This window comes from Rutilus rutilus, assembly GCF_951802725.1.
Source record: "Rutilus rutilus genome assembly, chromosome: 9".
Classification (NCBI taxonomy): domain Eukaryota; kingdom Metazoa; phylum Chordata; class Actinopteri; order Cypriniformes; family Leuciscidae; genus Rutilus; species Rutilus rutilus.
In genome coordinates this window covers 39,783,366-39,855,454 of record NC_140223.1, presented here as the reverse complement: position 1 = coordinate 39,855,454, position 72,089 = coordinate 39,783,366, and the positions used below count along the sequence as shown (strand labels likewise).

At 39.5% G+C, this 72,089-nt stretch overlaps 2 protein-coding genes across 3 annotated transcripts; both read left to right on the top strand.

The window, feature by feature from the left end:
- Positions 1-11,842: 11,842 nt before the first annotated feature.
- Positions 11,843-45,787, top strand: mfrp (membrane frizzled-related protein; the record flags this gene model as incomplete). The annotated part of the gene is made up of 10 exons (XM_084419676.1): positions 11,843-11,882; positions 17,785-18,004; positions 23,793-23,923; positions 31,668-31,793; positions 31,892-31,968; positions 38,661-38,809; positions 40,318-40,448; positions 40,557-40,691; positions 44,477-44,604; positions 44,702-45,787. The coding sequence occupies 10 exons, from the start codon at positions 11,843-11,845 to the stop codon at positions 44,924-44,926; spliced, it is 1,362 nt and encodes a 453-aa protein (XP_084275802.1). The 3' UTR covers positions 44,927-45,787.
- Positions 45,788-54,629: 8,842 nt separating this feature from the next.
- LOC311296599 (transmembrane 4 L6 family member 1) lies at positions 54,630-61,310 on the top strand. Of its 2 annotated transcripts, none has more exons than XM_084418433.1 (6): positions 54,630-54,822; positions 55,028-55,221; positions 55,305-55,373; positions 56,033-56,178; positions 59,478-59,664; positions 60,869-61,310. In XM_084418433.1, the coding sequence occupies exons 2-6, from the start codon at positions 55,051-55,053 to the stop codon at positions 60,884-60,886; spliced, it is 591 nt and encodes a 196-aa protein (XP_084274559.1). In that variant the 5' UTR covers positions 54,630-54,822; positions 55,028-55,050; the 3' UTR covers positions 60,887-61,310. The 2 variants fall into 2 exon arrangements, with proteins under 2 accessions (XP_084274559.1, XP_084274560.1); XM_084418434.1 differs by having other exon boundaries at positions 54,686-54,822; positions 60,872-61,310.
- The last annotated feature ends 10,779 nt before the right edge of the window (positions 61,311-72,089 follow it).

Genomic DNA, 72,089 nt, shown 5'->3' with positions numbered 1-72,089 from the left:
AGATTCTTCCAAACTAAAAACTAAGGGTTCGAACCTGAGAGCTCGTGCTCTCAAAGAAGGTCCCAGTTTCAAGTCACTCGAGCATCCAGAGCACGTCAAGGGCACGCGCCGTGCACAAAAAAGTGGTCTGAAGGACGGGGTGAGGAGAGGTGGTAACGTAACATGGAGATACATTTCAATGGCACCCAGAAAAACTTGCCGTGACTCGGATTCGAACCGGGGTTGCTGCGGCCACAACGCAGAGTACTAACCACTATACGATCACGGCGAGCTACCGGTCTCCCCGACGTGTCCCTGAATACAAAGGGGCCTTGTCATCTTTAGCTTGCAGACAAAACTGTTTCTTACCAACCTAGCTCTTTTCAAGGGTGGTACTGTAACAGTGACTTTTTGCAAGGCCTCCTGAAGGTTCAGCCTAAAGCAGGCGCATGCTGTTGACGTAGTCTGCAGGATTTGAATCTGCGCGGGGAGACCCCAATGGATTTCTAGTCCATCGCCTTAACCACTCGGCCACGACTACTAACTGGCTGAAGAGGGCATGTCGTTTCACTTGGTGCCTTGCAGCGTCGCTGCCCAAGGCAAGTGTAGATCAGCAAGCACTCAACAGCAAAACGTACCGCTCCACAAAAAGAGGCTCATTCGCCCGAACAGGGACTTGAACCCTGGACCCTCAGATTAAAAGTCTGATGCTCTACCGACTGAGCTATCCGGGCTCTTGATCGATACGCGTGCGTGTTGCGTGGGAACGCACAGCAAAATTAATCGTATTGGTGGGAGAAAAAAAAGATTCTCCAATGCATCGCGTTTCCTTCTTCGACGATTCAGAACGGCCGTCAAAACGTCTGCTATGTCAAAATATATTTGCGAATTAGTGTGAATTAGACCTATTAGACTGATAATAATAATCAGACGACAATAATGCTAGGAAAAAGAACAAAAACTCACTGCTTCTTGTCTGGAAAGCATCTTTACACGCTTCAATGCTGTTGACTTGCCGCGCTCTTATCCTTATTGTAAACTTGCGTAAAAGGCGCAGTTGTTTGGAGCAAAGAGCAAGCCTGCGGCACTCTAGGTAACAGCCAGCGAGTGTACTGACACCTAGCGATTTGAAAATATACACGCACCATATTCTATCTGAAGCAAGATTCTTCCAAACTAAAAACTAAGGGTTCGAACCTGAGAGCTCGTGCTCTCAAAGGAGGTCCCAGTTTCAATTCTCTCGAACATCCAGAGCACGTCAAGGGCACGCGCCGTGCACAAAAAAGTGGTCTGTTAGGAGAGGTGGTAACGTAACATAGAGCTCGATTTCATTGGCACCCAGAAAAACTTGCCGTCACCCGGATTTGCTGCGGCCACAACGCAGAGTACTAACCACTATACGATCACGGCGAGCCACCGGTCTACCTGACGTGTCCCTGAATACAAAGGGGTCTTGTCATCTTTAGCTTGCAGACAAAACTGTTTCTTACCAACCAAACTCTTTTCAATGGTAGTACTGTAACAGTGACTTTTTTCTTTTTATAAAGTTTTAGCAAGGCCTCCAGAAGGTTACAACCTATAGCAGGGGCATGCTGTCGACGTAGTCGGCAGGGTTCGAACCTGCGCGGGGGGACCCCAATGGATTTCAAGTCCATCGCCTTAACCACTCGGCCATGACTACAAGCTTGCTAAGACGTGTGCGTGCTTCGTGGGAACGCACAGCAAAATGAATCGTATTGGCGGTAGAAAATGCTAGATTCTCCAATGCATCGCGTTTCCTTCTTCGACGATTCAGAACGGCCGTCAAAATGTATTTGCGAATTAGTGTTTGATTATTAATAATAATCAAATGACAATAATGCTAGGGAAATGAACAAAAACTCACTACTTCTTGTCTGGAAAGCATCTTCACACGCTTCAATGCTGTTGACTTGCCGCGCTCTTATCCTTATTGTAAACTTGCGTCAAAAGCGCAGTTGTTTGGAGCAAATAGCAAGCCCGCGGCACTCTAGGTAACAGCCAGCGAGTGTACTGACACCTAGCGATTAGAAAATATACACGCACCATATTCTCTCTGAAGCAAGATTCTTCCAAACTAAAAACTAAGGGTTCGAACCTGAGAGCTCGTGCTCTCAGAGAAGGTCCCAGTTTCAAGTCACTCGAGCATCCAGAGCACGTCAAGGGCACGCGCCGTGCACAAAAAAGTGGTCTGAAGGACGGGGTGAGGAGAGGTGGTAACGTAACATGGAGATACATTTCAATGGCACCCAGAAAAACTTGCCATGACCCGGATTCGAACCGGGGTTGCTGCGGCCACAACGCAGAGTACTAACCACTATATGATCACGGCGAGCTACTGGTCTCCCCGACGTGTCCCTGAATACAAAGGGGCCTTGTCATCTTTAGCTTGCAGACAAAACTGTTTCTTACCAACCTAACTCTTTTCAAGGGTGGTACAGTAACAGTGACTTTTTGCAAGGCCTCCAGAAGGCTCAGCCTAAAGCAGGCGCATGCTGTCGACAGGATTCGAACCTGCGTGGGGAGACCCCAATGGATTTCTAGTCCATAGCCTTAACCACTCGGCCACGACTACTAACTGGCTGAAGAGGGCATGTCGTTTCACTTGGTGCCTTGCAGCGTCGCTGCCCAAGGCAAGTGTAGATCAGCAAGAACTCAACAGCAAAACGTACCGCTCCACAAAAAGAGGCTTGTTCGCCCGAACAGGGACTTGAACCCTGGACCCTCAGATTAAAAGTCTGATGCTCTACCGACTCCGCCAAAGCTGGGGAACAATTGTCTGTATAAGATGGGGAAGAATTGAGGGGGAGGGGCGCGAGGAGAGGAGAAAATATCACAGAGATACGGGTTCGATCCCCAGCAAGAACATGCGTTTTCTTGCTGGGTCTATTGTCTTTTTTATTCATTTCAAGATTTATTTAGTGCAATATAAGGAATGCAGTTCAGCTTGCAGGCAATTAACCATGTATTTAATTATTAACACATTGCATTTTAATCCAATTTTTTTTTTCTTTTGATCAAAAGGAGGTACTGAACCACATTTTTAGGGACTTCCCAATGATCTAACTTTATAAGCACTCTGCATTGATGACCCAGTATTATTATTAGAATGGAAGAACATTTAGTGTACTGATATACTGCAGGATTTGCAGGAGTATCTAATAATGATTAATAGTAAACTACCACCTATTATTGTAACCTTGATTGAAAAAATAAATATATGGGCATTCTGCATGTATCTTTTCTTTTATGTAATTTGACTCCACCTAAGCCTGCTATATCACATCACTGTCACTATCAGCCATTAACAAAACAATAAACATAAAACAGATCAATAAAATATTTAAAAAAATATTTTTTATTCTTTTCACGTCGAAATATACAACATATAATGTACACTTTATAATATACATACAAATATACAACATTCAACAAAATATGTACAAACAAATCACGTTTGGTATAGTATTTACAATAAATCACTATTTACAAGTAAAAAGAAAACAAACAAACAGAACTGAACTAAACTATAGACAACACATTAACCTAGAACAAATACAACATTGTGTATATTTTGTGGGCAGCACAATGAATCACAATCAAATTGAATAAAAAATAAATAAATAAAATAAAATCAAAAATAGTGCAATTATTTCGGTATTAGTTTTGCAAAACAACTAAATAGTTTACTATAATGAAAACAAAATCTTCACAACATAAAATACAATGATGTACTATTTTCTCATCATTCTCAGCCACTGCTCTTTGGTTAGGGTCTCCCTGTTTGGGCAGTAAATTCTGCCTTTGAACTGGCTATGGCCGGTGTCTGTGGTGCGTGGCTCTCCACATTTAGTGCATCTGTTGGATGTGACTGTTCTAGTGTATTTACGCTTTTCTTTTTGTGGCGTGTCTTGCATTTGACAAGGGCCAGTTGTGCTCTCAGAATGTGGTGTGCAAACTCTACTGGGTGCAGTGGTCTGGGGTGGCGGCAGAAGCAGAATGCTACTTGCTGTAGGGGTTGGTGGCACTAGGAGTGGCATGTAAAAAACTGCTGGCTGAGCTGTATGTTGTTTTGGCTGTATGGTTCTCAGCTCAGCTCTATCTTTGACAACTAGCTTGGTTTTTGCCCACCCAGCCGTGTCAAGTGGCATGTTGTAAGTGTGTTCATGCATGTGTGGTGTGACTTGAGTGGGCCTAGTGTTTACTCGGAGTAGTGGTTCACTGGCAACAGGGCGTTCATCAGGCAGTACCAACCCTTGCATCAGAATTGCAACTTCTTGTGCCTTGAATCTTTTGTTATGCCACTGTATCAACGTGGTCTGATTTACAGTAACAAGTTGCAGAGTTGTATCTTTCATAATAATGCCGTTGATTAAAATGAGCTGTCGAATCTTTTTATAATCATTTAGAATTAGTGACCATCTTGAAAGGGTTTGGTGTCCAATTTTCTTGGGGCTATTATGAATGTTGCACAATCTGATAAATATTGTTTCTACAAGACGGCTGCAGTTTGGCCACTGAGCAGCTGAACCAGTAGAACCAAGTACACACCTTTTTGTACTTTCAACTCCTGCAAATACAGCCTTCTTTTTCGGAGACCTAAACCGACCAGTGAGCAGTCTCTCCTGATGTCGAGCAGCATAAGAAATCCGGTCCTTATCGTGTTGCTCCAAGTTCTGCCAAAGACCCACAATGGTGCTGGCCTGCTGATTGGTAAGAGTGAGGCCTTTTTCATTTCTTAGCTCCACCAAGTATTCCGCAAGCTCATCAACACGATCCATTCCTGCCAAACTCTGTTCATCCACGGCCTAGGAGGAAGTATTACATTAGATTTGAAGTATTTCAAGAAGGTCAAACATCAATAAATATAAAGCATACTGGTATTTCTTACAACTTGCTCTGAAGATGTAGATTGTCCAGGTAACCCAGACGGGACCCCCAGCAGGTGAGTGGACTGGACAGGAGGAGCGGGTGCAGACGGGACCCCCAGCAGGTGAGTGGACTGGACAGGAGGAGCGGGTGCAGACGGGACCCCCAGCAGGTGAGTGGACTGGACAGGAGGAGCGGGCGCAGGTTGGACCCCCAGCAGGTGAGTGGACTGGACAGGAGGAGCGGGCGCAGGTTGGACCCCCAGCAGGTGAGTGGACTGGACAGGAGGAGCGGGCGCAGGTTGGACCCCCAGCAGGTGAGTGGACTGGACAGGAGGAGCGGGCGCAGGTTGGACCCCCAGCAGGTGAGTGGACTGGACAGGAGGAGCGGGCGCAGGTTGGACCCCCAGCAGGTGAGTGGACTGGACAGGAGGAGCGGGTGCAGACGGGACCCCCAGCAGGTGAGTGGACTGGACAGGAGGAGCGGGCGCAGGTTGGACCCCCAGCAGGTGAGTGGACTGGACAGGAGGAGCGGGCGCAGGTTGGACCCCCAGCAGGTGAGTGGACTGGACAGGAGGAGCGGGTGCAGACGGGACCCCCAGCAGGTGAGTGGACTGGACAGGAGGAGCGGGTGCAGACGGGACCCCCAGCAGGTGAGTGGACTGGACAGGAGGAGCGGGCGCAGGTTGGACCCCCAGCAGGTGAGTGGACTGGACAGGAGGAGCGGGTGCAGGTTGGACCCCCAGCAGGTGAGTGGACTGGACAGGAGGAGCGGACTGACCAGAAAGCTCAGGAGCACAAGAAGCCGGTAGCACTGAGATCATATCAGATGTGTCCAAAAGTAAATCGGCAAGAGTGACCTCAATATGTTCAAGTTCTTCAAAGCCCTCATCAGTCTCTACTGGCTCTTCCAACTGCTCCAGCAATGTATTTGCCTCCTCGGAGTCTGACGCCATACACTGTAGAGGTTCATTGTTCTGCCTCAACAGGTACTGCACTCCAATCAGTTCACCTGAAAATGCAAAACCAATTTTGAAAAAAAAAAAAAAAAAAAACTACATAGAAACAGAGACAGAACTATGAGCATAAACATACAATATTAAATATGAATACCTGTGTACTTTGCGGGTGGTGTAAAAGAAGGAATCAGCTTCCTGCCAAAAACCTTCTCATAATCTTTATTCACACTGTGAACCAGCTCGCCCGAGTATGTGCGCAGGCCAGAGGCCTCTGCCTCCAGAGCAGCTGCTGCCCTGTTGTGGTTCCAGCGATGTAGCCCATCTAGTAGGTAGATCTGGAAGTTAAGCGAGTTTGCACTGTTTCCTAAAGTAAATACAAAAAAATGACAAAAAGGAATAAGGTAAAGTATTTCTGTTAAACATAAACATTATTGAGTTGCACGTACCTGGAATGAACCGGTTTAAGTGACAGTGGAATGACTCCAAAGATGTAGAACCTCTGGCACAGCGCAGTGTCTGCAGTTGCACTCCTCCCTTGGTGATGGTGCCAGTCTGTGTGTACAGCGCCACACCAGGTGGGTCCTGAATACACTTAACATGTCTCTTCTGAACACGCCAGATGTGCTGCATTCTGATGGGGTCCAGAAGAGGAACACCAAGGGCATCCTTACCCTTGTCACTGATGAGCTCACTGATGAGCTGATCCAACAGCCGGATGGTTTGCTCTTCTCCACGAGTCCTCCTCCTGCAGTGCAGCTCTAACTCTTCTTTTGTTATGTGCCGATCTAGCTGCTTCTCCGTCAGAGCCATCAGGCCTTGCTCTTTTAGCTGTGCTCTTTTTGCCTCTCTCAGCTTGTTGACATCAGCAGCATCCCACTCAAAAATACATGCTGACATGCGAGCCATGAAAGTGGGGTAGAGCTGGTGTGCATCAGTGGTGCATCCCACAGCCAGGCGTCGCATAAAGTGCCAGATGTCGAGGCGAACAATCAAGTTAGGCCATCCACCAAATCTGGCCTTCAGCTTGGTCTCACCCACATCCTTGCAGCAGCCACAGTCCACATAGAGAGCAACAGGAGGGTCTACACCTGCAGCTTTATACCTGCGAGAAATAATTATCAAAAATAATTAAAGAATTTCATCATCAAACAACAGTAAATTACAAATGAAAATTGTAAATAGTAAATTCTAAACTAAGGACAAGTTAAATTACATGTAACTGAAAATGTATTACAGGTAACATACCTGTCTACCAAGCCAGCTGCCATAAGATCCAAACCTGGTCCCTCACCAGCAGTCAAGACACTGATGAGCACTTGACCCATCTCGTTACCAACGGATGTCAGCCACTGTGCAGTGCCTTTTGCCGGTCCTGAGAGCTTTTTGGTGATCTAAAACAAACATATATATTAAACCAACAGTAGCAACTCCTTCAATGGTTCTATTGCATGAATATAGAGCTTATGCGTGTAATGTCATAAAAAAAATTGAGTGGCTATCTCTGCAATGTTATTCTTGTTTTAATCTTTGAATTGTCCCTCAATTTGACATTCCATCTTATGTTATTAAGTTGTTCATTCATTTGAGGTTCCATTTCTATTTAGATTTAAATAGAAATAGAATCTGCATAACCTCAATACAATAATAATTAAAGATGTACCTTTCTGGTGGAATCCAGTTTTAAGATGGATCCATAAGTGGAGGTGATACTAGCCTTGATATCCTCCAGCCTGAACAGGATGTCTTGGCTGTACACCACTGAAAGCCACTTATAGCTGGGAATTGCCACAGGTTGGGGAGGCTCTTCAAATGTTGGCGGCATCAGGCAACTTTTGCTGATAAAAGAAGCACACTCGCTGGTATACCGCGCAACCCTTTTCAGCCACTCTTCACTGTGGTTCTCTTTCAACTGGCCAATCAGTCGGACAGGGCCATTCCCCAGACCACGTTCCCGTAGGAGGCGTATCACCCTGATGTCACAGGCATATCTGTAATAAGAAATAAATTATATATACATGGATAAGCAACTGACAAAAATCACACAATAATGCAACATACCGGCGGGTAAGAATGACCCTAAACTCAGAACGGTGGGCCACGTCCAGCTGCTCAAGTATTTCCCTATTCCAAGACAGGTAGCTGCGGCGGCACTTGGAGCAAATCAGAGTCTCTGTGACCAGGTTGTAAAAGCGGTCAATGTCAAGGACCTGACGCACCCGCCTGTGAAGACCTCCACTAGTCAGAGGGCTTTTACAGGCTTGGTCCGCACACAGCAGCCTGACTTTCCACAGCCTATACGGCATCCACAGCAGTAAGGGATGGGCAAAAAATCTGGCTGATGTTGGTGCCTGGTGGTAAATAAGGGATGGCTGTGGAGGGAAATACCACAACTGGAGATGGTCCTGGAGCTCCAAATTCCCACGAGCACCAACTCTGAACAATCCTGTGGAGACCCATTGGTGATCCTCCTGGGGCATGGTTTTAGGCCACAGGAGAGGAACTGCAGCAGAGTGCTCAGGCTGGAATGCGCTCTGTAGACACAGAAAAGGACAGGTCAAATAAAGACAAAAAAATACTAACCAAACATAGTAACAAGTGCAATGTTTTACCACATTCACTCCTAAACTCTGCCCCTCCACTGGCCGATGCCGTTGTTTTGGAGGCGGTAATGGAGGAGCAAGAAAAAATGATTCTGCACTTGGAGGCTGTGGTGGAGAGATGGTTTGAGGAGGACCACCTGCTAGCACTGGAGCCTCACACACATGGGCAGCTGCATTTGTAGCAGTGGTTGAATGAGTCTAAAAATACAAGGTATAAAAAAATTGTATCATTGGAAATTTTTTTTTCAGCAAAGAATTAATAATTATTCATTACTTACATGAGCTTTCCGTCCAACATTTAAATTTGGCTTTGCACTCTCCACATGCTTTCCACCAAATCTGGACCTTTTAAACTTTAAAGAGAGAAGTATTAATATGACAATTGTGAACCATTTTAAAACACATGCCATCATATGTACCGAAGAAAGGGTGAGCTTGGGCCTTTTCACCAAACTTGCGGGTGTAGTGTCAGCCGTGGGATGCTCTACTGGAGCAGTGGTTGGGAGCTGAAATATGACAAGAATATAAAATATTTGAATTTGTTATGAATTCTCTCTCACATAAAGCTATAAAATCTACCTACCATTAAGGAGCTACATTGACCACTAGTTGATTGGTCTGCACTGCTTGTGGGTCTAGATGAGGCTGTAGGCACTTGCTGCTGCATAACAAAAATGTATAAAACAGTGCATATATATACAGTATGAAATAAAATTTCCAAGAAAGTCTGACTTAGAAAGATGATGGACAAAATCACCAGTGATTTAAAGAAAGCACAATATTACTGTTCTATTCTATGTTAATAGTATAAACAATAATGTATAAGAACCCCTTTCATGCAAATGACGTGACAAATTTAGATTTGGGTTTTTTATTCAGTTATTAGTGATGTAGTTAGTTTTAACCTTATGACCTTCTTTTACCTGCTACGCAATTTCCTCTGCTGTGGAACAGACCTTTTGCCAAACCAACCCAGATAGAAACAACAGAAATTGTCCAAGAATACATTAATATTAAGAAATACCACATTTTTATATTGTGTGCACACTGCATCAACTGTAGTTAAACTGAAAGAGCCCAAATTAGCCTACCTTATGAGGATGAAATCCACACAAACACATCTGTGGCTGGGAGAAAAGCGTCCGCTGGCCTCTCAGCTGCAGAGGGCACTTCTCTATCTGTAAACAAAACAAAAGATGCCACTTACTTACCAAATTTTGTCTTGTACAAGTTCTTGTTTTATGCTCATACTGTACATACTGAAAATATAATATGTCTACTACTCAAAATTAATATATCTATATATCTATATATATCTATATATATATATATATATATATATATATATATATATATATATATATATATTCCTTTTGATACTTTTCCTACATACCTTCTGATACAGACTGTACCACTTCTTTTGCCTTGGAGCAGGTCGGTTACCTGCATCTGATGGCCAGACACCAGTGGAGGCAAAAGACCTGAGCCGCGAGACCCACTCAATATCATCCATAGCCTTGTGGCTTTTTGATTGTTGTTTGGACATTTTCTGTAATGACAGATAAGCAGTTGTATTCATGTTATAGTGTAATTACATTAAGTCATCATGGCAAGGGCCCAAAATGAGGGATTACAGAGACATGCACCGAACATGTATGCAACACATGATATGTACCACACCAGCTCAATCCTGTTAATAACCAGGGCTTGACATTAACTCTAACCAACTAGTCAAACACTATTAGATTTCTATTGTATTCTACTCTCACAAGCCCCTTTGTTCAGATGAGTGCACATTTGATTTTGTATGCTATAAAAAGAACTAGTTGTACCATGTTTTTACTGTTTTGTTTTCATAGATTGTATAGATATATAACCTTTGATAGTTTCATATCAAGCCCTGCTTGCCTAGAAAAGGCGGATTATTTTGGCGCAAAAGTGCACTCCTTTGCATATGCCTACAAATAAACCATGAATATGGTACCAACACATGCTCAATTGTATTTGGTGACAGCGTAAAGTGTTACATTTGTCATAAAGTTAATATGAAGCTACTGATGGTAGTAGTGCGAACCTAGCGTAAAAGTTTGTTTACAACATTGGCTGATCGATAATGACAAAAGCCGCATTTAGCGGCAGCAAACAGGCTAGCAAAATCCTATATGAAAATAGAAACAATTGAATATCCAATAATACACATAAAAGTTCTTACCGGAATCGTCAAGAGTACAAGGAGCAAGAAGGATGAGTTCAGAGTTCAGCGTTCAGCATTCTGCATTCAAAGAAACAGCATCGGCAGCTTCAGCATCCACCTGTCGTGCGATTGGCCAGCAAAAAATGGACGCCTCTAGATGATAGGCTATTGAATTATTGACCCACCCGCCTGATTGGCCAGCGAAAGATTGAATCTCTAAGGTGATTGGTCGCCATATACAGTCCTACGGCCGTCGGGTACCGCCATCCGGGCTCTTGATCGATACGCGTGCGTGGGAACACACAGCAAAATTAATCGCATTGGTGGGAGAAAAAAAAGATTCTCCAATGCATCGCGTTTCCTTCTTCGACGATTCAGAACGGCCGTCAAAACGTCTGCTATGTCAAAATATATTTGCGAATTAGTGTGAATTAGACCTATTAGACTGATAATAATAATCAGACGACAATAATGCTAGGAAAAAAAACAAAAACTCACTGTTTCTTGTCTGGAAAGCATCTTTACACGCTTCAATGCTGTTGACTTGCCGCGCTCTTATCCTTATTGTAAACTTGCGTCAAAAGCGCAGTTGTTTGGAGCAAATAGCAAGCCCGCGGCACTCTAGGTAACAGCCAGCGAGTGTACTGACACCTAGCGATTAGAAAATATACACGCACCATATTCTCTCTGAAGCAAGATTCTTCCAAACTAAAAACTAAGGGTTCGAACCTGAGAGCTCGTGCTCTCAGAGAAGGTCCCAGTTTCAAGTCACTCGAGCATCCAGAGCACGTCAAGGGCACGCGCCGTGCACAAAAAAGTGGTCTGAAGGACGGGGTGAGGAGAGGTGGTAACGTAACATGGAGATACATTTCAATGGCACCCAGAAAAACTTGCCATGACCCGGATTCGAACCGGGGTTGCTGCGGCCACAACGCAGAGTACTAACCACTATACGATCACGGCGAGCTACCGGTCTCCCCGACGTGTCCCTGAATACAAAGGGGCCTTGTCATCTTTAGCTTGCAGACAAAACTGTTTCTTACCAACCTAACTCTTTTCAAGGGTGGTACTGTAACAGTGACTTTTTGCAAGGCCTCCAGAAGGCTCAGCCTAAAGCAGGCGCATGCTGTCGACAGGATTCGAACCTGCGTGGGGAGACCCCAATGGATTTCTAGTCCATCGCCTTAACCACTCGGCCACGACTACTAACTGGCTGAAGAGGGCATGTCGTTTCACTTGGTGCCTTGCAGCGTCGCTGCCCAAGGCAAGTGTAGATCAGCAAGAACTCAACAGCAAAACGTACCGCTCCACAAAAAGAGGCTTGTTCGCCCGAACAGGGACTTGAACCCTGGACCCTCAGATTAAAAGTCTGATGCTCTACCGACTGAGCTATCCGGGCTCTTGATCGATATTGTAAACTTGCATAAAAGGCGCAGTTGTTTGGAGCAAATAGCAAGCCCGCAGCACACTAGGTAACAGCCAGTGAATGTACTGACACCTAGCGATTTGAAAATATACAGCAATATATTACAATATATTTTAGTTATTTGAAAATTACTTATGTTGCCTTTGAAATGAAGGCAAAAGATATGTAATTCTAGTTCATAGTGTGAATATATACATTTATAGTGTGAAACTCTAGGAACTCACTTTAAGAATAAAATTAAAAGGCAGACACGTGAGTGAACCTTAGCAACTTTGGCCCATCCCAAATGGATCCCTAAGACCTCGCAATCTTCCTCCGAGTCCACACTTTCGTGGTATAATGATAATTTGACTGTTAGGTAGAAGTCTGCTTCGGACATCCCTACAGTGTGGGAACAAAGGGGGCCGCAAAGGGTGTACTCGCGAGCAGTCTTCAGAAATCTAAAATGACAAAGTGGACTCCCTACAGACTTTTGGATTTAACAGACCAGTGCCAAGCCATTTGGAACAGGGCCTGTAATGAGTAACACAGAAGGCTGAAACATAAAACAAGAACGACCAAAGCAATCGACTGCCATTCCCATGAGCTATTACATCCCGTAACACTGTTCACAGTAATTTTTTTGTTATTTAATGTCTATTCAATTAACATTTACTATTTCATCTGTTTTATTTTTGAATAAATTATTTCTAGTAATGTGTCCCCAGAGAATTATTGCTGGTCAAGGCACATCCCTTAAAGTCTCTTAATTTAAATAGGTGGCTTAGGCCACTGGAACCTCCCCCAGTGCTTTTGTGCTCACAATGCAATGCAAATTTGAATAATTTTCCTCCTCTCAAAAAAATCCTTTTAAAAAAGAACTTTGCATCCATCAGCTTGATTGAGAAACCTATCAGGATTTTTTACAATTACCTCATAATAGTTATCAAATTTGTAAATGCTTCAGCAGTAGAGAAAATAACTAAATTTGCTTTCTCACTATTCTACTCTTTCTTGCTTTTCACAGAGGTTAAAAGTAATAAAGGAGAGATTTCCCCTTTAGACTCTCGGTTTGGAGACAGAATTTCACAGAATCTTTCTTTGAGACCGACTGCACCCCATTCTACACATAGTTCCACACTACCCCTGCCTGGGAAAGAGCCCACATTCTTTACGAGTAAGTTTATGGTCTTCTATTTAAATATACTATTTTAAATGAAGTGACCCAAAAATGTGTTTGGACATTTGTTTGAATTTTTTTCTCATTTTATTACAAAATATCAACCCAAGTGGCATTTAAGGTTGGCTTCATGTGCACAATACTAGTGTTACTCTGCTAGGACAATGTGAACTTAAGATGAGCTGATTTAATTAATTATTTAGATGTTAGAAGACCTTTAAAGAAGGAGCTGCATTATGACTGGATGATTATAAAGGAGTAAATTAATGAAGTAAAACTTAAGTCATGTTGTCATAACTATACTGATTGAATATGAATTTAACAGAATAAATTAATGACAGAATAATGTTATTTGACTTGTTAGGTGAGCATTGTTCATGAAATACTGAACAATATTAAAAATGATATCTGCAATACATTCTTGTTGGTTCTGTTCTGTTTACCCTAAGGGGGGTTATTGCTACACTACACACTAGACACTACACACTAGACACTACACACTAGACACTAGACACTACACACTAGACACTACACACTACACACTACACACTAGATACTACACACTACACACTAGACACTAGACACTAGATAATACACACTAGATACTACACACTACACACTAGATACTACACACTACACACTAGATACTACACACTACACACTAGACACTACACACTACACACTAGATACTACACACTACACACTAGATACTACACACTACACACTAGACACTAGATAATACACACTACACACTAGATACTACACACTACACACTAGACACTAGACACTAGATAATACACACTAGACACTACACACTAGATACTACACACTACACACTAGACACTAGATAATACACACTAGACACTACACACTAGATACTACACACTAGATACTACACACTACACACTACACACTAGTTTAAATCCCAGTTGTGCACTGCGTTACAATGTGCCCCTATTAGAAATATGCTATTATATTCTATACTTTTATTAATTTTATTGAGAAAACATGAGAAAAAGGTGAATAAAGACTGAGAGTCAATGTTCAGAAATTACTAATTATTTATTTGGTTTAAAGGAACACTCCACCGTTTTTTGAAATAGGGCTTATTCATAACTCTATGATTAGATGAGAGACCAAAATAATATTATTATTAACCCAATCTGGGAAAAAGAAAGACTTATTTTTATAAAGAATATCGCAATTGTTCCAAATTAAATACCGATGAGGACTAAAATTGTGTTTATAAATTAGGTGCCAGGCCAAAAGCATTTGTTTATGAAAATTTGATAATTTAAGGGGTAACTTATGTTATAGTTACATAACAATAGGAAAGGGAGACCTCCAACTTTAGAGAAAACTAGATTAGGGAGAGTATTCCAGAATGAAGAGGGGCTTGTTAAGTACTGTTTTAACCAATTTATTTTGAAAGTGTTATTCAAGGAAGTGAAATCTAGAAAATGTAGCCCACCAGAGTCATATTTGTTAATAACCACAGACTTTTTAATGTAATGCCTCTTATGTTTCCACAGAAAGTCAAACAGCATTCTGTCAATATCGGCACATGCAGATTTATCCACGTATAAAGAGAGAGCAGGATAAGTCAATCTTGAGATACCCTCAGCTTTAGCAATGAGGGTTCGCCTTCTCAGAGATAAATCCCTCTGTAACCATGAGTTGAATTTCCTTTTAGTTTTTTCAATAACTGGGTCAAAGTTCAGTCTGCATCTGACTTTATCATCCTTACATATGGATACACCCAGATACGTCACCTGAGACTGAACTGGAATACCATAAAGAGAAAAACAGGTTTTGACAGCTAACAGCTCACATTTATTAAGATTTAGATTTAGACCGGAAGCTTTGGAGAAAAAATTAATGTGTTGAATGGCAATAGGAATCTGTGATTCATCTTTTAAAAATAGAGTAGTGTCGTCAGCTAGCTGACTAATAAGAATATGCTTGTTGCCAATAGTAATTCCTTGCAAATGACTACTTGAAAGAGAAGAAGATAGAAGTTGTGCAGCTATGAGAAATAAGTAAGGGGATACAGGGCAACCCTGACGGACTCCTCTTGACACTTGAAATCTAGGCGAAGTACCTGATTTAAGGTTAATGGAACAGTTGGCATTATTATAAAGAGTTCTTATAGATTTGCAGAATGAATCACCAAACCCAAGCTTTTGGAGAGATAGAAACATAAAATCGTGTTCGAGAGAGTCAAAAGCTTTGTAAAAGTCTACAAAAAGAATGAGACTTTCATCATCAACTAATTCACTATAATCTAATAAATCTAGAACAAGTCTGATATTGTTTGCTATATGTCTTTTTGGTATAAACCCTGATTGAGTTTCATCAATAACCGAACTCAGAACACACTTAAGCCTCTTGGCCAAAACCCAAGCTAATATTTTATAATCATTATTGAGAAGACAAATAGGCCGCCAATTATCTATTAAAGTAGTATCTTTTTTAGGCTTAGGTATAAGGGTTAGGAGTCCTTGTGTTAAACTAGAAGGCAACGTTTCTGATTGGATACTCTCCAAAAACATCTCTAGCAGGAACGGTGCCAACTCTTCTGCAAAGCTTTTGTAAAATTCAGCCGTTAGGCCATCAGTTCCTGGAGATTTGTTATTTTTAAGGCCTTCAATCCCCTCAAATACTTCGTTGATAGTCATGGTTTTATCACAAGCGAGCTGGTCATCTTTAGATATTGACTTAACCTCCTTTAATGACTGAAAGAAAAGAAAGGCTGAATCTTTACAGTAATTAGATTTATAAAGTTTGGAATAAAAATTACTACAAAAAGAGGCAATTTGCTTGGGATTATCTGTCAAGATTCCGTTAATTTGCAGCGAACTAATAATGAGATTTCTAGAGTTGTGTTTTTCCATTCTAAAGAAATAAGCAGAGCTCTGTTCTCCTTGTTCTAGCCATTTCCTTCTCGAACGAACATAGGAGCCTTCAGCTTTGTATTTATAAATACTGTCTAATTTAGATTGGAGCTCTGCAAGTTCTGTTAGGTCAGTTTCAGATAAGTCTTCGTGAGTTTTACTCTGAAGGGTTATAATCTTTGCTATAACCCTCTCCTCTTCATACCTTCTCTGTTTTGCCAAATTGCTACTAAAATGCCTAATACATACTCCTACTTCATATTTTAGTAACTCCCAATTTAGGCAAAATTTTTTGTCAGAAGAAGCTTTCACCCAGTAGTATTGAATCAAAAAGGAAATTCTTTTTTTCAAGTCATCATGCTTAAGTAGAGAGGAATTCATTTTCCAATAAGAGGCTCTAGAAACTGTATTTGAAAGATCTGTGGATAGAGGAGTAGAAAGAAGAATAGTATGGTGATCTGTTAAAGGAGAAGGAAGAATGCTAACTGAAACATTATAATGTTTAAAAGAGTATGGTACAAGCCAATAATCTAAGCGAGAAAGTCTTGAGTGGTTCTTGTTGCCCCAAGTGTAAGATTTAGTATTTGGAAATTTCTCCCTCCAGATATCAATTAAATCAAACTTCTCCATGAAAATTTTCGATTTCGAAAACACTACACACTATACACTACACACTAGACACTAGACACTAGACACTAGACACTACACACTATACACTACACACTAGACACTAGATACTACACACTACACACTAGATACTACACACTAGACACTAGACACTACACACTACACACTAGACACTAGATACTACACACTACACACTAGATACTACACACTACACACTAGACACTAGATACTACACACTACACACTAGATACTACACACTACACACTACACACTATACACTACACACTAGACACTACACACTACACACTACACACTAGACACTAGACACTAGACACTACACACTATACACTACACACTAGACACTAGATACTACACACTACACACTAGATACTACACACTACACACTAGATACTACACACTACACACTAGACACTAGATACTACACACTACACACTAGATACTACACACTACACACTAGATAGTACACACTACACACTAGACACTAGACACTACACACTAGACACTAGATACTACACACTACACACTAGATAGTACACACTACACACTAGACACTAGACACTACACACTACACACTAGATACTACACACTACACACTAGATATTACACACTACACACTACACACTAGACACTAGATACTACACACTACACACTAGATAGTACACACTACACACTAGACACTAGATACTAGATACTACACACTACACACTAGATACTACACACTAGACACTAGATACTGAACACTACACACTAGATAGTACACACTACACACTAGATACTAGATACTACACACTACACACTAGATACTACACACTACACACTAGATAGTACACACTACACACTAGACACTAGATACTACACACTAGACACTACACACTAGACACTACACACTAGACACTACACACTAGATACTACACACTAGATACTACACACTACACACTAGATACTACACACTAGACACTACACACTACACGTGTGATTTCAATTTCACCTTTTTCAACTTTCTTTTCAATATGAATTATCTTTTTATCTGCTTTTACAGAATGTGGTGGCGTGCTGACGGATTCTGGGGGGACTCTCAGTTCTCCAAATCACCCAGACTTGTACCCTCCTGATTCTCACTGTGTGTGGGTGATCAGGGTGTCTCCTCCTCTCCTAGTGCAGATCCAAGTGTCATCTCTGGCTATTGAGGGACCCTCTCCTTGCTTGTTTGATTGGCTAGAAGTCAGAGAGGAGACAGAGAAGACATCTGCAGTCACAAGGTTTGCTCACCCTAAGTGGTTTATTGAATCATAAATGACAACCAGAATTAACATGGGCGAAATATTTACATTTAAAAAAGCCTGAATACAGTGTGTTACGTATCAGAACGTGTGTTTACGGGAGCAGGAGATGGAACTCCGGGCGACACCCTTTTAATAGGCGTCGCCCTCTATGTTAGTGCATGTGGCACGTAACACAGTGCAAGACCTAACATTTGTCAATCAGGATTTACATTCTAATTCATTTCTAATCAACTGAACCACCTCTGTTCAATTTCATTTTGACTGACTATTATACATTTTATGCACCCTTAAAGAACTTTGAAAATACCTTAACCCATGTTGGCTGCCCACACCAAATTCTAAACTTTGTCAATAAAATTCTTGGTAACACTTTAGAATACTGTATCTTACTTACTGCATAACTAATAAGTAATTATTGAAGAACTAATAGGTAATTATTCATTAACTACTTCTTCACTACTGTTAACTACTAAGGAAGATGTGTTAACTAATCAGTATGTAATATATTTTTATGATTGTGTTAAGTAACAGTTAGTTAATCAATAAATAATGAATTCTGTCATAACTCTTGAAGAACTACTACTAATTATCTACTAATTAAGGTTCAAGAAAAATAACTAAGAAGTAACTACTAATGAACAGTCATACAAAACTAACCTCAGATTAGTTTTTATATTTTACTGTGTGTGTCTGTTTTCCTCAGCATAGAGTGCCATTGAGTAAATTCATGTTTGAGGCAATGACTGAGGGAAACTGAAAATATAGGGAACTTATTTGTAATTCATAAATAATTATCAAATAATTCTGCAGGAATTACTTAGAACCTGGAACAGTATTCTAAAGTGAGAATATAGGGAACTCATTAGTAATTAATAAATAATTATCAAATAATTATCCAGGAATTAGGCTACTTATAACCTGAAACAGTATTCTAAAGTGAACATATAAGGAAATTAATTGGTAATTAACAAATAATTATTAGATAATTCTTCAGGAATTACTTGGAACCTGGAACAGTATTCTAAAGTGAGAATATAGGAAACTCATTAATACAGAATTACCACATACTTCTGACTCAAATCAAACTTACTGTAAAAAACACATTATTAACGGTATTATCTAAACCTTTGTAAAATAGATAAGTTATCATACATTATGATACATTTTGCTAATTAAATAAAAAGTTTGCTTATTTGCAGATCAATATATAGCCTAGTAAATGTCTGCACTTATCTTTCTTATTAGTGCTGAAGAATGACTAAAACTGGCTAGAAAATAAAATAAAAAACATTGATCAGTGCTTTTTACTTTTCAAGTAATTACCTTTGTACATTTACTAAGGTAATTTTGAAAATGAATAGGCCTAATTATAATTTTACTGGAGTAATATTTTATTGGTGTATCTGTACTTTTACTCAAGTACTTGATTTGTGTACTTCATCCACCACTCCACTGCTAAACCGGGTTATTGTAGTGACTACTGTGTATGACTGTTCATTAGTAGTTACTTCTTAGTTATTTTTCTTGCACATTAATTAATAGATAATTAATAATAGTTCTTCAAGAGTTATGACATAATTCATTAGTTATTGATTAACTAACTGAAACTTAACACAATCATACAATTCTATTACATACTAATTAGTTAACACATCTTCCTTAGTAGTTAACAGTAGTGACTTACAGTGAGGAAAATAAGTATTTGAACACCCTGCTATTTTGCAAGTTCTCCCACTTAGAAATCATGGAGGGGTCTGAAATTGTCATCGTAGGTGCATGTCCACTGTGAGAGACATAATTAAAAAAGAAAATCCAGAAATCACAATGTATGATTTTTTAACTATTTATTTGTATGATACAGCTGCAAATAAGTATTTGAACACCTGAGAAAATCAATGTTAATATTTGGTACAGTAGCCTTTGTTTGCAATTACAGAGGTCAAACGTTTCCTGTAGTTTTTCACCAGGTTTGCACACACTGCAGGAGGGATTTTGGCCCACTCCTCCACACAGATCTTCTCTAGATCAGTCAGGTTTCTGGGCTGTCGCTGAGAAACACGGAGTTTGAGCTCCCTCCAAAGATTCTCTATTGGGTTTAGGTCTGGAGACTGGCTAGGCCACGCCAGAACCTTGATATGCTTCTTCAGGGCTCGAGACTAACGGCGTCCTATCGTCCTGGGGACGATAGAAAATGTGTTTAGGACGAACAGAAATATTCTCCAGGACGCCTACAGGACGAAAGACATTTTTGTATGTGTGTTCATTTATTACTAGCCTATTAGGGTAACTTACTTAGAAAATGCCAAAATTAACCGACCAAGCGCTGACTACAACGGAGCGCGTCTTCTCATGCTGTTACTATAGTTACTATCACTGACCGGCTACTCACCCGACTTGTTTCGCGGTACATCTATCACATGGCTTATTTTCACAGACGAAAACGAGATGATAACTAAATAAAAACTAGTTTGAATGACAAAAACTATGACACAAATCTACTGACATTTTCGTCAACGAATAAAAACTAGACAAAAATGTTAGATAGTGACGATTTGGGGAAGCGATCCAGTCAGAACTTATGTCTTGCGTTTGTGGTAGATGCGCACATTTGTACGTTAACGTGCTGATCTACCCAGCGGCACACGAGTTGACATGCGCTGCATGTCTCATAAAACGTTAAAAAATGTAAACGTCTGGGAGAATGAGTAGAGCAGACATATAGATCTGAATAAAAAGAGCTCTATTCGGTACGGTTTTCTGTGCGCACACACCCGACCGATACCTATACAGCGCGCGAGTACTGAATTGAGCTTTCTTTCGTGTCTGAATGGACAAATACACACAACAACATTATGTCGAAATGTCCGTTTTGGAGAGTATTCACGTAAACTCTGTTGGTTATGTCTTAAACAGTTTTGAGTGTATTGGATGTGCATCAGTGCAATTGGATCCGCATGTCATTGGACATGATCTGATGTCTTAAAGTGACAGTGGGTAATAAACCTAATGCGGTCTGTGTCCTTAATATTGATCAGTCAACAAAAGAAAAAGAGAAAATTATTCACTGCTCGTTAATAGCTTAAAGGATTCATTATATTTAATTCATACAAATAAATATGTCTGCTGCTTGAAAGAATAAAGAATGATGATATTTTTGAGATGTAGTCACCAGTATTTATTTGTTATTGTTTAATCCAACCAACTCAAAAACGTTTTGAGCTGTATGTATTTTTCTCTTAATTTTCGTATATGTAAAAAAATAAAAAATTGTTCTGCATGAATACAAAAAAGCATTTAACTCCTGTTATTTTTTATTAAATCTGTTTTATACCTTTTTACAGATAACTACTTTGAATGGAGCTAAATAAATATAATAATATATATCATAAACATTTTAATGGTGTTTTTATTATGTGACTAACAACTATAGATGATAATAACAAAGTACAGAAACAACATGTTTATTTTGGGACGGTTGACATTCACTTTAGGACGGTTCAAATTTTTTTTCAGGACGGTTCCAGGACGGAGGTGAAAAAAGTTAGTCTGGAGCCCTGTGCTTCTTACAGAGCCACTCCTTGGTTATCCTGGCTGTGTGCTTCGGGTCAATGTCATGTTGGAAGACCCAGCCTCGACCCATCTTCAATGCTCTAACTGAGGGAAGGAGGTTGTTCCCCAAAATCTCGCAATACATGGCCCTGGTCATCCTCTCCTTAATACAGTGCAGTCGCCCTGTCCCATGTGCAGAAAAACACCCCCAAAGCATGATGCTACCACCCCCATGCTTCACAGTAGGGATGGTGTTCTTGGGATGGTACTCATCATTCTTCTTCCTCCAAACACGTTTAGTGGAATTATGACCAAAAAGTTCTATTTTGGTCTCATCTGACCACATGACTTTCTCCCATGACTCCTCTGGATCATCCAAATAGTCATTGGCAAACTTAAGACGGGCCTTGACATGTGCTGGTTTAAGCAGGGGAACCTTCCGTGCCATGCATGATTTCAAACCATGACGTCTTAGTGTATTACCAACAGTAACCTTGGAAACGGTGGTCCCAGCTCTTTTCAGGTCATTGACCAGCTCCTCCCGTGTAGTTCTGGGCTGATTTCTCACCTTTCTTAGGATCATTGAGACCCCACGAGGTGAGATCTTGCATGGAGCCCCAGTCCGAGGGAGATTGACAGTCATGTTTAGCTTCTTCCATTTTCTAATGATTGCTCCAACAGTGGACCTTTTTTCACCAAGCTGCTTGGCAATTTCCCCGTAGCCCTTTCCAGCCTTGTGGAGGTGTACAATTTTGTCTCTAGTGTCTTTGGACAGCTCTTTGGTCTTGGCCATGTTAGTAGTTGGATTCTTACTGATTGTATGGGGTGGACAGGTGTCTTTATGCAGCTAACGACCTCAAACAGGTGCATCTAATTTAGTATAATAAATGGAGTGGAGGTGGACATTTTAAAGGCAGACTAACAGGTCTTTGAGGGTCAGAATTCTAGCTGATAGACAGGTGTTCAAATACTTATTTGCAGCTGTATCATACAAATAAATAGTTAAAAAATCATATATTGTGATTTCTGGATTTTGTTTTTTAGATTATGTCTCTCACAGTGGACATGCACCTACGATGACAATTTCAGACCCCTCCATGATTTCCAAGTGGGAGAACGTGCAAAATAGCAGGGTGTTCAAATACTTATTTTCCTCACTGTAAGTGTTAATAAATAATTATCTATTAGTTCCTCAATAATTCCTTATTAGTTATGCAGTAAGTAAGATACAGTATTCTAAAGTGTTTTATATCATAAGTAACCTGCTCTGTCTAGTCTGACGTTCTCCGTGTCCTCTTTGCTTCGCGATTTTTCTGTGCGTGAGAAAATGGATGTGTAGCGTGAGAGCGTGTGAAAATTGCGTGTGTCTCACGGTGAATGCGTGCGAGTTGGCAGCTCTGTGATATGTCTCTGTGTACATAGTGGTACTTGTCGTGCTGACTTCAAGCCTGAATGGTTTTGTGAGCCCAGCCTGACTGGCACTTTCTTTTTTGTTCATCTTTAATATTAAGTATTTGATGTACTGATTCCATTTATATTTAGTCTTTTCACTCCATAATGTGTGTTTTTAGGACAAGAAAACGGATTGGGTGTCTACAACATGGAATAATATCCGTGAATGTCATTCATATAGTTTACTAGGCAACCAGTAGGGGGAACTCCCATTAGTGACCTCACCGCATGCAGTGACAAAATCACTGGCAGTGTGAACGCAGCTTTAGTCTGCATATCAATGGCACAAGCCTCTGTTACTAGCTCTAAATTTCTGTTTTGGAATTAGCAACGGAGGCTTGTGATGAGATGTGAGAAATTTGTCCTACACACAAAAGCATTTTAAGAACAAAAACATGTCACGAAATAAAACGTTTGAACATTGTCTTGAGCCATGGTAACCACAGTATAAGCTGGATAATTTACTATATTATTAAAAATATAACGTACACCAACATAGGCGCATTACCACCTTGGATGTGCATTATTTTTCTAATAATTCAATGGCCCGTCATCAGTTATTCCTAAAAAACACAATTATCTATAAAAAAATATATATAAAAACACAAGATACCTCTTAAACAGACATGGAATATTTTGAAGCTGCATACATTGGAATAAATGAGTTATTAAGTAAATTTTTCTCTACAAGGCTGTTCTTGGCAATCGCTCTCAAACTTTTAATAATTAAGATAATAAGATAATAAGATTAATTTCTTCCTAGATTTTGTGGCAATGTTCCACCACCTACATTGAATACAAATAGCAGTACTGTGTTGGTGTCATTTCACACTGATGGGAATATTGGTGGCAATGGGTTCATTGCACAATACCATTCTATATTACCAGGACAGAGTAAGTATAACTTAAACATATCAACATTATGTTCCTTTTAATAGTTTAAAACTGTACAGTTTACATTTGATATATAATAATAAACTCAGTAAACTCAATCTCCTGGCACTGCATATCTATCTTTAACGTGTTCTTTATATAAATACATAAAAATCACCTTTTACAAGCATCTGATATGCAATATCCAGTTACATTTCATTGATCGATTTGCAGAAAGCGGAAGAACTTTTCTTGTGTACCATTTTTAGTTTTAGGTGTCCTACTCTGCTTTCTATAGGTAACCAACCAAGATGTCCAAGGCCCTGTGTACACCTGGTATTAAGATGCGTTTTGGTCGATCGGATCACAAGTAGACGAGGGAGACACCTACCCGTTTATACCTGGTCTTTTATTCTGTCTCTTTTGTCCACTTTCGGCCACTTCTGTCCTGATTTCTTCAAGGGGAGGGTCTATGGACAGGTAAATGTATGGGATTTATTAGATCTTTCGATCTAATGGATGAAATAAGCTGAAGCAATTCACATATGTACACAACTGGAGACGACAGAAAAACATACAGAGAGCAGCAGCTTTTGTTTCTGCTCTAAAAGCCGCGAGAGCATGCCGAACAGTGTGAGTGTCAGGTATGAGGAGAGAACATAGTGCTTGGTACGATTTTCATCTTCAAACCAAACTTGGGTCTTGGTAAATCCTATCTGGCTTCCAATAATGTTTACGCATTAGGTCAGTAGGTGGAGAGTAGGCATCTTTTGTGGCTGTTTTGTTGGCTGTTTGTGGCATTTACACTACGAAAGCAATACGGTCAAATGCATATGTGACTGCCTCTAGAAGTAGTCGAAAGTGGACAAGCTCAAAATGTTTTATACTCCGCTTACACCTGTACATAGCACTGTCTACTTGTGATCCGATTGACCAAAACACATCTTAATACCAGGTGTAAACAGAGCCTAAAAGGGAATTCATCAACACATGTAAAATAATGAATCCCTAAAACTAACCTTATAATATTTTGAAATTTTTATAGGTTGCCCAACCATTCACAAGACAAATCTGCTGAATCAGGTCCATGCAGCCGGTTTTGCACTCCTTACCCCGGTCAACTGATGCCTAGTTCACACTACATGATTTTAAGCCCGATTTAAGCCCGATTTGCAAGTTAACGAGCTCGCCGACAGGTCAGGCTGTAATCGCGTGCAAATCTGCGGGTGATCCGCGCTCGCCAATCTTTGAGTGTGAAATACTTAACGACGCATCAAAACCCCTCGCTGACACATCGCCGACGCGTCGCCGACGCCAGAAAAATATCTAGCATGCCAAATATCTGGAATTGTCGGCCGACTCCATAGCCTGTGGTGTCACGTGTCGCGACGAGCAACAGCCAATGATCATCTTGTTATGATATTACAAAAGCCCTTTGTATTTGTAACCATCGTTGCCAAACCACAACAGGCAGCTGCTTTTTCATTATAATGTTTTACTCACTTCCAAATCTCTATCTGACAGACAATCCCTGCTGCCTGCGTGTGCTTATCCATCCATTCACCCATATTCTTTTTTTTTTTTCTTTTTTTTCTTTCGGGGTTCTAAACAGATCATTGCACAAACAATATAGGCCTATATATATATATATGGGGTGTGCGTGTGCCGGTTTCAGAATTGGTGTGATGGTTATGACGTGAGTCAAATGACATAACTCATCGGTTATTATATTGCCTATTTCCTTTTTATTTTATAAATAGGCCTACATGCAATTGGTTGATGAAACATTTATTAAAATTAAGATACAATTTGTACAAAACGAAATTCGTTTTAAATAAATTATTTCTACAAAGCAAAGTGGTAAAAATCATGTCTCACGATTTACAAAACAAAACTTCATTAAGTGGTAAAAACCCAATATAGCATCTTATGATCCTATCTTTTATTACAATTGTTTTTGAGCTAAAATGTAATACACATCATTTATACACACTGTATATGTTTCTTTTATCAAACATGTTTGGGGCCAGTCAAGGGGTAATTAAACTGCACGATCAGTTATCGGTAATGATATTGTTTATTATTGCAAATGTTTATTGCTAATGTTTATTATTGGAAATGTTTTTCATTTGTTTAATAAATCTCATAATGATGGCACATCACTATATCATAGTCATAGCTTTTATTTCTATCTCAAATGATTGAAAGAATCAATTACAGTTGGAAACGTATAGACCAATAATAACACAGACTGTCAACAATTGTTTTTAATTAGTATTTAAACATTCTCTATAATAGAAAAGATAGAAATTTAAAAATATTTTAATAACACGTTTTTTTGCGGTTATAGAGTTCTAATGACGGTGCTCAACTATATATATATATACCAACAATTTTGTCCCGCCATCCATTTGCCATTGGAATGCGCCAAGACTTGTTGTCAGCTCCTGTAGTGTGTAAGCCCCTGTTGCAGAAGATTTACGTAGTGTCACATAGTCTGAACAACACAACGACTTCAAGACTCCAGAGCAAGTCATGTAGTCTGAACAGCACAGCGATCTGCCGACGTTTAAAGTTGTGTAGTGTGAACTAGGCATGAGCAGACCACTTGGGTTATACCAAGCTTTTCCTTGTTGAAGAGGTTAAGCTGTGTCTCATATCAGTCACAAAGCAGTCACACCTGCACAACATAAGCAGAGCCATGCTTCAGGTCACCAAGCTTCTTTGTATAAAAGCACAATGCACCAGCTCGATCATCCAGTATGAACAATTCCTTGTCACAGAATGGCAAACTGACCAGTTAGCAGACACTTGGTAGGTGCAACCGGGCATGGTAATGAGTGGGTAATGAGAACTTTGACAAGTGGTTATTATACTAAATGCACAGAATCCATGGCACATAAATTGACTGGAACTGAAAGCAGTTACTTCCTCCAACAAGTTCAGCATCACCATGTCCTTATTCTTACAGGCAATACGGCAGTGGTGGCTGACATGAATCACCCAGGTGGTGTTCGCTCTCACTGAGAAGACTCCTTCTGTGGGCCTTCTCTCAATTCTGTGCACAACCCTGGTCACTTGAATTGCAGAGCAAACCTGCTATTAATTGAGGGAGTAGTTCATGGGGAGTTAAGATTATATTTACCTTTTAATTTAATCATTTAGCAGTTAGTCTAGCACAGTACACATAGCAAGGTTTTTTAAAGTAAATAAATTATAAATAAATAGAATATAAATAGAGGGGAATAGTCAAGGTTAAGGTCCATAAAAGTGATTTTGTGCCTCTTTAGGATGTCCTCAAGCTTCTGGAGGACAATGTTTCCAAGCAACGACAACTGCTAAAAACAAAGGAGACAATGAACAAATACACTTACACACTGCTGCTGACTTCTGCTGCATGACTGCTTCTCCTAATGTGTACTTGCTTACACTGTTTAAGTACTTTACCTGCCGTAGGACACTCCTTACTGTTTAAAAATATGGCTATGATAGCTCAGCGAAACCGAAAATCCATGTGACACAGCAGGGGAACAAACACGACTTCAGCACGTGTTACCACAGTAAACAAAACAATATTTCCTAGCAACGACAACTGCTAAAAAACAAATAAGACAAGAAACAAATACACTTGCACGCTTGCCATTCCCAAGGCGGAGCAGATGACCACCACAGCAGAGCAGAGCAGAGCAGACAGGACCGTAGATACACACGGCGGAGCAGAAGCCAACCAAGGCATAGCTGACTTCCGCACACTAGACTTCGCAATAAATGAGTGAATACACAGGGCTTATATAAACAGAGTTAACAAGGGAAATGAGAAACAGCTGAAAGTAATCAGGCATAATGAGCCCAGGCAATGGGTTTAGGGGAAATCAGAGAATGAGGCGAGAAGTTTCACTCTCAGTACACTTCCGGCTTCTGAAATGGTTGCAGTTCCACTTTGATTCCATATGAGGGCGCTCACAGGACGAGTGCAGAATGAATGGAGGTCTATGGCAGTATACCCATCAAAATCCACTTTTCTCAGGATATAATTTTTTGTCTAGTAATTTGAATATTGTATTCGAAAGGAAATGCAAAGAAATTACACACTGCTGGGTGTTAGATTTTTTAGAGTCACTTATTTGCTTTAAAAAGTATTTTAAAGTGTCAATGATGTCATACACATCGTACGACCAGAGATACTGCTTTACGGCAATCCTTCAGTCACTTTGGTGCTTTCGCGCTCTGCACTTTCTTTTCTCTCGAGGCATCGACAACACATCTGACACAGGTAAATACACGTGCTAGACGAGTTTTTGTTTTGTTTGTTTCTGGTCCCGCTTCGGATGCCACGATGCCATCAAGCGGTATCTCTGGTCGTAATCAGTCCTTCACTGACCAATCAGCGTTCATTAGCATCGACTATCGAATCTGAGATTTCTCAACGGCAATCGGGTGAAAGAGACAAATTTAGCCTTCTAGCCCCATAGACTCCCATTCAATCTGCACTCATGGGCGATCGCCCCCAGTGGAACTCTGGTGGAACTACAACCAAAATTCGGTACAATAGGACTTAATAGGGAGTGGGCAGGCTCTCCGTAGACGGGCTCTGGGGAAATGCAGTCCATGATGAGATAACAAAGACGGAAGGCGTGCCCTCTGGTGGCTATCATAGGCACCCCGCCTGGCAGGCGTGACAGCGCTACTCTGCTGTCTTCATCTGCTTAACTACATCCCAGTAAGGTCTAAATGATCTGGAACATGTTAGACCACCCACTGCCAGTTGTATTTCTCACTGACGCAATCCCCTCTGGGAGTGGACACATTAGCTCACTGCTGGCCAAGGGGCCACAAATATGAATTATATAAAAAATATGAAACTGCTGCCTCTGGTACTGCAGAAAATCGGGGAGGAACAGGAGTTAGTGCTACTGGTGGCACCGAAATGGTCCAACCAGCTATGGTTTTTGGAGATAATGGGGTTGTTGGTGGTACTTCCATGGACCGCCCCGCTGAGGAGGGGCCTTCTGTCCCAGGCACGGGTCACGATATGACACCCCAACCCAGAGCAGTGGCATTTGCTTTTGTGGCCATTCAGCAGAGACCGCCAGTGATGCAGTATTTGTCACTAAACGAGTACTAAACATGATCACGGAGGCGCAAGCTTCACAACCTGCTATATGTGCCTGCCTTTTCAATCTATATGTATTTAAAATGGTTGTGGAATCAACTGACCAATACTATTTTAAATAAATTCATATCAGTGTATTTCTTTTCACTAGCCTAACCCAGGAGTGTCCAAACCTGCTCCTAAAGTTGAGCTCCAACTTGTCTCAACACACCTGCCTGGAAGATTCAAATTATGCCTAGTAAGACTTTGATTTGCAGGTATGTTTAATTGGAGTTGAAGCCATCCAGAAGCTGGATTGGACACACCTAACCCCAAACCTAAACCCAACCTTAACATACTTTAGTTTTAGTTTCAAACATCTAGACCTATACCTGTTGGAATGCTCTGCTTAGCAATACCAGATGTACATAAAAGATAACTTTTATGTATAAAGAGAATGCAACATGAAAGCATGGACTCATGCTATTGATATGCAGTGCCTGGAATGTTTTTGAGATTGTTTTTGTAGACTGTATTGTGGATCTAGCAGTCTGTGTTGTGGGTGACGATATTGAAATAGTCTGCAATTTAAATGTGTCATATCCAATAAATATGCAATAGTGAAAATTTAATCTGAGTCTAATTATACCTTAATTGTTTCTACCTTAAACTTTAAAACATTTGAAACTATTGCTAATACGAGAGCAGCAAGCAGTGAAAATGTGATATTCTGGGGCCATATTCACAAAACCTTTTAAGGTTAAAAGAAATTTGCCGATTTTCTCTTTTAGGAGAAAATCTTTAAAAATAATGGGCGTGTCAGTCCTAAATTTAGGGCTCCTAAATTTTTGCTCTAAGAGTATTTCATAAAACATTTCAGCACTAAAACCAGCACCTAGTCCTAAATCTGTGAAAAGTTAGGAGTAGTCAAGAGGACTCCTAAGTCACTAAACCAAATAACAAACAATCCTAATGACTATTGCCGGCCATCTGTACACCACTGTACACCATTGAGGCAATAGGCGATAGAGGCTTGGGTGCTGAGCCTTCTCCCCTGATAAATGCAATAAATATTTTGATTTATAGTCAAGTCAAGTCACGTTTATATAGTGTTTTTTACATTACAGATGGTTTCAAAGCAGCTTTAAAGTGATAACAGGAAAATAATGCAACAAAGTTTATAAAATAGCGTCAGAGTCCAGCTTAAGTAAGTTCAGTGATGTTTAATTTTTGTTATTTTAGTTCATTTATAAATATATAGCTGCTCTGGAGAAAACAGTGATGTCATCATCCAGCTCAGTTCAGTTCTCATATAATGGTGTCAATGCAGGCAGATCAATAATATTGTTGAATTTTAAATGTCCCCAACTAAGCAAGCCAAAAGCCAAAGGCAACAAAGGGGGCTTTCGCACCGGACTTCCTTTTTATAGTTCCTAGAACTATTGACGGGAGAACCCGAATTTCGGCATGTTCGCACCACAGGAATGATTTTAGTTCTAGGAACTGCTTTTGGAAGAACTAGCCTAATTTAGCTCCTACTTCAGAGTAGGGTCTAAACCAGCACTATAGGAACTACCAGTGACAAACGCACACACACACACAAAAAAAACTGTGTACACACACAGATTATAGCCTATGTATTTACTCCACAAACTAACTCTACGAGCATTAAAAACAGTGATAGATGGGCCTCTTAACCTTTACGCTAAGGAAGAAATCCAACACAACTTTGAGGGGACCAAGCGAAACATGATTATGTATTTCTGCTCAGCTAGCAACACTGGATATAAACTAAATTTTATTTATTTTATTATTTTATTTTATAAAATAAAAGTCACAACAACAAGCGCAGCTTACGTCACTTCAAAGTTCTTACTGGCGGTGTAAATGCAACCCAGAAAATGTTCCTAAGGGAATCATTAGTTCTCAGGGAACCGTCCTGGTGGCTAGTTCCTAGAACTAAGTTCCTAGAACTACCTGGTGCGAAAGCCCCTAATGGCGACAGTGGCAAGGAACCAAAACTCCATCAGGTGACAGAATGGAGAACAGAACCTTGGGAGAAACCAGGCTCAGTTGGGGGGCCAGTTCTCCTGGTATCTCCAAAGGGTTTTTCTCTATTTTAACGGCGCTGAAAATGCCAGAGGCTGAGCACATAGTGCCCGCATTCTCCATGTTCATAATTCATAAAACACAATTTGTCGCTTGAATTTAGCAATCTATCGAGATTCAGACATGTAAGAGGCTGACAGTTAGTGACGCTTAGCCTGCTTTGTAAAATCTTTATTTGAGTATGGCAACATTCATATTTTAAACCTTTATTTGAATATGGCAACATGATATATTTCTATAATTAAATCATTGACAGAGATCAATCAGCCAATCATAGTTAGTAAGCGTGTTGACATCATCCATAGCAAAGAGGTCAACCCCGCCCCTATTCTTAGTTTAAGACTTCTCTATATTCCTTAGTACAAGTTGGTCTGAGCAGCTTTGTGAATATGTTTTAAGAGAAAACTCTTACCTAAGATCTTTTATTGCTATTTAGAACTCTTCGTGGTAAGTGTTGTGAATATGGCCCCTGATCACAAATGATTAAAAGAAAATGTCACATGGTGTGTTTTAAACTACATTTCTCTGTTTATGTACTAAAGTTTTCTCTCTGCATGCAATCAGAAAGCTGCTCCAGAGAAGAGTTTATGTGTGATGGTGGTCGTTGCTTACTACCTATTTCCATCTGTGACAGCCACCCAAACTGTCAGGACCACTCAGATGAAGTCAACTGTAGTCAGAAGCACAAGGGTTAGAGTAATAAAGTCACTACACAAAGTGTGATACTTCTAGTCTCTTATCTCACTTGAAAGTAAAAACCATAATGGATGCAATCTTTTGATTCTTAGAATGTGGAGGAAAAATAACAGGAGAATATGGATCATTGTCCAGTCCAAACCATCCAAAGCCTTACCCACATCAACAGGTAAATGTTTTATTAACTGCTACCACTGTAATTCAGTTCCTGAATCTGAATACTATATAGCATAGGGCTGGGCGATATATCGCATGCGATTGTTATGCGCATCTCGTCAGTAAAGCCGGTTCCTTGATTAGTAGTAAATCGCCATCACCTGCTTTCAGATGGAGCGGCATTTACAACACAGTGCCGTAGTTAACTAACAAGCTGAGCCATATCGCATTAATTATCGCAGGCGATACGTCCGTGGACCATAACCGCTGCTTCCCTTTGCATTGAAGAGCTTTGAGGGGGAGCTAGCACAGATGCAAGATTGGGGATACAGTGGGTACGGAAAGTATTCAGACCCCCTTACATTTTTCACTCTTTGTTATATTGCAGCCATTTGCTAAAATCATTTAAGTTCTTTTTTTTCCCCTCATTATTGTACACACAGCACCCCACATTGACAGAAAAACACAGAATTGTTGACATTTTTGCACATTTATTAAAAAAGAAAAACTGAAATATCACATGGTCCTAAGTATTCAGACCCTTTGCTGTGACACTCATATATTTAAGCTGTCCATTTCTTCTGATCATCCTTGAGATGGTTCTACACCTTCATTTGAGTCCAGCTGTGTTTGATTATACTGATTGGACTTGATTAGGAAAGCCACACACCGGTCTATTTAAGACCTTACAGCTCACAGTGCATGTCAGAGCAAATGAGAATCATGAGGTCAAAGGAACTGCCTGAAGAGCTCAGAGACAGAATTGTGGCAAGGCACAGATCTGGCCAAGGTTACAAAAAAATTTCTGCTGCACTTAAGGTTCCTAAGAGCACTGTGCCCTCCATAATCCTTAAATGGAAGACATTTGGGACGACCAGAACCCTTCCTAGAGCTGGCCGTCCGGCCAAACTGAGCTATCGGGGGAGAAGAGCCTTGGTGAGAGAGGTAAAGAAGAACCCAAAGATCACTGTGGCTGAGCTCCAGAGATGCAGTCGGGAGATGGGAGAAAGCTGTAGTAAGTCAACCATCACTGCAGCCATCCACCAGTCGGGGCTTTATGGCAGAGTGGCCCGACGGAAGCCTCTCCTCAGTGCAAGACACATGAAAGCACACCTGAAGGACTCCAAGATGGTGATAAATAAGATTCTCTGGTCTAATGAGACCAAGATATAACTTTTTGGCCTTAATTCTAAGCGGTATGTGTGGAGAAAACCAGGCACTGCTCATCACCTGTCCAATACAGTCTCAACAGTGAAGCATGGTGGTGGCAGCATCATGCTGTGGGGGTGTTTTTCAGCTGCAGGGACAGGACGACTGGTTGCAATCGAGGGAAAGATGAATGCGGCCAAGTACAGGGATATCCTGGACGAAAACCTTCTCCAGAGTGCTCTGGACCTCAGACTGGGCCGAAGGTTCACCTTCCAACAAGACAATGACCCTAAGCACACAGCTAAAATAACGAAGGAGTGGCTTCACAACAACTCCGTGACTGTTCTTGAATGGCCCAGCCAGAGCCCTGACTTAAACCCAATTGAGCATCTCTGGAGAGACCTGAAAACGGTTGTCCACCAACGTTTACCATCCAACCTGACAGAACTGGAGAGGATCTGCAAGGAGGAATGGCAGAAGATACCCAAATCCAGGTGTGAAAAACTTGTTGCATCTTTCCCAAAAAGACTCATGGCTGTATTAGATCAAAAGGGTGCTTCTACTAAATACTGAGCAAAGGGTCTGAATACTTAGGACCATGTGATATTTCAGTTTTTCTTTTTTAATAAATGTGCAAAAATGTCAACAATTCTGTGTTTTTCTGTCAATATGGGGTGCTGTGTGTACAATAATGAGGAAAAAATGAACTTAAATGATTTTAGCAAATGGCTGCAATATAACAAAGAGTGAAAAATGTAAGGGGGTCTGAATACTTTACGTACCCACTGTACATCTACTGTAATAGTTTATAAGTCTTAGAAATTAACCTGAATGATGTACTTTGGTACAGGTACATCCATGATTGCCCTGGACTTATCTGGTGACTTATGAAGACCCTGTGCTTCTATGAAGTGCCCCAAGTACTCAAGCAAATCCTTTATAAAATGCATAAATTTCTCATGATATTGGACACATAGACCAAACTCATTCAGATTGTAGAGAGCTGCATCTGCATTCCTGAGATGTTCCTGATCATCTGACACAGTCATTAATATATTGTCTGGATCACAATGAACGTTAAGAAAATAAAAAAAAGAAGAAAAAAACAGAGTCATATGAAATTTTTATTCTCCCTGTACTATATTGAAAACAAAATATTAACACATTATTTGATGTTTCACTTTTTGAAAATATACACTCATTTCAAATCTGATGACTGCAACACACTCCAAAAAAGTTGGGACAGTCGACTTTTTACCAGTGTAACATCACCTTTTCTTTTATTAACACTTATTAAGCGTTTGGGCACTGAAGACAGTTGGTTAAGTTTAGCAAGCAGAATTTTCCCCCATTCATCCATTATGCATTTCTTCAGCTGCGCAACTGTACGGGGCTGATAACAGCTTGGATGGTCATTTTCCTCTTTGGCCCGGAGAACACGACGACAGTTTTGTCCAAAAACTATTTGAAATGTTGACTCGGACCACAAAACACGATTCCACTGTGTTACTGACCATCTCAGATGAGACCGAGCCCAGACAAGTCGGAGGCGCTTCTGGACAGTGTTGATGTATGCCTTCTGCTTTGCATGGTAAAGCCTTAACTTGCATCTGTGGATGCAGCGACGAATGGTGTTGACTGACAAAGGTTTACCAAAGTATTCCCAAGCCCATGACAGGATATCCATTACAGACTCATGACGGTTTTTAAGACAGTGACGTCTGAGGGATCGGAGATCACGTGCAGAAGTGGTTTTTGGTCTTGCCCTTTAGACACCAAGATTTGACCGGTTTCCTTAATTATACGGTGCACTGTAGAAGGTGAAATGCCCAAAATCCTACCGATTTGTCTTTGGGGAATGTTGTTCTCAAAGTAATTATTTGCTGACGCATCTGTTGGCAGATTGGCAAGCTTCGACCCATCCTTGCTCTTGAAGGACGAGGCCTTTTTTAAAGGCTTCTCATATACTATGATTACACGATTGTCTCACCTGTTTCACATCACCTTCTTATTTCAACTTGTCACATCACTATTGGTCCTAAATTGCCTCTGTCCCAACGTTTTTGGAACGTGTTGCAGTCATCAGATTTGAAATGAGTGTATATTTTCAAAAATAAATTAAATTCACAAAGTAAAACATCTAATAATGTGTTTTCAATATAGTACAGGGTGAATCGATTTTTCAAATGACAAATTATTTATTTATTTTCTTTTGCATTTTCCATACTGTCCCAACTTGGGGTTGGGACAACATAGAGAGGTAGCCTAGTCTTTCCCTTTGCTTGTTCATTTTTACTTTGACTAAAATGACACCTTTAGGCAGGGTTTCCAGGTCTGTGCAACAAAAGTAGCCCAATGGGCAGTCAACAGTAGCCAAAAAAATAGCCCAATTCTTCACTGAATTTGTACATGGGGGGTGTTTTGGGGGTGTTGGAGCACCGAAATCATACTTACAGGGGTGGAAATCAACCCGCAGAAAAAATGTTTTACCCACAGCAACAACTTAAAAGTAGCCCAATACCTAAAAACTGCCTGTAAGGGTGGTTTCACAACAGGGGCTCAGGCTGCAGGATTGCAGAATGACTACAGAAACGTCAACATGGTGTAAAATTTCTTGTCTATAACCACACCCACTGCTACTTATACCAATGACGGAAATAAGTGCAGTCAGAATAGCAAAATATGTGGGAGTGTATTGCTAGTTTGTGACTATATTGTACTGCAACCGGTAGCACTTCGATGTTAATAAATGAGTGTCCCATCATTCTAAAATTCTCCTTTCACTCAGCGTCTGAGAAGTGGAGCAGGACAACGTCCCACCAGTCCTTGTTTCAGACTCTCATCCACTGTTTTGGCCATTTTTACTGCGTGATAAATATAAGCAGCATGGCACAACGGTTCATATGCTCATTGTCTCCAAATTATGACCAGAAATGGATAAATATTAAGTCTGCTGTTTAAAACAAATAAAGAATCAATGTAGAAGAATTATGCACAAACAGCGGGAAACTGTATATTTGTGCAGTGTGCACGTCAAAAAATCTATCCGGATTTGAAGCTTGTGACATATACATGTTTAGCGTTCATGTAAACACTATGTTCGGATTCACCAATCGGAATGAATTCAGTCCGACTGAAACAAAAGTTGTGCATGTAAACGTAACCACTGATGTGCGACACTTCCTTTTTATTAGTCATTATATGTAATGCCAACTTTGTATCAGTAGTTTCATTACTAGACAAGTCTTTCACATCCATCTGATGCACACTTATTTTGTTGTAACTTTTTCATCCTCACTGACTTTGCCTTTTTACAACCAGGTGTGTTTTTACCTTTAATTCTACACACTTGAGAAATGTGATCTTTTTTGTACAGTTGTGGCATTAATCAATTTGACAGCACTAATATGTATATGTATATAAAACAAAAATATAGACAAAAATAATTTAAAAGACACAAAACACAAAATAAATCATAAAACTTTAACTAAAAATTAATTGAAAACATAATATGTAAAAACGAATGGTTTAATTTTCCCACTGGATCACTGTATAATTTTATACATGCCTGTGGCAACATTGAATGCACTATTAAAGGTATAGTGGAGGATTTTCCCGAATTTTAGAAAAGAACCGCCCTCTCCACTTTTTGAAAAAATGCACATGCGCAACACTCTACCTGCTCCCGAGAGGGAACGCCTATTAAACGTGTGCACGAGAGAGCATGCACGAGCCTAGTTCTCCTCGTGCACGCTCTGTTTACAAGTTGCTGTCGGTGCATGACTTGTGCCAGGGCTAGCATCGCTAACCATAGCTTACATTAACTTTTACTAGCAGTGATTTTAAATGGATTTCTCCAAATAGCATGCCCAACTTTACCTGTCGAGTAGAAACTACGCGACTGAGGCATCAGTGGGAAGCCCAACCTGTGCTTTTAGCGCACGCCAGCGTGTGAAATATTCTCCCAAAAACACTCTGGTCTTGTTTCTTTCTTCAGAGGCCTTTCTCTTCTTCTCATACACCTCGTAGACACTTTTTCTCTTGCGACCCTCAGACATTTAGAAAAAACCCGGTGAGAACGGCGAGCTTCAATGAATGGCTGAAACCGTAGCTCACCACCATAGACAGTATATAAACGGCTCACCACACATATACACCTGAAAGTGCGCATGCGCAGAAAGCGAAAATTACCTAGGGACGAGCACGTACGTAAACATATCACCAGAATGATTGACAACTAGGAGGACCAATAGTCTTGATGATCCACCCGGAAAAAGAAAATCCTCCACTATACCTTTAAATACTACTGTCCTACGTTATAATGCATTATTTGTTAAAAAAAATTAAAATACCCTATGGCTTACTACGCTTCGTGCGTATGTCTAAAATTGACATCCTGTCACTGTCACACAATCATTTATTTATTGCTAGCTATTTTAGTCTGACTGACTCCGGTGGCCAACTAACGTTACTATTACTAATTATATAATGACCAAATACAACCAGAAACAAATGTTCAATCTTGCTTGTGAAAGGTAATTATCCAAGACCTGTTTTCAATTGTGCTGCGATTTGCACAGCCCCATGCAACACACAAGCAGGCATTTTTGATATGGCGGCGCCGTTGACGTACGATCCAGCGGCCAATAGGGCGTCTATGTATTAATTATGTCTATGCGTAAGACCATCTTCGCAACACAAATTAAGATATTTTTGATGAAATCCGATGGCTCAGTGGGGCTCCATTGACAGCTATTTAATTAACACTTTGAAGGCCCAGAAAGGTAGGAAAGACATTGTTAAAATAGTCAATGTGACTACAGTGGTTAAACCTTAATTTTATGAAGCGACGAGAAAACTTTTTGAAAAAAACAAAATATCGTATTATTCAGTAATTTCTTCTCTTCTGTATCAGTCTCCGTTCTGGCGTTCTGACATATGACCTACAAGCAGAGGAAGACGCACGCAAGGTTGAACCACTGTAGTTGAATTATGCGGATATGTTTTTGTGAACTTTCAGTTTCTGACCCTCTGATTTAAAACACTCAGGCTTGGTTTTACAGACAGGTCTTAGATTAAGTCAGAATTAGGCCGTAGTTCACTTAGAGCATTTGAGTAGCATTTATTAACGTTCCTTAGGAAAAATAAAAACATAACTGGTGTGCATCTTGAGACAAAACAATGGCAAGGGTATATTTTAAGATATGCCACTGCAAGTTGCTTTCAGTTAAAGCTGCTCAAACATACATTTTAGTCTGGGACTAGGCTTAAACCTTATCTGTGAAACCAGGGGTCAGTTTTTAAAAGGCATGTCTCTTTTAAGATTTCAATGCAAATACCCACTGCTATGATTGGGAAACATCTTGGTATATGAAATAAGTATTACATATGGAGCTGTTGACCAGTCCTGCCAGCCTGGCTGTGCACTGATCTATTAACATATTGGTTCAGTAGGCCAACTATTCAGTAACTATTATTTGTTTCTGTTGCATAACTGTTTCTATCATATTATTTTAAGTTATCTCTACTACTTAATGTTTGACTGCTCTCTTATAGTTGTGTATGTGGCAAATATCTGTGGAAGATGGACAAGTTGTAAGACTAAGCTTTCAGAATTTCAGTCTGGAAACGCAGGATGTCTGTGAGTTTGACTATGTGGAGGTTTACGACAGTACAGACACGGTTCCCAACACTGTGCTGGGGAGGTGAGAATACTTCACTACGTTTTTTGCTTCTTTTTGTCTACATTTCAAACCTTTTCTTCTAAAATTCATCACTACACAGTCTAACATATCTGAATTGAATTTTTATCAACTACATTATGTGCATTATCTTGAAGCTTACTTTAATTGTGTTATAGAGCAGCTAAATTACCATTTCAGGGAGAGTTGTATTTGATGAACTGGAGTAATCATACAGATGTTAAACACTGTCAGGAGACAGCACAGAATGACAGCAATTGATCCTTTTTACATACTGTGATGATGCATTTCTGCAGTTACAATATCAGCTATGGTCCCCCGTGTACCTCTACACAAGTTTACCCCGCCACACTCCAAACCCAGAATTGTTTTTTTCTAAAGTGAAACACATGATAACACTCTAGTAATGACTGAAATCAGTGTACGCTTTTGAGGTTTTTGTAAGGTTTTGGATAGTAATGGCTTCTTGAGTAACACTTGAGCATTACTAGTGGGTTACCATGATTTTCACTTTAGAATACTGATCCAAATAATTAGTAATTAATTCTAAAGGATTTGGTAATATTTAATATTTGGTAATGACCCACTAGTCATTACTAGTGGGTTACCACGACCTTTACTTTAGAGTTAATGATATATTATGCAATATTCACATAAATTATGAACCTGTATATAGTAGTTCTAAGTAATCCTCTGGGAGGTATGAAAAAAAATTTATTACTGATTAGCTAATAGTGAATTACCTCATCCGACTGAGTGCTATTACTTACTAATTTGTTAATCAGTAGATAATAGTAGCTAATAGTAGAATGATAATAGTGCGTTACTCATTTGTTCCTGTGTAGTTATTTATTAAAGCTACACTGTGTAATTTTTTAAGTTGATTCTTAGCAAAAAAAAACCACTTTGTTCTATCAAAATGATATGTGCTCATTAATGTGTAATTACTTCTACCAACTAATCAAGTATTCTCGTAAGCGTAGAATCTGCCATTTAGAATACATACGAGCGAGTCGCTCGAATGGCGGCAGCCATCTTGAAAATACATCTCCATCTTGAAAATACATTAGCCAAAGAGGGACATACCTGGAAATTCAAGCTTCGCCTTTCGCGTTTTGACACTCAGTGGCCGTGACGAATGCGAGGGGGAGATTACTCGCGACTGCCGGCAGATTTGAAATAATACGGCCACCGTAGGAGTTAAAACGCCCTCGGAATGGGAGGGGCTAGAAAGTAATATTCAGTAGGTAGTCATAAACAATTTCACCGCTAGATGGGAGAAAATCCTACACAGTGTAGCTTTAATGATGGACCTATTCTAAAGTGTTGCCCAGTTGTACATAAACTCCCATTCCTCAACACACACACAGGTCTTACTTACACTTAACACAGAAGCAAAAGAAATCACAGTATTTCTGACATACTAATCCTAACCATCACACAGTCCTTTCTGGATTTTTATAATGAATTCTTCACTTCAATATATTATGCATCACTATCATTCCGTGCAGGTATTGTGGTTCAGCGCTGCCTCCCGATCTGACCTCTTCTGGACCTGTGATGACTGTTGTGTTTGTGGCAGATGACGGTGTTGCTGACAGTGGGTTTTATGCATCATTTAAGGCCATATCTCTTTCAGAAAGTGAGTACCACAAGACTCCACAGCTTTTTGTGAACCTCTATGTTTGTAAAGCTCTGTAAAGTTTGTCAGTTTGTAAAGCTGCACTGCGTCATGTCTTTCTGCTTTAAGGAACATGCAGTCCAACACAGTTTGCCTGTGGCTCTGGGGAGTGTCTTCACCAGGACTGGCGGTGTGATGGATGGAGTGACTGCGCAGACGGGGCAGATGAGCATGACTGCATTAACTCTACCTACCCTCCTTTCAGTGAGAATATATAAATATTAGCGCTGTCGATTCAATGCATTAATTTAATAAATTAGTTAGGGTAAAAAAAATAATGCCTTACAATTTTTAATACATTTAATGCAACCGCAACGCCCCAGACCTAACGTAGGTCATGTGACATTTCATACAGTTGATGGTGACGAACATGATGCACCGAAATATGCCCCAAAAATTCAAGATGTTGGGACAAAAAATACCCCTGTATGAGTTTTTGAGTGCAAATGTGATACTGATTTTATGCAACAGATCAATAAATAAGAAATTAATATTGTGTTATATTTTAGACACAATATTGTCTGTTTTTGTTACCTATAAAGCCATAGCAGAATGACTGTGCATCTCCAAGCAAAACAACAGTGTTTCTGATTGAATTCTGAGTGAATCAGTCAGGTGAACCAATGATTCAATGGCCCATTCATAGAGAGAGCCATCAGGCTTGTTCGGCTTGAAGCGGTGCTGCGCAGACCGATCAGTGTATGACAGTAAAGTTCCACGAGAGCGATTAGAGAGCTGACGGCTCTGTATGCTTTTGAATCACTGTCACGGTACTTTGATGTCATACACCGATCAGTCTGCACAGCACCGCTTCAGGTCAAACACACCTATCGTCTTCATTCCTGCATGAATCAGCCATTTGAATGAATTAATGAATTAATGACTAAAGTTCCTTTCACACTGGACGCGATTTTGACACATGAATAATTCGCGCGATGGTTTTATTTTCTGATCAGCTGTGTGTGTAATGAGCGCTTCCACACCGAACGCGAATGTGCTGCGGCGGAAAACGACTTTTATGTTTTTTCGCTTCGCTTCGATGTCAATTTTTTTTTACTTTTGCGGCGACAGAAAAGGCTTCAGCCAATCACATACTACAAGGACAACGATTTGAAAGACAATGTGTAGCGTAGCATTGCCAACCAACTCGGTTATGGTGACGAACATGATGCACCGAAATATGCCCCTAAAATTCAAGATATTGGGACAAAAAATACCTCTGTATGAGTTTTTGTCTCATATTTATATCATATGATATGGTTCTTGTTAGTTTTTGTTCCAAATAACACGAGTGCAAATGTGATACTGATTTTATACAACAGACCAATAAATAAGAAATTAATATTGTGTTATATTTTAGACACAATATTGTCTGTTTTTGTTACCTACAGTACCAGTCAAAAGTTTGGAAACGTTACTATTTTTAATGTTTTTGAAAGAAGTCTCTTATGCTCATCAAGCCTGCAGTTTAAAAAAAAAAAAAAAAAAAAAAAACTGTAATATTATGAAATATTATTACAATTTATAATAATGGTTCTCTTTTTTAATATACTTTAAAATGTAATTTATTTTTGTGATGCAAAGCTGAATTTTCATCAGCAAGTACTCCAGTCTTTGGTGTCTTATGATCCTTCAGAAATCATTCTAATATGCTGATTTATGATCAATGTTGGAAACAGTTGTGCTGCTTAATATTTTTTTTATAACCTGAGATACTTTTTTCAGGATTATTTGATGAATAAAAAGTTTAAAAGAACTGTATTTATTTAGAATAGAAATCTTTTGTAACAATACACACTACCGTTCAAAAGTTTGGGAACAATATATATTTTTTTTTTAAGAAATTAGGCTAGTACTTTAATTCAACAAGGATGCGTTAAATTGATAAAAGGTGATGGTAACGATTTATATTGTTAGAAATGTTTTTATTTTGAATAAATGCTGTTTTTATGAATAAATGCTGTTAACGTTTTACTCATCAATGAATCCTGAAAAAAGTATTCCAAAAAAATATATTAAACAGCACAACTGTTTCCATCATTGATAATAACTGAGTATCAAATTATCATTTTAGAATGATTTCTGAAGGATCATAAGACACCAAAGACTGGAGTACTTGCTGATGAAAATTCAGCTTTGCATCACAAAAAGAAATTACATTTTAAAGTATATTAAAAAAGAGAACCATTATTTTAAATTGTAATAACATTTCATAATATTACTGTTTTTTATTTTTATTTTTTATTTTTAACTGCAGGCTTGATGAGCATAAGAGACTTCTTTCAAAAACATTAAAAATAGTAGTGTTTCCAAAATTTTGACTGGTACTGTATAAAGCCATAGCAGAATGACTGTGCATCTCCAAGCAAAACAACAGTGTTTCTGATTGAATTCTGAGTGAATCAGTCAGGTGAACCAATGATTCAATGGCCCATTCATAGAGAGAGCCATCAGGCTTGTTCGGCTTGAAGCGGTGCTGCGCAGACCGATCAGTGTATGACAGTAAAGTTCCACGAGAGCGATTAGAGAGCTGACGGCTCTGTATGCTTTTGAATCACTGTCACGGTACTTTGATGTCATACACCGATCAGTCTGCACAGCATCGCTTCAGGTCAAACACACCTATCGTCTTCATTCCTGCATGAATCAGCCATTTGAATGAATTAATGAATTAATGACTAAAGGTTTTGACGCACGAATAATTGGCGTGATGGTTTTATTTTGTGATCAGCTGTGTGTGTAATGAGTGCTTCCACACCGAACGCGAATGTGCTGCGGCGGAAAAACGACTTTTATGTTTTTTTTGCTTCGATGTCAATTTTTTTTTTACTTTTGCGGCGACAGAAAAGGCTTCAGCCAATCACATACTACAAGGACCACGATTTGAAAGACAATGTGTGGCGTAGCATTGCCAACCAACTCGGTTATCACGACTGTGTGTATGTTGTGTGATAGTTTTAGTCGTTGTATAGTCCTGTGCTGTGTAGGCTAGCAGGCTAAACTACATTTGGGAGAGAAAGCTAACACTATTATCGTCAAAGATAGAGACAGAGACCGTGTTTACTTTGAACATGTAACAAAATGTAGTGAAACTATTTAGGGCTGCTTTTAGTATACTATACATTCTGTGTGTGATAGCTACAGTTTCTAGTCGAATGATTTTAACTTGTTACTTCGTGTGTTGCATGTAATGTGTAGTGACACTACAAAACGCACTGTGTTTAGTTGAAGACGCAAAAAAAAATGGAAAAACCTCAGGGACACCTGTGTGAGAAAAAGGAGAGGAAAAGGAAACTAAAAGTGGACATTAGCATACTCCCCTAAGGCTCGTCTTCACTGGATGATGATGATGATGATGATGATGAAGTGTCCATGTTTTCTCAGCTGTCGGCGCGAAAGTTTTGGAATGTTGAAGCTCTGAACGTCACAGACGTCGCAAATTCGCGTCGCGGCTGATGTGAATGGTTTTGACGCGAACTATTCGCTTATTCGTTTCGCTTTTTCGTTACGCGTCCGATGTGAAAGGCCCTTTATTTAGACATTTACCACCACCTACTGGCAGTTTTAGTTCCTTGTTTAGAGTATTATTTCATTAAAAGAATAATTTCTTATTCCATTTTAATTAAAAACCCAGTTAAAGGTATAGTTCATCCAAAAATTAAAGTCATCATTCACAAAATTTGAAAACAGCATTAATCATGTTTATGTTAATGGTTACCAACACAATAGTTCATTGTTTGTTCGACAATATATTTAAAAATATATAAATAAATGTGTAACCGTGTTGTTTCCCGTTTTACTGTATTATGTGCTAATATTATTTAAAGATGTATGTGTATGTGACGTATTTAATATCTAACGTACTGTGCTTGACCATATAATGCAAAGCCTTGAACTGAAACATCATGCTAAAAAGTTACTTTTTTAGTAGTCAAAAGTCTCTCTCATTGAAGAATCACATTCTTATTTAGTTTTTGTTTTCTTCTCAGCTTCACCTTGTGAGCCCATCCGGGTTGAAATGTGCAGAGGTCTAAGCTACAATCATACATCCTTTCCAAACATCTGGCTGACAGTTTCTGATCAGAGAGAGGCTGCTTCTATTCTGCACAAGTACAGGGTGAGAAAGCACGTTCTCAATGAGTCAAGAGAGTTGTCTTGATCAACAATACAATTCACATTTTTTATTTGGGAAATTTGTTCTGATATTATTGCAGGTGCTGATGGAGCTTGCCTGCTTTGAATCTTTTCGGCGGCTAGTATGCGGTATGTTTTTGCCCCATTGTAGCCCTCAGAGTGGAGTTCTGCAGCCGTGCCAGTCCATCTGCTCCACGGCTGAGCAGCACTGCAGTCACGCTCTTAACCTGATCAACTTGAACTGGCCCTTCAACTGCCACCTCTTGCCTGATTCACAGGATCCCATGGAGTGTTGTCTTCCATAGGACAAATAACGGAGTTGGTAGATACACCACAACCTCAAAATCAAACTGGAAAATGAGTACACTCAGTGATATCCAGGAGCAAGGATTGTCCCTTCTGGGCATCACAGGGAAAGAGGGCTCAACTACACTGTAAAAAAATATATGCTTTGAAGTTGTAAATAAAGCTAAATTGATTAGAAAACTTGGTAACACTTACTAACAAGGTTTCATTTGTTAACATTAATTACCTACATTAACAATGACCAATAATTATATGCTGTTTGTTAATCATAGTTAATGTTAATCTCAACATTTACAACATTTTTAACATCAAAAGTTATATTTTGTAAACATTAGTAAATGCACTGTGAACTAAAATGATTTTTTTTTTAACTGACATTATCAAAGGTTAATAAATGCTGTAAATATATTTTGCTTGTTGTTAATTTATAGTTACTGCATTAACTAATGTTTCGAAATGAGACATTATTGTAAAGTGTTACCAAATGTTTTTTGCAAGAAAATACTATTTCAGTCTTAAACTTTAAAACATCACATTTAATTCAATGTTGTTGTTGTTGTTGTTTTGTGTCAAATTTTTTTTTGTCAAATCTACAAGCAATATCTGAGAAAAATAGTCAGGCACATCCTATAACAAATAGATTTGACAAGAAATCTGAGGTAGTCTATATCTTGACAGACTGGAGAAGCTAACGTTACAGAAAAGAGAAGCAAATGGATCGCTGTTAATTCACATTAACAATGACTCCAGGCAGCGAAACGTGGATTTACTGTAGGAATTATCATTTTGTGTGAATATGCTGAATTTAGGGGTAAAATCATACCCTATATTGTATTGTCATCAATTAAATATTTACCATCTAATATTCTGTATAATTGGATGTTTTTAAATAAACACTGACAAAAACTATACAAGTTTTAGGGGTGGACGATATGAACTATATAACTGATAGAACTACCATTATTGTATTTGCGTTCACAGGGAAATTTGCTTTATTTCCCTGGCGTCGAAATCAGGCACAGATGTCAGGAAACACGATTCCTGGCTGCATGTCAATATCCATGGATCACTGGATCTTTGGTAAATTGTAAGGAACACTATCGAGTCCAACCTTTAGTTTAAACTGATAATAGTTTGTTTTACTCACGGTTTCGTATTTTCCCCTATTAAATCCAGTAATGCAGCAGCTCTTCTGCCACTCAGTCCGGCGTGTTCTAGTGGTGTGACGAATCTTTAATTGACTCGGGAACAACGAGTTTGTCTCAGAGACTGATTCGTTAATTTTCTGTTGACCAAGGTTTTTTTTTTTTTTTTTTTTTTTTAGTTGATATATTTGTGAATTTTTGTTATGATGGTTATTTTTTATAACATCGAATGTGGTTAATGTTTTAAACTTTTTCCGTATGATGGGGGAAATCACTTTGATAAAGCAAAGATTGAGAGTGGATTCTAATCTTCAGTAAATATCATAGCCATATACAAATAGTCTATGGGAAATATATTGACTTAACAATTTCTAATTTTGGATCAGCTGTAATTTATTTTTCACTAATGATAGGCTATATCCTTGTTATATGATTTGTGTTGTCCTTTGTGTTATACTGAATAAAAATAAGTAAAAAAAAAAAAAAAAAATAGAAATGTAGGCTAGTTATGTATTTTGGATTCATGCATAATTTTGAGTCACTCACTATGTTTTAGTCCATAATAAATAATCTAAAAGGTTTACAAATTGTTTTTTTAAAGGGGTCATGACATGAGAAACCAAATTTGCCTTGATCTTTTGGTATCTTACTCTAATTACAGCTCGTTGGGGATCCATGGTACGAAGTGACGTCATGGTACGAAGTGACGTACCAGTTTTTGCATATTTTTTTTATTTTTTGCGGACATCCCAGTCACGGCAGTGTTAATTTTAGCGTGTGTGTTCTCTACATTTCAAGGATGTCTGTTTTGAGAACAAATCGCAGTATGATGCTGCTTTACCAGAAAACTTTTGCTTAAAGATCAGGCCGTGCCGACTATTCTGCAAATTGTAAGGATGCCGCAAACTGAAAGTAATGTATTTCATCTTAAAACTACTTTTAGCCAATGATGTTAGCCAATCATAACAGTGGGCGTTAACACTGAACTCTTAAAGGGGAAACACCCCCAAAACAGATAGTTTGAATCAGAGGGTGGGAAAAGGTCATAAATCACTGAAATTGTAAAGTTTTTTGAACAAAAAAACTATAGTAATACTATAATTGCAACTAAGGGAACATATTAAAACAAAAACAAAAACCATGTCATGACCCCTTTAACCTAAAAGACACAGAAGCTAAGTATAAAAATATAACTTAAATGTGCCATTATTTAAAACAACACCTTTTCCTCTTCGGTCCCCCTACAGGTTGGAAGCAGAATTGTCCATTACCGCTGTCATAAATAATTTAGCCTACCGCAGCCTCACACACACGCACGCTATTTGTTTATCCAGCACCGGCTTTGGAAATAACGATGTCCACAGACATGTGAGTTCCAGTCCACTTTTAGACACGCACTTGCAATGTTCAGCCCATTGCAGTTTCTGCCAGTAGTGGGCACTCGTGCAACGTAAGCAATGACGTACATCCGAGTGAACGAGACGGAGGGAAATTAGCGAGTGAAGGGCATGCCAATGGTAGAGTATGTTGCATGATTTTATGAAAGTATGATGTATTGCGCCATTAGAAACGGCTATTTTTCATATAAGCTAATTTGTAGTTTCTTATGTCTCATTCGAACTACAGATCCACTACCCGATCTGGCAAACTCGCATGGTGCGGTTATAGCCGGTCGCAAAGCGAATGCAGAAGTGCTGTTCACCCTGTTACGAGTTAATTTTAAAACGATTTTGGAAACATTATTTTAAGGTACAAAAGAATCTTTGATGTTGCTTTGATAAACATATATGAAACCTACGCTTTTGTAGCATAGCTTATTACAACACTGTAAACACTCTTGAATTGTTGTTTATTTATTTGTTTGCCAACAAAGTTTTAAAACAAATTGGATAACCATCCAAAAATGAATTAAATAAAAACAAATGAAAATTAAAAGGACACTATAAAGCTAGAGCATAAAAACTATAACCATAACTTAAAATCACAATATAAAGGCTAAAAACAATATTGCACAACAAGCCAGGCTTTTCAAATAAATAATAAATAATAATAAATTAAAAACAATCTTTTTGTCACAGGTGGTTGCAGGAAGGCAAGATTCAGATTTAAGTGTTAATGACAAAGATACAACGAATAAACAAACAGGCAGGGCAACACACACTAAAGCAACGTAGACCAAACAGAACGAATGTGAGGGACCAACTTATATAGCAAGCACAAACGAGGATGATTAACAGAACGCAGCTGGCACAAATTACCTAATAATGAGGAGCGGGAAAACCAAACAAAGGAGCACATGATGAGAATGAAATCAAACTAAAAGTCCATAATAATGAAACTAAACTGAATATAGTGGTGATACTTATAACACACTGTGGATATATTTTAAGGGCCTGCTTTAAGGCATGTTTGAATTGAACTCGGACCTTGGATGGGCTGAGCCTGTTTCTTCTGTCTGAGATAATCTGCCCAGTCTTATAAAAACACTCTTTTAGACGGCACCGATGTGGCCACAATGCAAAGTCTAGGCTTAATGACCTCAGGAAGGCTTTTGTAAACGGGTGAACATGTCCTCCACCATGCCAGAGGGTCTGACGTGCGGGATAAGAGTGTCTCCGCATCTCCACCGTAGCATCTGGCGTGGCAGCAGAAGGCCTCAAGCTTGCTATGCAATAAGCTAAGCTATATGCAATGTTGCATCAGCAAGCTTCTCAATGAGCTTCACTCTGCCAAATCTTCTAGTCATTTCTGACATCAGGGTGTCCCACTAGTTTTTTAACAGGTGCAAAGCTGGTTCCTTTGACACCGGGTAACAATCCTCTGAAGACCTCATCATCAAAATGATTTTGGAGGCAGTCACAAACCTACAAAAATGAACAATTGTTTACATACTGTACATATAACAAAGCCAAAATCAATATTACACATACTTCTCTGTTAAAAATAAGGTTACAGGAAAACATGCATCATTAAGAGATATAGAATTTAAAATGTTGTTTTTTAATATGAATGTTAATCACAAATTTTAAATGGAAACAAAAAACAAAAAAACACTTACTTTTCTGCACTCACTTCGGTGGTGACCTCCTCAAATGGATGAATAATATCCACGATTTCTCTGGCAATTTCCCATTCCTCTGGCGACAAGGTTGGTGGTTAGTGAGAGCCAGGAAGGAGATGATTGGCTCTTTGATTTCAATAAATCTTGTGATTGTTGTGATCATCTGAAAATCCTCTCTGAAGTAGCAAATCACGGCCATGTAACTTGAGGTAGTCACAGAGGTCCAGTTGTAAGACATACAGCAGATGCACACTTGATTTTGTCCATTATGTCAGTTGTTCACTTGACATACAGCCTAGGCATTACAGCTGTATGATGGGTCCAGAAGATATGAATATTCCTTAAATCCTCCACTATAGAAAATGGCTGAAAGTCACAAGCAATCATTTTGACCAGAGCCTCATCTAGTTTGTGCCACGATTGTCGTCTTTAACAAACGCTGCAAACTCCAAAATGATGGCGCACACAAATACTCTGGTTGTCAGTTCTTTTCTTTTTATTCTCCGCAGCAACGATGATGGTGTCTGAGGAATACACCAACATGTATCAATACACCAGTTGATGCATACTGCAGACATAAAAAACTGAAATAAGAAAAACATGAAATGAACGCTTTTCACTCTCATTAAAGGTAACTGTGTTTTCCAATTAGCCATCTGAGGCTACATTAGCAGCAGCACATGTTAATTTCATTATATGAGGCACAATGATAATTACTAAACAAAGTTTCATCAAACATTTAAAACCATCCAACGCATTGTGCATTTGTTGATATAATCACTACAAACAATTACATTTTGAGTAACACACATTTATGACATATTTAAACACAATAAGTGGAGAGAGGAGAAACACGCTCAGCCGCAGCAGTGTCAGACATTTTCTACTGAACTACGGTGCGCGATCATGGACAAAATAACAAACGTCTGCAGTATAAAAACCACTACTAGAGGGCACCAAAACACATTTTGATGTAGATTAACCTCTAATTTCATGTAATTTAACACTTTGAATATCATTAGAATGAATGTTCTTTTTAAGCCTGTTACATTTGCTCTGTCTTATCGGATCCATGGGTCGTGTTATGCAACAGCTCATAGAGGTTTGCTGTTGTGGCCTCCTTGGCCTGACTGCTCCTTGGATGGTGGTGGTGCTGCTGGTGTACTGGATTCTGCAGATGTGGTCCAGGTGGCAGCCAAAGAAGTCAAAGATCCAGCTGAAGAGGTGCTGGTGGTGGAAACAGCTCCAGCTGTTGCAGGGCCACCGTCTTCACTCTCTGTTCTAACGTGTGCTGTGGGATGTGAGGTTTTTAAGGTGTCTTCTCAACTTTGAAGTGCTTCCTCCTTTATTGGAAAACAATGTCTTGCTTCAGTGGCTGAAGTTTCCACAAAATTAGTCCAAACATCACTCCTTTTTCTAGTGCTCAACATTCTCTTCTCTGCTCCTCACCTTGTGCAAAACAATGGGGGATGGGTTGGGTGTAGAAGGGTCACTGTCCCCTTGGTGACAGCCTTGAGTGACAGTTGCACTTCAGCTCAACCATTGGCTAAACCCTTGTTTGACCCACACACACATTGTTTTGTTTTGTTTGTTTTTCTCCCCGCTTCTCTTGTTTACATTCACTTCTTAGGTACCCGTGATTGGTCCAGTAATCTGTCAATCATCATCAGCGCTGATGTCATCCATCATATCTGTCGCCAATGGGAAAAGACCACCTCAGATAAAGAGAACGCCAGACGTTTCTCCCCCCCCCCCCCCCCCCCTATTATTTTCTTAGTTAGGATTACAGGTTTTTTAAAAGTTAGACTTCGTTTGGTTTTGTTTCTTTCCTTTCTTTGGCGCCGCCCACGTCCCCTCTTCCTTTGTGGTATTGACCATCTTACAGAAATTCTGCATATATATCCACTGTATATATTATCTATATTCTTTATGTGTTTGTCTTGCTTCACTCTTGCCTATATAACCTTGCTGTTCTGAATAAAGGTATTGGCTTTTTGCACAGTTACCTGGATCGGTGGGTCTTTGTACACCACATAGATTATATATGTTTCTCTTTAATGTAAATTTTTAATGTTAGACCCCTGAACCCCTAGATTATATCGGGGGTCGTAACATGTTTGTATGTAGATCATTGTATCTGTGATGACACCAGACAGTTCAGATGTTGTGTTGTTGTGCACAAGCAGCTTACGTCCCCTTTAAATCAGATCTCCATGGGCTAGGGACACTACCTGATGGACTGGAACTGGTGGCACATATATGGGCATCTCTGAAATGGTTTTCTCAAGTGTTTCCTCGCTGACAAAAAAAAATCAAGTCTCTTGAAACACAGAAAACAGCTCTGCAGAATCAGGAATGTCTAACTAGACGGTCATCTTCAGGGCACCTTCCCTTCCCATGGTTTGCCTCAAAGAAGTTCCATGTTCCGGCATTGAATCCTCGTCTGAACAGCTCAGTACAAAACAACCTTTGTCTCAACGCCCTGTAGTGGATAAACTGATTGTTGATGTTAAAAGTGTGTCTCTTAAAACCTGTGCAGAAGCAGGTTTTGCTGTTCCAGCAGTTCTTCTTGATTGGTCTAGAACTCTTTTTTTTTTTTATTGTGACTTTAGATGTTTTGCCATTTAGGGTCATTCTTGTGTTGCTTAACTACCCACTGGATATAAGACATTTTATTTTCTGGATTGTACTCTGTCGAGACTGGGAAAGAGAGGTCCTTGCACTCAGAACATTCTCCATACATACACTTTATATTTTCTGTGTCACATGAGATCTCTTTCACAAGGAAATCCAGATTGATTGCGCTGATCACTTTCAAGTAGTGTAGCTTCTGCACAAGAAAACCCAGATTCTCATACATCTTGCACATGCACATGTCCCGATCACTCGGCGGATTAACAACCCAGAAAGATCTGAGCTGTTGTTCCTCCTTCACTGGTAGGTGTAGTTAACCTTCATATCCTTCTACAGATGCACCGATCGACCGGCCAGGGACCGGAATCGGGCGGTTTTCCGCATGCTTGGCCCAGACCGGGCGGTCTGTCTCGCGTCTTTCTGATTCCGGATTCAACAGAACCTTTAGTTCTTGGATTTGTTGACGAAGCTTCTTTCGTTTTTTCGGCGTCTTCTCTACCCTTGATTATGTTGCCCAAAAAACAACATTCATCAATAAATGACACATCGCAATAGTCATGAAAATGTACTTTTACATTGTTAAATTAATCTCTATGACCTGATAGCTAAATTCATAGTGTAATGTTATCATGACTATTTTCATTACCCTAGGGCCTAGCACATAGTCTTTGGCACATGATCCATTTCATAGAGTAGACCTGGAAGTGCTTGGCTGTGGATGTGCAGCTTACTCTGGTGATAACTAGGGTCTGCGTCACTTTCTGTGACGTCTGTGCTTTTCTCTCTGACTGAGGTCATTGATTAGGTCCTTTCTGTATTTTTCACATTCCTTCTCTAAATATTTTTGTCTCCTCTCTGGGTCTGCATCGCGTCGGATGCAATCGAGTCACTGCTTGTCTCTGCAGCACTTAGTGGTGGATTGGCTCCCATATTGTAAAACTGATAAGTCTACAACTTAAGTAACAGTAACTTTAAAACGTGAAAATAAAGTAAATCATATTACATAAACTAATATTCACACTAATAAATCAATACACCAAAGGATGCTCCTCACCCGTGTCACTGTTACGGTTTATATGAGTTACAGGACTAAAGGTAACAGGACTGAGTTTTTAGCATAGAATTAGCAAATACATGAAATATAGCTACATGGTATACATGCTATTAGCATGAGGATACTGAGCGAATTCTAGTGACTTACCAAAAAGTAGTATTTTTTAAAATAAACCAATAACATCTAACAAATCATTTAGGTAACAGGACAGTATGTTGAGATTGACCTTCTAAGACAGGTATATAGAAATATATAGAAAATATCAAATATATAGAAAAGGATTTACTTTTGGTCGCCCCATTGCCTTCAGAAGATCTATATGATGCAACTTCCTGTTGAAAATGTGTCTTGTGTTCATGGCAAAGTTTTTCAGAGGGGGGAATGTGTTAGAGTAAACCTGGGGACACGACTAACGTGTATTTTAGTTAAAATATTTTGGATTTCTCATGAATATTTTAATATTTTAAAGCATATATTGGATATAAAGTCACACAACAATGCAAAAAAAAAGAAAAAAAACGTTTGCCATTATATTCCATGGTAAGGTATAGAGATAGAGGGTGGGGAGCTGGGGACATGCAACAAATGCTATTTTTTAAGTGTTGCTAGTCTTTATTAAACCATGCCTTCTTCAAAAACACATGTGTGCGTACACAGCAGATTTTGCAAAGCATCACGAGACGAGAGACGGCGTTAAACAACCTCATGTCTCAAAGCACATAACATTACAATAATAATAAACACCTGACTGCTGCAGATTCATTTCGCCGTTGATAGTGTTGCCATTGAAATGCTTAAATTCGAGTCATGAACTGAAGTATAATGTCACAGGTTTCCATCTCTTCCAAATTGCAGTAGTTATGGTGTGAATGCAGCATAAACTGGTTGTTTTGGTTCAGGAGGAACTGTAAAGGTGGCTGCTGTTTCGTTTGTGGCGCTCGGTGACTGACGTCTGTCTAACTCTGCACAGCATGAAACACGCTGATGACATGTGATGTCTGTGTGAGCAGGTGCGCAGAGGCATACGTTGACAGGCAGGTATGACACTGAATACAATGATAGGACAAACATTTTATCGTCCTTTGCCTTCCACAGACGACATACAGTATATAAATATGAATACATTTAGACCACTTTACTTATTGATATCAGTATGTGAAGAGACTCGCAACCAGCATAACAAAAAATGTTTCTGGAACAAATTGCCTATACCCTGCCTTTAATGTTTTTAACTCTTTTCCCGCCATTGACTGAATTTTCCAGCTTTCCGGAATGCGAAGACTCAGAAAAAAGCGATATCATATGCAATCATAAGTATATGTTAAATAATGTGATCATTAACATTAAACAGCATATAAATCAAACCTGAATGAAATGTCGACCCAGGACGAGCTATATGGCTGGCAACTTTTTAAAAGAACGCTGGAAAGGAAAGAGTAAATTATACACTTTAAATTTGCAGTTAGCTTAATGTGCAGGTGCACTGTGCTTAATAATAAAATGTATTTTAGAGTTCCTGGTTCTAGAATTCCTGGAGATAGAAATGTCACCCATTCAGTGGAAGACAACCTTAATTTCTGTTTGAATAAAAATAAAATAATAATACCTAATCACAAAGTGTAGGAGGCAATAATGTAAGAAGTTATATTTTTAAATGGGATTCAATGATGTTTTTTTTTTATCCCATTAACATTTTATTTATTATGTAGGTCTCATTCATTATAAGTAAACAGGAATCTTTGGAGTCATAGATTTAAGTTTTAGACATTTTGTCCACTTTCAAAAAAGACAGGGTCATTGACCGCAGGGACAGGTTTCTGTGTGTGTCATACATGCTTTTGCTTACATTACCTTTAGTGGTCTCATGATACTGAACACTTTCCTGGTTTTCGCCAACTTTTCACAAACTACTTGACAATTATTAGCCCCACCAGGAACTATTAGAACGATTCGTTAGTCAACGAGTGGAGGAAGGCAGAACAGGAGAACTCAAGGAAAAAGGTAAAATATGTTATTTTTGTTTATAGTAGTTTGTACATTGGAATAGTTTGCATTTTAATTATTTTCCATTATTGTATGATCCTGGACAATGCAGTAATAAAAAATGGGAATGTTGCTCATCATTCATATAGTATGTAACAGAATACTCTCAGTCTCCTCTGGTTCGTAATTTTAATACAAGAACGTTCTCTTTACCCCGATTAAGCAACAAACCCAAATCAGGTCATCATGTGTACGGGGAAGTGTGCCAAATGCACCGGAGACCTTCTCTTTCCACTCGGCCTCTTAGCCATAGTTGGAAACATCTTGCTGTTTTTTCCCAATGGTGAGGTGTGGAGGACCGAGGAAATCACAGAAAAGATCTGGTTCTTTCCCGGGGTCATCGGGGGAGGACTGTTGGTGAGTCTGAAGCTTTGAGGGTATGTGAAAGAAAGAGATGTCCATTCAGAGTGTGATTCCTGTTATTGGTGTCCGTGTTGCAGGCGTTTTTGCCGGCTTCAGTGATGAAGGCTGCAGGGCACGAGGGGAGCTGCTGTGCAAACAGATGTGGGGTGAGTCACTCTCTGCTTGCGTTCACAAAGTTCAGGTCTGTTGGAGGCGCTTTCTCTTTGTGTGAGCACCATGTGCATTTGCTAAATCTTTATTCAAAAATGTGTAGCCTATTATATACAGTAGTCTTCTTTATATACATCTTTATGAAGTTCACTTGCAATATGGATGGCAAAGTATTATGTCACACAACATGCAACCATTTTGCAGAAATATTTTAGCGCTACATATTGCGAATGACCAGTTAAAATCAAGGATAAAATGTTAAAAGCTTTGTTATTGGTAATAAACGAATTGTTGTACGTGACAACTATGATTGAGATGGGTGAAGAATATATGCTTTGATTCTTGGGGAAACAATGGACAAAATTAAGCTTTATTCATTCTTTGTATTTATCAGAAAAAAAAGTTCTTGAATATATCCTCACATGTACAAGAGTTGCCATTTCTTTCAACATTTATTTGTGAACAGTAATTTCATCCGTATCTGCAACAAAATCAGACACACAGAATTTCCTGTGACTTTCAAGTTGGCTACATTTGGCCCTGGCAAAGAGCGCCGTGAGAGAAACTGAGCCAGTGGTGTGTGTGTGTGTGTGTGTGTGTGTGTGTGTGTGTGTGTGTGTGTGTGTGTGTGTGTGTGTGTGTGTGTGTGTTGCAGATGATGCTGTCCATGTTAATGTCTGTGCTGGGTGTCGCTGGAGCGCTGTACTGCATGATCGTCTCCGCCGTCGGCCTGCAGGACGGCCCGCTGTGTGACACGGGAGACGGGACCTTTATCTACCCATTCTTAAACAGGACTACAGAGTAACGTGAAAAACACACACATTTAATTTTTTGTTTGTAAAGTGTATACATAATACAAAAATGACATATACAAAAATGTCATGTCATTTTCTGCTAGTTCTGTTACTCTGCAACTTACAGTACTGGTGTAAGAGCCATTATGCTCTATCTATAATTTGTTGTAGTTCCACTGTTGGACACTGGGTGGAGTGTGGGTTTAATAGGGTTATAGTTAGCCAGAGAGCAAGTGAAGTCAGGTGTAACTAATGAGGGAAGCAAACCATTTTTGACCGTGTCAGGATCGTATGTGGACATGCTAACTTGTGGATTATGTGTTTTGGCATCAGAACTGTGACAAATGAAGGGATAAATGCGGTACTGGACTAGAACTTGTTTGGATCTCACGCGTCAGAAATAATCCTACAACACCTCTAATGCTGGGTACACACCAAAAGATTTTTTACATCTTATAAGATTTTCAAAATGTGACAGACCACAAACATGAGGACAAAAAATCCTAGATTTAAGCGTTTTGCTCCTATAGTGTGTGGTGTGCCATGATGTGACAAAGACAGCACACCACACACAAACAGATTTTCAACCAGAGTCTCAACTATGAACACAGGGAATCTCGCAAAATATCGTGAGACTTCAGAATAAGCATGACGGACAACATGCAGGAAGAAATTGCGATAGTGTTTGGAATGATTTTCACAGAAAATTCACATGAAAAAACCATTGTACCTACCATTATATATAACCTTTTATACAGAAATATATTCATTGTTTATTGTCTTTATTGGGATTTATTGTCTCTTTAGAAAAAGTTATTTAATCCCTCTATAGAACCTCACTGATCCCTTAACACTCAGCTTCTTCTTTTTTTTTTTTTTTTTTTTTTTATCTTTTTTTTATTGATTTTAAGAATTACAATTACAGTCAGGGGGGTACAAAGAGTAAAGCCGATAAACAAACATAAAAAGACATATACATAAACAGTGACAAACTTAAAAGTTAAACAAAAATTTGAAAAGGTTTACAGATTGAAACGCACTTTGCAGCTTTCTTATTTTTCAAACCCAATATTGTGTTTAGGTATTGTAAAATTTCTGCACTTAAAATGAAAAACAAAGGCTTGTTTCCTCGAAATTTATACTTATGAATACTAAATCTTAACATTAAGCTTCCTGCAAGTGTGTGTGTGTGTGTGAGAATGACCGTGTCTTCCATCATCTCGCTTTCTGATTGGATATTGTTTTGTTTCACGTGATAATCTCCAGAGCGTGCGCGCGTTTGTCCTCGGGGTTCCCCCCACACATCAGGATTTCTGATCGTAAATATTAAACATGTTTAATATTTACGATTCGCGATCGGAGCGGCTCCGACGTTCTTCCGAGCAGGTTCGGACACTCTTAACACACCTCACACCAAGGGAAAATCTGATAAGATAATCTGTTAAACCATCAAGATAATCGGGACATAGCTAGGATTGTCGGAAGGGGGGAAATCGGCCCAAAATCAGCCCGATTATCTTTTGGTGTGTACCCAGCATAAGTGACAAGAAGGTCATTGTCGCTACAACTGTGTTTTCACGTCATTTTCACATTGACATTTTTACATTAAAAAATATATTTATATTTATAATATATATATTTTTTTATATTTATAGAATGGGCGAATATATTTGCCCATTTTAGGGTACCATTCAAAAACAACGACGCAAATACAACATGGTGCACCATATATGTCACGTTTTGGGAGTTTGTTTCTTGTTCCTGTCTTTTGTCTGTCATGTGATCCCCTGTTTTTAGTCTTGTGATCCTGCCATGTGTTCCCTTGTCTGTTGCGTCATTGTAATTGGTTTATTGTTAATTGTTCACAGGTGTCCCTTGTCTTGTCATTAGTATTGTGTGTATTTAAGCCCTCTTGTTTGCTCTGTCTTTGTCGAGTCTTGTACCAAAAAAATAAATAAAATACTATTTCTAAATGTTTTATCAAATGACACAAGATTATATATGTGACATTTGATCTATTGGTTTTATCGAATGACAAAAAATTTACATTTAGAAATAGTATTTTTTAGTATTTTAAGCATTAGAGCAGCAACAGCCGTTTGATGAGAGATTGGTGTTCAGTGTCAGGATCAGTCAGGTTCAAACATGAAGAAGATTCTGAATTTCCAAAACAAAAGTATTTAATGAGCAAAATAAATCCACAGAGACTTTGGCAATGTAACAACGTGTCTAGCACAAGCTTAAACACAATCAACAACCGACAACTTAAAAGTGAACAAGGAGGAACTAAAATACACAGAGATAATTAACTAAATGATGAGCAGCTGTGATGATTCATCTGCGTCCATAGAAACTAATGATTGGCAGGAAACTGAGACAGAGAAAAAACAAACTGAGGCCACATTTACACATAGCCGGGTATTTAGAGAAATGAATATTTCTCCCCCTCCGTTTTCAAAAATAACATCGTGCACACAACATCGTTTTCAAAAAAGTTGTCGTTTACATCAACCCGCATAAATACGTCGTCAAGCAACATCATAATTATGCCAAACCTATGGGCGGCAGTGTAGGGAAAAGGATAAAGCCATGCAAGCCAATCAGAATCCTCAAAACAACAACGACAACAACGAATAGCACGAGCGACTTCCAGTTCCTTTCAAAACAACAGACCAGCGAGATTCGTTTGTGTGGACAGACAGCGAAGCAAATGCAAACAGGCCAAAACCGTTTGCACAAAAGTAAAAATGAGTACCACCTTAACAGCATCCATGATCAAATAGTAGCCAAACAAACTCTAAACATAGGGCGCTCACATGACGTAAGCATTTTCTGGCGCATAATGTGACGTTTGAGAACCTAAAACCCTGTTTCTCCCAGTTGACACGGCAACACATAACCGGCGTTTTCAGAAATCTCCACTTTGGCCGGAGTTTTTAGAAATAGTCGTTTTCTTGGATAAAAACGGCGTTTTCGTGTAAATGACAGGCCAAAACGCAGGGAAATATCTGCGTTTTCCCATCGTGTAAACGGGGCCTAAAAGTGCATAAAAATGAAACTAACTGAACAGAATCTTGACAATCAGAGTGTTGTGTGATTGCTGCATTAATATTCATTTCAACTGATGCGCTCAGGTGTGCACATGTCGCCAGTTTTAGTTTATTAGGATTAGCTTTATTGCAGGAATCTGTCGTCACTGTCATCACTCCTGCATGAATATGAGAAAAACACTGGCCTTGTGCAGTTAGAAGAGGCCTTTGAGGATACTTAATTTTGCAGTGACTTTTTCCCCTTTCCTCTGTTCAGAGAGAGTTACCTGTTTAACCAGACATCATGGAGAGAGTGCGAGAGACCGCAGAATGTGGTGATGTGGAACGTGGTCCTGTTTTCAATCCTGTTGAGCATCGGTACCCTAGAGGCTGTGCTTTTACTGGCACAGGTAGTCAACGGACTGATCGGATGTCTCTGTGGGACGTGCATGAACCAGAATCAGGTTTCATGTTTACTCTCTATACTTCTATGTATGTAAAAATGTGTTAACTGTCAGGGTGTTTACTATACATTCTAAGAGCCAAGAACGGTAACAGTTAATTTTGATAGTCAACTTTTACATTCTACTAACTCTAGGTAGACTAACTTTGTAAGATGTCAACTACCAGTCATTAGAGTATTAGTAGACCTGTCTGCTTAATAAGCAGCTAACACTTTATTTTGATGGTCCCCCAACTAGGCATGTGAAGGAATAACATTTTCATGTTGTGATAATTGCAAAAAAGCTGCGTAAATGCAACAAGAACAGCAAAAACATGTTCAATGACGTTTTACACACTTTGAAACTGCAACGCGTGAGCTTAGAATAAACAGACCATTATCGTTTGTTGGTGTGGACGCAAATATAGTTGTCGTTATAGTTATCGTTCTTGGTGTGAACGGGCCTTTAGTTAAAGGTATAGCGGAGGATTTTCTTTTTCCGGGTGGGTAGTGTAAACCATTGGTCCACCTAAGTGTCAATCATTCTGGTGATATGTTTACGTAAGGCCGTCGTACGTGCTCGTCCCTTAGTTTTCGCTTTCTGCGCATGCGCACTTTCAGGTGTTTATGTGTGGTGGTGAGCTAGAGCTACGGTTTAAGCCATTCATTGAAGCTCGCCGTTTCACCGGGTCCTTTGAAAATGTCTGAGGGTCGCAAGAGAAAAAGTTTGTACGAACTGTATGAGAAGAAGAGAAAGGCCTCAGAAGAGAGAAACAAGATCAGAGTGTTTTTGGGAGATTGTTTCACACGCTGGCGTGCGCTGAAAACACAGGTTGGGCTTCCCACTGATGCCTCAGTCGCGAAGTTTCTACTCGACAGGTAAAGTTTGGCATGCTATTTGGAGAAAAAGTGCAAATCTTCTTTTGGAAAGTAATCTTGTATGAGTGATGCCGACAGCAACTTGTAAACAGAGCGTGCACGAGGAGAACCTCGCACACGTTTAATAGGCGTTCCCTCTCGGGAGCAGGTAGTGTGTTGCGCATGTGCATTTTTTTCAAAAAGTGGAGAGGGCGGTTCTTATCTAAAATTCGGAAAGATCCTCCGCTATACCTTTAAAGTGAAATAAAGTGTAACCCCAAGAACATTAAGCAATTGCTTTCAAAATTTACTCGCATGTTGGTTTTACAAATAATATATTTACAAATAATGTACTGCTTTGGTTTCAGCAGACGCAGTTGGCATGAAAACCGAAGAACACACTCCAGTATGTGGGATCTTCACAGTAATACAGTAGAACACAATCTACAGATCTACAGAATCACACATGTGAAGGTTTCACTAGACTCAGATGATGAATATACAGTAATTTTCAGTTTTTGTGAATGATGCCCTTGTCTTTGATAAATGAAGCCTATGACACAGGTAATTTATCTATAGAAGGTCAAAATATCTGTATCAGTATGCATGACATTCATATAATAGGTTACTGTAATTTTCAGCTATCAAATATCATAATAAACAAGTCTCAGGAAAAAAAAAGTATACCCATGTTACTGACATAACCAAATAATTATATCAGTAAAGATTAAGAACGTAGTCAGTACATTGCAATGAAAAATTAATATTTCAACTAATAGATTTTTAAATAAACACCTACTGTCAGGATTATGTTTGGTTTACTTGTCTTTTTGTTTGTGTGACTTGTACTGTTTCTTGATGACTTGTATGTTTCTTGTAATTCCTTTCCGTTTAGTCTTGATTATTCCCCTGTTAGTTTCCTTGGTTATTGATTAGTTACACCTGTCTCGTTTAGTTCCCTTGTTTGCTACTGTGTATTTATGCTCCCTGTTTTGTTCAGTTCTTTGTCGGTCGTCGACTCTGTTGGAAATGTATTTAATAGTTTCTCTGTATTTAGTAGTTGTACATCATCGTATAGATGCTGCTGTTGAGGGTAGATCACCTTTAATCGAGTTCAATGATTATACCTTGTGGGTTTGCGGATCCTCCCTCACCGTGGGAGTCGTTGAGGACAACGCCACCATCAACTCCAACTCCCCGGGACTTTTAACACCTCCAGCAGCCATCTCTCTGCCAGATCCAGATAGGACACATCGCCCCTGCCCGGAGTGTCCCGGACAGCTAGAGAGATCCTCCAGCTCTATCATTCACCTCCACAGAGATCCTCCAGCTCCATCATTCACCTCCACAGAGATCCTCCAGCTCCATCATTCACCTCCACGGACCAAAATCATGAGCCAGCGCCTGACTCGTATCACGAGCAAAAACCCCCTCCAATCACAGAGCCAGAGCCAGAGCCAGCCATAAAGTTCATCCCGGAGTCAGAGCCTGTCACCACATCTGTACTGAGGCAGGATCTGATCGCCAGGTCCATCACTGAGTCAGCATCGTCAGGTCAGTCCACGGCCCTGGATTCGCCTGCTCCTCTGGTGCCTCGCAGCTCCTTAGTTCTGCCTTCGCTGCTGACTCTGTACAGCTCTTCGGTCCACCTCAGGCCCCTTCACCTCCAGCATAGCTCTGTGAAGCAGATCCGGCCCCCAGGCCCATGACTCCACCTTGGCCTGTCAGTCCTTTGGCTCTGCGCTTCCTCTGCTCCACCGTGGTCTGCCATCCCTCAGGCTCCACCATGGTCTTTCGCTGTGGACTTCCGGGCCTCTGGCTGCACCTCAACACTCCACCCCTTCTGCTCCACCAGGCTCCTCCGTCGTCACCCTGTTCTGCCAGGCGGCTGCGTCCGAAAACTGAAAAATGCTACCTCTGCAGACAGAATATAGAGGTAGGAAGGTAACAAGGCACATCCCAATCCAATCCTGTCTCCTGATATACCTTCATCTGAGGTATTTTTGAAGGCAGCATAGATGGATCCTTCGCTACCTTTGATATCCCACAATCCTGTGCGTTCCATTACCTGACTGTTGAGCTAAAAAATAAAAATGGCATCAGAAATTTGAGGTCGGTGGTAGGATTTGTGTAAAGTGTACATTTTGACCAACTTTTCCCACTTTTGATGACATTTCTAGCGAGAAGGTAGTATTGTAGTAATTAAATATTCAATTTGTTGTCAGCAAAGCTCTCTCTGTTTTGTTATCGATCATTAAATCGCTACACTGCCTCAGAAGTCTGTCTGAAATCAGCTTTGTGAGGTATCTTCATGTGTAGTCATTGCCTGACAGGACAGCCTAGCAATTTAGCTGCCTAGGTTTTTGGATGCAGCCCCTGTTTTGCCAGGCCTCCATCCCTACCTTGCTCCCACAAGCCACCGGCACTGCCTTGGACTTCCCAGCTGGCGATGTTACCCCCGGGCTGTTGTCCCATTGGTTTTCACTGGGGTCTCCACAAAATCCAGCTCTGCTGCCGTCAGTCGGATCCCAGGCTCCGCCTAAGAGGTCCCTTAGGGCTCCACCTTGGCTCCTGCCCTGGTGTGCCACACCACTCCTCCCTTTCCCTGACAAGATCCACACCCCCTTTAAGATCTCCACCTTCCTGCCACTTTTTGATTTTTGTTAATAGCGCTGGGATGCACTTGCGGGAGGGGGGAGTAATGTCAGGATTATGATTGGCTTCATTCTGTCTGTTTCCTGTGTTTCCTTTCAGTTTAGTCTTAATTATTCCCCTTTCCTTGGTTAATGATTGGTTACACCTGTGTCTCGTCTAGTTCCCTTGTTTGCTACTGTGTATCCTTGTTTTGTTCAGTTCTTTGTCGGAAGTGTGGAAGTTTATTTAGTAGTTGTATTTCTCCTGTTATAGTTCTTGCTTAAAGACTGATAAGTTATATTTTCTGCGTCAAGCATTTTGGATTGGATTACCAATACATGACACCTATAGTGTACTGCAGAAGCATTCAGACTAATTCTTCTTAAGGATTGATTATAAATTCTATATTCAGATTTTGCTTTCTGTAACATGCACAAACAAACATTACGTATTTAATTATAACTTATGTTATAATGTAACTTATGTTACAATGTTATAGAGTAACATTGGTTTGTGTTTCCCAACCCTGTTCTGGAAGCACACCAACAGTACACCTTTTGGATGTATTCCTTGTCTGGCCCTATTCATTTCAGATGTCACATATTTTCTGTTCTGTTGTTTTCCGAGGACTTTTGTTTTGATCAGTTACATAAACTCTTAGTTTTTATTTTGTTTCGTTGTTGTAATATTCACCTTCACCTCCTGTATTCGTTTCTGTTGTCAAGTGAAACAGGGGCGAGGCAGGGCAGGGCAAGCCATCCACATGACAAACGAGGATGCACAAATAAGAAATAATGTTCCTTCTTAGCTCCTATTCGTTTAACATTATATATGCTCCCATTGGGTTATATTTTTAGGAAGCATGGTCTGTCATTCCAGTGCTATGCAGATGATACTCAAATCTATCTGCCTTTAAAACTAATGGTCTGGAAGCACTTATGACCTGTTTGTCTGATGTGAAGGCCTTGCTCTTTTTACATTTTCTTAATTTTAATGAGAGTAAAAAATAGAAAAGCACATTCTCTTCTTTAATGAGAGAAATAATAGTGTTTGGTCCTTCAGATTCTCTTAGTACACCAAAAATAAATATTGGTGAGTTATCCTCGTCTGTGAAGCCTTGGGTTAAAAATCAGGTTGTCTTTGATGATGGGCTGAAATTTGACAAACATATAAATACAGTGGTCAAATCATACTTCTTTTAGCTTTAACTGCTAGTAAAAGTAAAACCTATTCTGTCAAGAAAAAATTCTTTCATTAAATCTAGACTGGATTACTGTAACTTGCTTTATTTTAGGATTAGCCAGTCAGCTTTATAAATAGTTCAAAATGCAGCTGCAAGACTTTTAACCAGTACTAAAAAACGAGACCACATTATGCCGGATTTGGCATATAATCAATGAGGAAGTTATATTGCATTGTGTTTTTTATTAATTTTATTGTATTGTCTTATTGTTATATTTTTATTGTGCAGCACATTGGTCAACCTAGGTTGTGATTTAATGGTGCTATAAAAATAAAATTGACATTGACAATAAATCTCTCACCTTAGACCTTATTTCACTTTATCACAATTATTACACTCTACTTCAATTAATACAAATAATTAGTATTATAAACTGCTGCTGTTTCAAAGCATTATCACCTGTAGGCTACTCTATCCCAAAATAGTAATTCTATAGTATTGTATTGTTCTCTTTTTTCACACACAATTGTCAATCAAGCCATCTTGAAGGTTCCACTTGCATTGCACAGTACGCAGCGTTGAGGTCCTGGAGTCTGCTCAGTAAAGAGCGTTTTGATTGGTGGATTAAAAGCTCACTAAATTTCTAACTTTACTAAATAAAAGCTCATTGGCTAAACAGAACATCCTCTAAAAAAAGATAGGCTATTTATGAATCTTAACCTGTCAAGAAGGTCTCAAAAATACCACACACAAATTCAAAGCAGTCTACACACGTGTGACGATTTGCAAATGCAGATTCAACGATCCATAAATACATGTAACATCATTCATAAATATGTGATGGAAATTAATTCAAGAACTTGGTATATACATATTTGTGTAAACATTTTTAATTTATTTAGGTAAGATGCATTTGTGTGAGCATGTGGGGAAATCTTTTTACTTGTGTATTTATGAATTGTTACTTTGTAAATGTGAATTGTGCTGTGCATTTATTAATTTCGTTTTGTAAATGTATTATATTTGAGGCTGATCTGGCTCCATACACAAGGAGAACAAATAGGGAAGGAAATTAGGAGAGTAATGAGGGAGAGCAGGTGGGGTGAATTAACTAATGAGATAATGGGGTGGGATTGTCGTAGAAAGAGTCAGTCTTTGGGGCAGTTTACACAATACCGTTTTCAACTAAAAACGAAAAACTTTTTGTGTGTTTTGGTCATTCATTTACACGACAGTGGTGTTTTGGAGGCTTGAAACCGCAAACTTTTGAAAATGGGATTCAAAGTGCAAGTTTCTGAAACCAATACATACAAAGTTTTTTTATCATCTCTGTGTAAACTACAAAAACAAAAAAAATTGAAACCGCTGACGTCATGTGAAAGCATATCACGTGTTTAGTCTGTATGCATGTAGTTTCTTTACAAAGTAACATCGCCAACTAATGGCCTTGCCAGCACAATACGTTTTTAGTCGTTTTCGCGGATCGGATCAAATCAATTCAAAATTTATTTCCAAAGCACAATAAAAACAACAGTAGTTGACCACTGTGCTGTACAATACCAAACTAAAATAAACATAAAAAGTAAATGTAAACAATAAAGATCACAATGCAATGAGAAAAAAGGAGTACATCAAAACACTGATAAATGATGAGCCTCAAAAACTTCTTTTTAACAGTAGCGAGCAGCTGGTCTATTTTTCTATCATTAAAAAAAAACATTGAAACTCTTTAATATATTGTTTGCAGTGTTTTTGCATCATCACTCTTGATAGATGAATCTCCTTATTAAAAACACTTAGTATATGGTTTTTAATAATCCGGTGAATGATGAATAGATCTGGCTTGTCTTGCTCAGAACTGCTAAAGTGAGACACACAGCAGAGTCCTTTTCTGAAGCCCTCTGAATTTTTACATTACAAACTGTGAAGTGAACTATTTCTTAAATGCTTAATCAAAATGCACCTTAAGAAATATACTAAAGGATCAAGACATTAGACAGGAGAGCACATAGAAACAAACATGACAGAAGTCATGTGCTCACAACAGTTGACACTTCAAGAACACATGGCCAATGAAAACAACCTAAAGCCACGTGCTCAAAGAAAAACAACATACAAGACTAGATAAGAACCCATGGTATGAGGGAACAAACCATGTGCTCACAACAAAAGACCAAACATGGAGCATGAGCATTCGGATCCCGACAATAATTAAAACCAAACCAAACAAGAGTCTCAGGATCTAGACGCCAACAACTGTGTGAATTCAGTCTTGACGGTTAATGTCTTTGCTATATTTAAGCTGTTGCAATTGTGTTTCCCATTGGATTGCGTTCTTCTTTAAATAGACTGCAATTAGACCCTGACCTCAGCTACTCTGTCCTTGTCTACCACAACATTACAGTAGAGCAGGGCCGGCAGAGCAACGGGGGAGAGATGGCATTTGACCCGGCACTTTTCCAGCACTTAGCGGCGCTGCGCAGACCGATCGGTGTATGACATCAGTACCGCGAGAATGAATAGATAGCAGATGGCTCTGATTGCTTTCGAATCGGTCTCGCGGTACTTTAATGTCATACACCAATAGTTTTGCGCAGAGGTGCTTCTGAACGCACCTAATAGGCTCGTTTGAGATGAGCAAATTCTGCGCAGAACCGATCACCGGTGATTAGGGTTGGGAATCGTAAGAAATTTTCCGGTTCTGGTTCCGATTCCGGTTCCGCCAAACGATTCCGGTTTCGGTTCCCATTCAATAAAAATTATTAAAACAACTAATAAAAAATAGTATTAAGGGGAAAATAACACAATGCTTTTTGTGTTTATTTCTGATACTTGTCAAATGAGTTTAACCCTCAGACGGTCCTCGGTCATTTCTGACCGATACATTTTCTGTTTTGAATTTCTAAAAATCACAGCTTCATCGGAATGTTATGAAACTTGGTGACTTTTATGGCATTAGGTATGTGAATACAAAAAAAAATTGAGGTCATGATCCGAGCATGCTAAGTGGTCGTAAAAAAAATAGTGACGATTTTGGTCTTCGGTCAAAAATGACCGACCCATAGGAAATGAATGGGAAATTGACAAAAAAAAAAAATTCTCCGAATTTTTGTGTGTACAATCTACAAATCGGCCTCAATCCTAAAAAAAAGTACACCGCTGTAAAGGGGTGACACTCTACAACATCAAGAATACAAAAAAGACACACCCACCCACACACACACACATACACACACACTTTTATACACATAAACACCAATAAATTTTGATTACAAAAAATCTGTTTTGAATTTTTAAAAATCACAGCTTCATTGGAATGTTCCGAAACTTGGTGACTTGTATGGCATTAGGTATGTGCACGCACAAAAAAATTGAGGTCATGATTCGAGCATGCTAAGTGGTCGTAAAAAAAATAGTCACACTTGTGGTCTTCGGTCAAAAATGACCCCCATAGAAAATGAATGGGAAATTGAAAAAAAAAAAAAAAAAAAAAAAAACTTAATATTATTTTACAAAAAGTGTTATAATTGAATGAATTGCATTTTTTGTTACAAATTATGTACAAAAAAAAAAGTAAATGTGTCCATAAACAGCTGGGGAATTCACATGCCTCTCCATAGAGAACTGTAGATGCCATCTAGTGGTTACACCATGCTCCTACGCTTTCTCTCCATACTCTCACCAGATGGTGCTAATCTGCTTCAAACATTTTTTTTTTTTTGAAGGCCTAGACTCTATATTAAACTAAAATACTGTATAATTTATTTATTTTTTAAATACATATATTTATATAAATTTTTTAATTATTTTCAATGGCAAAAATAGACCATAAATATTGCATAAATATTAATAAATTCAATAAAATGATCTCAAAATACTAAATTAAAAAGAATAAATATTATAGAACAAAAATAAATTGCATTGGTTTTACTGGGATGGAGGAAGTTTCATTTTTAGGCCTCCGGTCACTTCTGACCGGGAAGGCCCAGGATGTGACTCCGAAACGAAGACCGTCTGAGGGTTAACAGACTGGTAATGTTTGCAATTTTTGCTAAAATAATATTTTTTTCTGAAGGAAAATAAACATTTCTGCATTCTCTAGGATAATTTGGGACCTCTCCTATAGCTTATAGTATCTCCAGCAGTGGAGAATACCCTCTCAGAAGGGGTAGAATATGCTTGGACACACATGTAAGATCCAGACAGGTGAAACATAATATTTTTTAAATCGGTTTGAATGATTGATTCATAAAATCTTCACTTGTTTCATTACTGGATGAAACTGCTCTAGCAGTTAATAAACAGAAGTGGTCTAAAGTGAGTCTAAACGCTTATTACAGGCTTACCGTAGTGATTCAGGATAAGACAAAAACACGGTTTGAAAAAAGGCATTCATGATGTACTCGCTCATTATATACACATTTGAAGCGACTTTCAAAAGGTGATTTACTCTGTTTTGGTTGCTACTGTAGACATCATTGTTTATTCTCGAACTATAAACTTTTATCTCAGTGCTTCTGTGATCATTTGAATATTTGTAACACAGAAATATGGATACTGCACAGCAAAAACTCCAGTGTTAAATTAACACTCCTGGGAGTGTATATGAGTCCACACTCAAGAGTGTAAAGTGTTAAAATATGAGTGTTAAATTAACACTCAAGAGTGTTAAAGTTAATGAGCTAATTAAGTGATTAATTTAGTAATGATTGATCATTATTGAAGACACCTGATGTTAACAAGTAGAATCACTGAAGGAGAAAATCACAAATTGTAAGCCACCGTTATGGTGATGGGTGTTTGCTTTAGTCGGGCTCTTGACACTTATACATTTACTTTAGATTTTGTTTGGCTGTTGTATCTTATAACTGCCCGATGAACAAAGAGAAAAAGTGATCTGATGGTGTTGGTTATATTATGACAATCATCATTTGAACTTGATCCCTGAACTCATTAAGATCCTTATTTCTGACTTAGATTTATGTTGTTGATTACAGCATAACTGTGAATCTGCATAAATATCCAGAATTTTAGATATAATACAAAGGATTTCTTAAAAGTTGTTTAAAAAAAAAAATCTTTCTTTTAGGCACACACAGACGTCAAGATTCAGTCTATGCATCTCAACAATGGTGATGAGCAGAATATTCAATTAGGAAAAGTAAATTACACAGACAATTCAGATCATAATTTATTCATACCGCAATGCATGATGGGAGCCATTAATGAGTTGTGATTGGTGGCAAGGCCTCTGTACAAGCTAGCCAGACTTCACACCCTTATGCCGAGTTCACACTGAACGATTTTAGGCCCGATTTTTGCTCGCCGACAGGTTTTGGGAGATCGCTGACAAATGCCTGAAATCACAGGCAAATTGGTGCTTGTTTACGTGAGTGACAATCACGCAGTGTGAATTATCAAAGACGCAATCTGAGAGAATCGCCAACGAATCGCCGACGCCCGTGAGATATTCGGCATGCTAAATATCTGGAGCTGTCGCAGTTCAAAAGCCTTCTGTGTGAATGTGTTCTGACTGAAAACTACATCGGCGATGACCTACAGCCAATGAGAGAGCAAGATACAGGGCAGCGGGACGTTCAGGGAGGAGTTATAGACCAGATATCAGTATTTGAATAGATATATTTACAATTATATCAAACAGAAACAAAGTACAAACATGTGCTTGACCCGCAGCAACAGCAGCACATTGCAAAATAATTTATTTACCCCCAACTGTCTTTGCAGAACACACAATCATTGCTCCCCTCATCTCCCCAACCATTTCCTCCTGCATAATCTGTTTTTGTTTCTCCTTTTCACCGCAGATCAGCGCACAGACAATTTGGATTGCAAGCTTCTTGCAGGCTATCATTTTTAATAACAATTTCAGTCTCGCACGAGAACTCCAGTCTCACGCACACGTGATCTTGTGTCATTTCCTTATCACCTCTCGCGTGTGTTTGGTTGTGAAACATAGTTTGCAGACCAGAGTTGTCTGCGATTCTTTCTTTTGTAAAGTCATGTGGTGTGTAACCTCCTGTCGCCGATCCATCGTGCAGTGTGCACACACCAGCAACTGAATGTTACCCCAGACAGTCATGCAGTGTGAAAAGAACAGTGACCCGACTACTTTGAAATCGTGCAGTGTGAACTTGGTATTATGGGCACAACACAACCTGCGCTCGCTGACAGCGGTGCACGTCCCGGGCAGACTGAACTAGGGAGCAGACATGCTGTCCCGGGACAACATCTTTCCAGGGGATTGGAAACCTCCATCCCCAGACGGTTCAAACGATTTGGAGTATCTTCGTCAAGGCAGAGGTCGAACTCTTCGCCTCAGAAGGCAACTCTCACTGCCCAATATTCTTTACAAAGGGCAGGGATGCGCTGGCCCACGAATGGCCCAGCCTCCCCCTTTATGCCTTTCCCCGGCCGCGCTACTCCCTCAGGTCATCAAACGGATAAGGGAGGACAGATGTGCCGTCCTTCTGGTGGCCCCTCTCTGGCCGATCCAACCTTGGTTCCCCGAGTTGATTCAGCTGCTAGCAGCAGGCCCATGGCCAAAGACCTCCTTTCCCAAGTGAACAGGACAATCTGAAAAAATCTGCTTTTCTTCCTACAGGAGCTAATGGACGTGGGTCGACTCCCTCCACGCTCAAAGTCTTTGTGGCAGCCATAGCAGCATACCATGCTCCTGTGGCCGGTCAGTCGCTGGGTAAAGCAACTGGCAAAGTTCGCTTCTTAAAAGGGGCAAGGAGGCTCAACCCGCCTCGTCCTCTTACTATACCCTCTTGGGATCTATCAACGGCCCCCTTCGAGCCGCTACAGTCGGCCATGCTACGGCCACTTTTGTTTAAGACCTGCTAGCCAAGGCACGGCTACGTACCCAAAGTGCTCTCTACACCATTCATCTGCTCTTTCCGCTTCAGAAAACGAGCGACAATTACACTTACTCTGCCCTGTTCGGGCCTTAAGAATTTATACAGAGCGCTCTGCCCAGTTTAGGCAGTCAAAGCAGCTCTTCGTATGCTTCGGTGGCCGCACCAAAGGGCTTCCAGTCACGAAGCAGAGATTGTCCCGCTGGATAGTGGACGCCATCGCATTGGCTTAAGCTTCGATAGGCCTTCAATGCCCCATCGGCGTCAAAGCACACTCCACCAGACGCATGGCCTCTTCCTGGGCGTGGTCCAGTGGCGTGTCTATTGGTGGCATCTGTCCGTCCACCTTCGCCAGATTTTACAAACTGGAAGTCATGCAGAACTTAATGTAGTCATTTGACCATTAAAACAGACATGTTGATCTGCTTAATGCAGAAATGTTTTCTGAAAACACCTGCAATTGCTGAAAAAGAAGCTACTTAACAAGAGGTCAAGAGCCCAACTAAAGCAAACACTGCGCAACTAAAGCAAACTAAATATTTTCAACCAAATATCAACATCTAAACCTCTGTTAATTCTCAATAAGAACTGCTGTAGACGTCTGACAGAAATAAAGTCAATCTGGTTAGTAATAAATGAAGCTGGTAATACTGTCTGTGGAGTTGTTTAATCCTCCTCTGCTGAGATCTTCAGAAATGTTTTTTTTTTTTTTAATCTTCAGATGATTTCATCTAAGGCTGTGGCTGAAGAAAGTTGTAGTTTGTGTTCTTATTTCTCTTTCTTTCAGTGTTTGTTCACAGCAGGTGTTTGAGTGATTGAAAGAATGTTTCAGGAACATCATTCTAACCTTTAAATAGCATTCTACTAACATTCAGGAAACTGGACATTTTTATG

Bases quoted from the DNA above. Each gene is read 5' to 3' on its own strand.
- LOC311296599 (XM_084418433.1), top strand. From the start codon at position 55,051: ATGTGTACGGGGAAGTGTGCCAAATGCACCGGAGACCTTCTCTTTCCA. The intron at 55,222-55,304 runs GTGAGTCTGAAG...TCCGTGTTGCAG, and splicing joins TCATCGGGGGAGGACTGTTG to GCGTTTTTGCCGGCTTCAGT. The intron at 55,374-56,032 runs GTGAGTCACTCT...TGTGTGTTGCAG, and splicing joins GCTGTGCAAACAGATGTGGG to ATGATGCTGTCCATGTTAAT.